The 69010-nt window shown below is 60.1% G+C and overlaps 1 protein-coding gene across 1 annotated transcript; it reads right to left on the bottom strand.

Annotated features, from left to right (window-relative positions):
* Positions 1-21956: 21956 nt before the first annotated feature.
* Ntsr1 (neurotensin receptor 1) lies at positions 21957-55010 on the bottom strand. The gene is made up of 4 exons (XM_027954114.2): positions 54297-55010; positions 24436-24637; positions 23193-23283; positions 21957-22206 (listed from the first exon to the last, which is right to left on the bottom strand). The coding sequence occupies exons 1-4, from the start codon at positions 55008-55010 to the stop codon at positions 21957-21959; spliced, it is 1257 nt and encodes a 418-aa protein (XP_027809915.1).
* Positions 55011-69010: the final 14000 nt, after the last annotated feature.

Genomic DNA, 69010 nt, shown 5'->3' with positions numbered 1-69010 from the left:
AACACAGGAGACGACAGCCCAGGCCTTTGGCGAAGGCCTGTGAGCGCTTGCTGGGGCTGTGTTTTGGACAGGCCCAGTGGCCGCCCGGGGTCTCTGACTTGAGGCGTGAGGCCCAGCCGCTGCCCGCACCCTCCTGAGTTGCCTGGGCAGGGTGGGCAGCGCCGGGCCCGGCTGTTTTTGTTGTCTTGCTCTTTGGGCCTTGGGGGAGACCAAGGCTTGTGTTTCCTGACGGCCATCCCAGGTGTGGCCCAAGTTCTTTGTCACAGCCCTGTGACAAGGAGAGCCAGGCTCTGCGGGGGGGTCTCGTCTGTGTCCTGAGTGCCCAGCTGCAGCCCTGACGGCAGGGCCCGTGCGCGCGCCTGGGAGTGAAGAAGGCCTCTGCTCCCTCTGGGCCCGCGTCCTTTGTGCCTCACAGAAGGCCTCAGTCTCACGCTCCCTGTCCCAGCAGGCGGGGACCTGAGCCCAGGAGTGCTGCATCATAGGTTGCTGAACCCCTGGGGAGCCAGGTGTTCCCTCTGCCCCAGGACCCCAGAGCAGCAGCCCCTCTCCTCTCTGGAAGTGGTGAGTCCAGGAACAGCCCTCACTCTTCCCAGACCAGGAATGACTGACTGCTCCTCTTTCCCACGGCCCCTGGGAAGCCCTGACTGGTTTCCTTGGACCCAGGGGCATCGGGTACTGAGGGCGGTGAAAACAGGGCCGAGGGCTGGGACCCACTCTGGGGGCTGCTGCAGGAGACAGCGGCTGCAGCTTGACAGGGACAGCGTGTGCTCTCAGCCTCCTCAGTGCTGGGCCCTGAGCTCAGAGCCAGCATTACTGACTCCCTGTCCTGACCTAGAGCCCCCATCCAGCAGCACCTCTGGGGGTACAGCGGAAGATGGCTGCAGACGGCCGGTGTCCCTGCTGCGAGTCTAGTGTGAGTCTCGGCTCCTGGGTCCCTTAAGACCCTGGCACAATCACAACTCTGAAAGCAGGACAGGGGCAGGACTGTCACAGAACCCCCTGGCTGTGCCCGGGCAGCTCACCATTTCAGGCTCGACCCAGCTCTGAGGGGACCGAGGAGGGCCAGACGTGTTGGAAAAGATCCCGCCGATGCAGCTTCCAGAGGCCAGCTCTGCTGTGTCCCTGCACAGGCGGTGGAAGGTCAGTGTCCCTCTAAAAAGTCACTCTGAAATAAAAGTTCCTTGTGCCCCAGTCCTGCCTGGAGGGCAGCTCTGCAGCAGCTTGGCTTTGGCTCTGGAGGGGGCAGATCGGGGTGGGGGCTGACTCGGTGGGTGCCAACTGCAGCCCAAGTGGGGGCAGAAAGGAGGAGATGGGAACTGTCCAGCGGCACCCGGCCACCCTGCGGCAGAGGGTGGCATCTCCGAATGCAGAGATGAGAGAAAGGTATCTGAGCTTCCCGAGGGAGCAGGGTGATCACAGTCTCTGAGGGACCTGGGGCAGCGGGACTTGCAGCCTGGACAGCAGCATCCATATATGAAGAGCAGGGACCTGGAGACAACAGGAACCAGGAGTGCCAGTCCTGCCACGACTGGGAGCCTGCTGTGTATGGGGCACAAGAGGCCACGGGGGATGCCGGGGCTGGGGGAGTGCAAAAGCCAAAGGTAACAATAGGGTGCTGACCGTCGGTCGTGGGGCAGAGCTTGCCCAGAGTCCTGGACATGGGTTTATTGAGGGACTCGAATTTCTTGCCTGGTTTCTCAGGCAATGACATCATATTTAAGTGCCATCTTTAGCGTATCTGATCAGATTCACCCCCTGGGACAGAAAGGGAGCTTTGGATGTGTGGCTAAGAGAGTGCTGCTGACCGTCGGTCATGGGGCAGAGCTTGCTGAGAGCTGTGCTCCGCCACAGCTGCCCGCCACAGCTGCCCCATGGCGCTGGCTCTCCACCCACATCTCCAGGGCACCTTTGCCCAGCGTTGGTTTAGGTGGTTCAGGCAGGGCAGGTTTTGACCTGCCTGTGAGTGGGCGGGCTGCTGTCTACTGCCGGCTGGAGGTCCCCCGCCTTCCTATCTTGCCTCCCCAGTTTTGGCCAGGTGGGTTTGCCAGCACGCAGAGCAGACCCTGTGGCTTCAGGGGATGGGGGAGGTCCCGGACGGCTGCAGCTGCTGGGAAGGGGGTTTGGCTGGGGTGGGCCAAGTCCCCGTCATCCTGGACCCTGCTCCTCTGGCCCAGACACACGTCCGTCCCTTGTGAGGGAGGCACACTATCACCAGCTGGACATGTCTCCGTGGGAAAGCAGCTGCTCCTGGAGCGAAGCTAAGGGGCGAGCAGGGGAGGGAAAGGGCCGTGGGCCACCAAACTCCCAAACCCCACGAGTCTCATCAGCTGCCTGCAGGCTGGCTCTCAGGTGGAGAGGCTGCCCGGGAAGGCGGGCTGGGGATGGCACAGGCGGGGGCAAGCTTGGGGTAGGGCCAGCGGCGGGCCTTCCTGTGGCCTGGGCTCCTGGCTGGGCCTGATGGTCCCACCCGCTAGAGCAGGTGTCCCTGACCCTTCCCTGCAGGGTGGGGCCCGCTCTGGCTCATCCAGCCTTGGGACAGAGGCAAGTACCAGTTCAGAGCTGAGCAGCTGCTGTCCTTGAATGTCCGGAGCTGTCGAGCCGCCTCTTTCTTCCTGGACAGAGCAGGCCTGGGCATGGGTCTGCCTTCTCAGAGCCTGAGGCGGCCCTGGTCTGACGGGTCCAAACACCTGTCCACCCATTAACAACAGAGGTCTTCTGTCTGTGGGGGAACTGGAGCAAATGTGTGCTCCACAAAACCCAAACGTGCTGGCGGGCACCCTGCCTGCCCCCTCCAGGCCCTCAGAGGCCCCTTCCTGCTCCCTGTTTCCCAGGATTTCGGAGCCCCTTCCTCCTCTGTGGCGGGCACACCGAGGGAGATGCTGTCTCTCTGCTGTGATTTCTACAGAGAAAGAAAATTACAAGTAGTTATCATATTTTCTCCCAAACCTTGACACGTCCCAGGTGACGCATGCAGTCACCGACAGACAGCGACACTTCCTCTCTCCCCAGAGACTTGCGTAGGCTGCGGGGGAGGCTGGAAGCACCTCTCCTTCCTTCTTCCTCCTGCAGGGGCCTCCTCAGGGAGAGCCGGCAGCATGCTGGAGGGTGCTGGAGATGGGCTGGCGGCTCAGTGCTGCACAGCGCAGAGCCTCACGCTGGTCTCGGGCGCAGCCCAGGCTCCTGTCTGCAGCAGCTGCCTTTGTCCCCCTGCCCCCAGGGACTGGCTGGTGGGAGCCCAGGAGGAGCCATCTAGAAGCAAGCCTTCAGTGCCCGCCCTCGGGGCACCCTGGCGGAAGCACCCTCCATCACAAAGGGGAAAGGGGAGATCCTAGGGGCTGTCTGGGCCTCGGGCTCACCTGCAGGTGCTTTCCTGATCTTCGGCTGAAGCTGCCGACACCCCCAGCCCCGGCCGCTCCCCTGGAAGCTCACTGCGATGCATCCCGAGCAGCAGGTCCTCCCTGTCCCTCTGGGGCACAGCCTTGAAGCTTCCCCCACTGCAGCTGCCAGACCCATCAGTCTTCATCTCAAATGGAAATGTCAAGTTCAACAGGCACTGGCCTTGTTATCAGCTGCGTTTGTGGCTCTATAAACAGAGAATTTTCTCGGGTCGCTGCTCTGCAGAGAGGGACCAAACAATCAATGAGAAAAACCCAGGTGGCTTCCTGCACTATACCACAGATTTCCCTCCCTACCGTCCACCGTCTATCCGTCACCCACATGCCCATCTGTCCACCCACTTCTTCGCCCATCCATCTGCCCACTGATCTACCAACTCATCCACCTGCCCATCTATCAATCATCCATCCATCCGTGCACCCACCCAGTACCTGCCCATCTGTCCATCATCCAACAACCATTTGCGGGCCCAGGCGCCAGCACACCCCTCACACTGGAGAGCAGGGAGACGCTAGCACTCGGGCTGTGGAACACAGCTCGGGGTAACCAGGGTGGGCTCAGGCCTGCTGTGGGAGGCCACCCTGGATGCTGAACGGCTTGCTCCTGTGGGGTTTTTCTTGAGCCTTAGGACATACCGTCCACGTGGACCCAGTTGGCCCTCACTGCAGGGTGCGTCCTTGTTTCCTCAGGCACCCCGACTCAGGCCCTTTAGCACCTCGCTTCCCACAGGATTGGCTGGTCTTCCTTCTCTTCCTCTTCCACCCACTCCCAGGGCCAGAGCAGCCTCCTCCCTCTGAGTGGCAGCATCTGGAGGTCTGGGCCTCCAACAGTGGCCAGGTGACCGGGTTGACATGTGGCCCAGCTGGGAAGCTGGTTGAGGAAGCCAGGGACCTGACCCCCAGCAGAGGGGATGCACAGGCCCTGCCAACGCCCTGGGTGTGGCCATCTCTGGGACATAGACACTTAATTCCAGGATGGGGCATGGTGCCTCTGCTCAGGGGCCATCAAATAGCAGTGTGAACCCTTCTCCTGGGCTCCAGGGAGAACTAGCCTGGGGCCGTCCTGAGGTGTCACCACAGGTGAACCTGAGGCCCCCTGGGAGGGCCAGAGGGTGGTAGGGCAAAGACCACCGTAGTTGTGGGGCAGCGGAAGGATGGGGCGGGCCCAGCTGGGTTGGAGTGTGTGTGGCTGAACTACCTCTTCTGTCCACTAACTGGCCTTGTTGGATCAGGGGCTCCAGGCTGTCCACTACTCCAGGACATGGATCCAGGGCCCCTTGGCCCTCTCAGCTTTGGCCCCTGACTCAGACCTCAAATGCTGCCTGCTCAGAACCAGGTGGACAGCATCTGTGGAGGTCCAGGAGCAGATGCCCTGAGGGCTACACATCTCTGGGCTGAGCTGGCTGTCCGGTCCTAAGGACAGTCTGACCATGTGTAGACGCAGCCTTGGCATGGGCACATTGGGAACATTTTGGGTGCTCTGACATTGTAGCATCTTGAAGCGCTTAACTTGGGACTCAGGGCGGACTTATCCCCTAGGGACACATGTGCACACAGGAACGTGCACGCAGTTATGGCAAGTCCCCTTGTTATGGTTTGGATGTGGTGTCCCAAAAAGCTCCCGTGTGAGACAGTGCAAGAAGGTTCAGAGGAGAGGTGACCAGGTTATGAGAGTCTTAACCCAATCGGTGAATTCCTCCCCTGAGAGGAGTTAACTGGTGACTGAGGTGGTGGGATGCCGCTGGGGGCGTGGCTTTGGGAGAGTGGGGTCTGTCTCTGTTTCCTGATCACCGTGGTGTGAGCTGCTTCCCTCCACCACCCTCTCCTGCCCTGATGTCCAGCCTCACCTCCAGCCCTGAGGAATGGACTAAGACCTCTGAAACCCTGAGCCTTCAAATGAACTCTTCCTCCTCTGTAATGGGTGGGACAGGTCCTTTAGTCACAGCAGCAAAAAAGCTGGTTAAAACTCTAGTAGCAAAAGGGAGGGAGGCGCTGGTCCTTCCACCACCGGGCACTGTGGACGAGGCCATAGCAGAGCCTGCGGTGGGCGGCTGCCCGTCAGTGTCCTGCTGCTGCCGTGAGAGGTAGGACAGTTGGGGCCCTTGCTGAGTCCCGTGGCACAGCTACTGCTCCGGGTCTAGAAGGCTGAGATGAGGCCCAGCCAGCAGGGTTCCCAGGGCTCAGGCCACTGTGGGGGTCAGGCCCCCGCGTGAGGGACTGTCTTCCTGCTCTTGGCTCTGGGAGGCTGCTGTTCTCCGCCTGGGGTCCCACCAGCTTCAAAGCCAGCAGGGGCAGGTGGAGTCCTGCTTACCTAGGGAGCTCTCCAGCCTCCCCACAGGGAGGACCTGGTGAAGCCCTCTCAGGGTCCTGGGGTCACACTTGGTTCACCCGACTTACCTCGCACACTCAGGGTGCAGCTTTTGTCCCATCTGCAAAGTCCCCTCGACCCTGTCACCTAACACGGCCGTGTGTGCTCAGGTTCCAGGGTGGGGCCAAGGACTTCTGCCTCCCACAGAAGTCAAGCAGCCTTTTCCGGGGTGAGGCAGACCCGAGGCTCTGAAGCAGGAGGATCCAGAGTTGCAGGCAGGTGAAGAGGAAGGACGGGCCAGTCTGTGTGCCAGAAAGCCCTGTCCCAGTAACCCGGGGAGGGCGAGAATGCCCCGGGGAGGGAGGGACCCTGATGCTCCTTTTGCCCTTCCTCTGGGTTAGATCATGTGCCACTTGAAAATTGTATATATTTAAATTATACATTAAAAAGATGAAGCAGGTCCCGGTCAGGGCTCCCAGGCAGGCAGGCTCACAGCCATTTTGGGCTTCCTGGCAAGTAATGAATGGAGAATCATTTAAAACCACCCACAGGCGCTCCAGAACCCCAGGCTCAGCCCTGAGTTTGCAGGCGGCCTGCGGGGAGGGTTATGATTGCTCCTTAAATCATGCATGAGCTGGCCTTTCCGTAGGCTGGGAAAGCAATTTCATGTCCACCGCCCCCCTGCAGGTGGGCAGCTCTGCCTGGGGTCGGGGCAGGTGTCCCTAGGTCTGATCATTTTGCTTTTCCAGCGGCTGCCTGTCTGGATGCATGAAAAAGTCAAGGGTAAGCCAGAAAATGCACCAGTGTCAGGTGGCACTCTGGGGCTCCCCTGGCACCTGCCAAAGCTCGCGGAGCTGGGGCGACTTGGGTATCAGGGGAATATAATCGAAAAGGAAAGCTCCTGCAAGAGCAAGAAAACTTCTCTGCTAAGGTAGAGGGAAAGATAACGGCTTTATCACCAAGTGAGCATTAAATTGGAATCCATGTGCATCGCGGGCGATCTGCTGAGCGTTTGCAAAGACAGAGATCTTAGTCTGCATATAGCCAGGCAGATGCGACCCATCACACTGTGTTCTCAAAATAAGCAGCGGCTCCTCCTCAGGCAGGGCAGCACCCCACGCACACTTCACCCCAACCAACCCCCTGGAAATCCTGGTAATTGGCTTGTCGGGAGGGACCCTGCACTTCCTCATCTCTGGGACGGGAGGCAGCGTGGAGCAGCCTGCATGGGAGTTAGGTGCCTGCCCTCCACAGGGACAGCCAGGCCAGGGCACCCTTGCTTGCTGTTTACATTGCAAAGAGATGATGGCTTCCAGGTCCTCAGAAAGACACTAGAGCCTTTGTAGCTTTTAAAAAGATTTATATACATGTCAAACACACCGCAATTACAAGTTCCAAGTAAAAGCTGAAGGTGGGGGCAGGTGCTTTCCTTCCACTTTTGCACCAAGGAAAATGACTTTCTTCTCTTTATTTTCCGTTTTCCCTCCCAGGGCCTGTGACGAGGCTCCTCTGTCTCAGGGTGGGCCACTGGGAAGGACGGCGCACACAGTGGTGCTGGTATTCTCCTGGCTGGGAGATACTTCCGGAGTGCTGCATGCCCGGGGGACAGAGTCAGCTATGCTGCCAGCTCCTTCCTCAAGGCCCTTGTGAGGCCCCATGCAGCAGGCTGTGAGGCAGGGGACATTAGCCATTGTCACTTCTGTGGCTAGGGGCTGGGCCCTGGGGCTAGCACCTTGTTCTTAACTGAACGGGGTGGAGAATGGGGGCTGCAGATGGGGTGCTGCCCAGAGGGAGAGCAGCTCTGGCTGGGTAGGGGTAGGGGTCAGGATCCCTGAGTGGACAGTGGACCTTAAAGTCCATGCCACAAGCCCAGCCCCAGTATGACTCTCTTTCTTGCTGAACCAGTCAGGGTCTGGGGGCTGGTTGCTCAGGGGATGTGGGCCCACCCTTTCCTAGGCCCTTTTCTTCACCCATCAAGGGTCCAATGGGGGTCACCACCTCCTAGGCCCGCCCGTCCATGGTGAAGCGCAGGTCTCCGGGCCTCCTCTCATAGAGAAAGCCCGATGCACCAATGGAGCTGTTCTGCAGGACCCATGGCGTCCACTCTGTCCCCTGGCTTGTTACACACAGTAGAAGCTCATTAAATGTGTGTCCAGTGCTGGTGACAGAATGCAGATTGGAAGAGTGGGCCGTGGGGACAGGTAGGTGCCGCAGCCAGGGGGTCACGCTCAGGACCAGGGCATACGTGGGAGCTCTGGGTCTGGAGGAGGGGCCTGCTGTTCCCTCCAGCCTGGGGTCAGGTCACCTCTGGCAGGCCAAGGTCCATGCCACTGGACAGATTGGGGTCCACACCATCAGACAGGAGGTGAGGTTCACGGTCTCAGATAGCCTGGGGTCCACACCACTGGACAGGAGGTGGGTGTTCTCTGTGCCCAGTCGGGGGCAGGCCTCCAGCGTCAGCAGGTCTGCTGGCACCACCTCCTTGAGCCCTGCTGGCCCTTCGCGAATGCAGAGGAATGGCTGACCAGGTGGGGAAGATTGCCTGCAGAGGTGAATAGGGCAACTTGGGCCCAAGAGACATGGTTGATGTGGACAGATAGAGCCAGCAGTGCAGGGTGCACGCTGACTAGCTCCCTGTGGGGGACCAGGTTCCCATCGCCATGCTGGGGTGACTCTGGGGACAGGGTGGCTCTTGGGGATGCTGAAAGTCATAATGTTCCCTATTGCTTACATGCCTCTAGAGGCTTGAGGTGAGATCCTGTCCCTCCTTCCTGTCCCTTTTGGCCTTACCTGGGTTGCATCCAGTGACTGCTTGGGGGAGGTGTAGGTATAAGGCCCAGTGCCCCCCCCCCCCGCCCCCGGGGCACACCTGACACCTGAAGGGCTGCCCCAGGTGACGACTAAGGCTTGTGGAGGTCACATGGAAGCTCTTCCTGCTGCCCTGCCCTGCCCTGCTCTGCCCTGCCTCGGTGGCCAAGGACACCGCCTGGTCAGTGTCTGACCCCCACCCCAGGCCATGCCCTGGGGCAGACCCCGGCTCCCAGAGCCCCGTTTTGCAGACACTCCCTTGAGCTGAGCTCCTGGCTTGCTTGGCTTGCTCTGAGGCCTCCTAGCGGGAAGCTCAGGCTCCCTGGGTGGGGTCAGGCTGTGCCTCCTGCCGTCATCCCCTCCCCTCGCTGAGACCCTGCACCACACTCTTCTAGGAGGTGGACTGGAGGGAGCTGACCTGGCCTGAGAGCTCTCTGCCTGCTCCAGGGGAAGGAAGCCCCTGGGCCTTTGCCCTCCTCCTCTGGAAGACTCCGGGGGTGGCCCCCATGGGCTCCTGGGGCTTGAGCTGGCTCTGACTCATCTGTGAACCGAGTGGCTTCTCACAGGGCCTCTGGGATCAAGGAGAGCAGGGACCAGGCTCAGCCTTGAGTCTGTCCCCAGGTCTTTCTCCAGGGTTCATCCCCACCCTTGGTTGTGGGTGGGAGCGCTGGGTATCTTGCCCTGGGGTCCTTGGTCCACAGAGGCCCGTCTTGGCTTCCAGGGTCCCTGCTGACCCTCGGCCTCTGCCTGGAAGGCATTTTCAGGGTCCACCCCTCTGGCCCCAGCCTGGAGGAAAGTCACATGGGCCTGGAGGCTCGCTGTTTCCTTGCTGGGCTGGACTTCGGGAGCCATGGCCGGAACTGGAGGAGACCAGGACGCTGTGGCCCTACAGCCCTTTTAAGAGGCAGGCACCCATTCACACCCGTTCCCTCTGCCCCCCGAGATGCTGCCAGGACCCAGAAGAGGGACCCAGGCCCAGGAAGGCAACGACACAGCCTGGGGACCGTGTGGGGCAGCCTAACTGCAAGGCCTCCCTTTCCAGGCCCCCACCCCTAGGGTGGGTCACAGAGCCTGGGCCTCTGACGGATGCCCTGTGGCACTCTGCAGACCCACCGGGCCCTTGGTGGCTCTGTCCCCCAGGCACTTTGGCCACTGTCTGATGGGTGAGAGCAAGAGAGCCCGGCCCCTCAGGGAAACTGGAGCAAGGCGTCTCTCAGTCTCCCTGCAGCAGGGGCTGAGGCTGGGCCTTACCTGGAGTTGCACCTGGGCTGCATCCCCTCTCCTCGTCCAGTGCTCTCTCCCGAAAGCCTGTCCTTAATGAGCCTCTAGACCACAATGCCTGCTTCCGGAGACCCACTGTGCCACCCACAGGTGCCAGGCCACAGGTCCTCCATGTGGGGAAAGCCCCTGCACAGCCTCTGCAGAGGCCCGGCTCAGGGTTGGGAGGCGGCAGAGGCCTCAGCCTGTCAGGGAGGGTCATCCTTTGTGTAGGGGCTCCTGTTGGGGTCAGAGCCCCCTCCCACCCTGGGGCAGCAGTGGTGGTCATTTCTGAGTGAAGAGGGCTGCTCTTGGACCTGGGTCTCCTGCTCTCCTGATGCCCTGACTGCGTTACTCAGTCCTCTGGGCTCAGCTGCAGCTGGCAGCATGTCACATCAGTGTGCCCTCCAAGGCCACTGCCTCCCTGTCCAATGAGCTGTGGGCTTCCAGCAGGAGTCTGCCCTGGGGCCTCAGTCCCCCGGTGCAGCCAGGCCTGGTGGCACCTGGTCCTGAACACTGTGGCACTAGCTGTGCTTGGATTCGCTGGGCAGGCAGGAGTGCCCTGGTCGCACAGAGGCACCTGCAGGGGCACATCGGGATCAGGAAGCCGTGGAGAGGACAGCAGGGGTGGGTGGCCCCTGTGCTTGGGACTGGGCCATCTCCGCGACCTTTCAGATCATGTGTGATTTGCCTCCACCAAGTCCCAGCCACAGTGGCCAATGCTCCACCCCAGTCATTGAAAACCTTCAGGAAACTACTGTTGTTCGGAGCAACATATGTGAATTTATTTTTTGAATTGTGTGATTTACAAAATCCAAACACAGATCAAGTATTTCCAATGCAAATTTAGTGTCTAAATGGAGGGGTGCTGGAGCGTAAAATCCATGCTGGTGTCAAAGACGCAGCGGGGAAGCAGCACTTTCTCATCGTGATTCTAAGCTGAGGAGACAATATTTGGAGGGTAGTAGGATAATTAAGTGTTTATTAAAACGAGTCCCACCTGTTTGTTGGGCCCTTTGGAGGTGTTACTGGAGACGTCTGTCCCATGTGGTTGGACTGCACTCCTAGGACAGCCCCAGGAGGAGCGTCAGAGACACGAGGTGGGTGTGGCTGGGGGCAGTGGGCAACTCCACAGGGCCTGTGGGCCAGGTCGCTGGGCGGGTCCAGGTGAGTCTGGCTGGCTCCACAGGCTCCGTGGTGGGTCCTGGAGCTGCCGCATCCCCCTCCTGCACACGTACGAGGTCTCGCAGGAGGAAGTGCCACACAGAGGAGGACAGGTGGCCGTCCTTGGGTGTTTGTTGAGCTGGGGGGTCCTGCAGCGGGGCAGGCCGTGCTGCGGTTCAGCTCCTGCAGGGCCAGCGCTGGAAGAGAGGTGGAAGTCAGGGGCTCTAAGGTTTGTGTGTCCACTGAATCCTCCGAGTGGGCTGGGCAGGGCTGCAGATGTCTCCCCAGAGGCGCTTCTCAGTCACCGTGGAGGTGGCTGTGGGGGCCGAGGATCTCTGATGACGGTCACTGTCGGGTGGTGTGCGTAAGACCTGCTTCTCAACCTCCTGGCCCTGCGTCGTTGCTTCCCTGGTCCGCGCTGCGACTCCATCTTCCTTCTCCTTCCCCGACACTTCCTGCAGGGCTGGGAGGTGCCTGTTGGTTCCTCTGTGCTCCACAGTCCTGGCAGGTGCTGCCCTCGACGGGCACCCACTAGCGTGGGCGTGGAGATCCCTGAGCACATGCCGGTCAGGTGCCTGCATCATGAAGCCTCTTTGGAGCATGAACATGGGGACGTGAAGGGCTGAGGGTCACGTGCCCATTGCCCCCCCAATATCCCCCAGCTCCAAACTCTCCCAACCTGCTGCATAAACCCATGGCCCAGGCCAAGTTGTCCATGGGGTCAGCCGAGAGCCCGGGTCAGCTCCTGGGTTGTCCTCAAGATGCTGGCTCTCGGGTGTGGCCGATGCAGCCTGTGACTAGGAGCAGATGGGGCTGACTCCAGGCAAGGCCCAGAGCTGTGGAGGACAGTGTGGGCCGCCGTGGTCAGGGACATGGCTCATGGATGATGGCTCAAGCCAGGACAGCCACCAAGGACAGGCTTTCTTGCCTCACTGCGAATGCCACCTGGGGCCTGGCCTGAGTGGTCAGCAGTGTCCCTTCCTGGGCGGGATGAGCTTCAGGTGCCTAATGCAGCAGCCCACTTCCTGCAGGGTGGTCATGCCTGTACCCTGGCAACGCCGTCCATTCACAGGCCTTTGACCCCTGTGCAGGGTCCCCAGGGCTGCCATGTAAAGTGCCACCAACTGGGGGTCTTAAATGACAGAACCATTCCTCACAGCTGGGGAGGCCAGAGGTTCCTAGTAAGGCAGGGTTGTTCCCTGGGGCTCTGGCCAAGCAGCCCCGGACCTCTCTCCCAGCGGGGGTCCTTGGTGCTCTGAGTGCCTCTGTCCTGCCTAGCTTCCCCGTGTCATCTCCTCCTCCTGCTCCTCCTCCTCCTGCCCCTCCTCCTCCTGCTCCTCCTCCTCCTGCTCCTGGGGTCAGTGCCAGCGATTGAACCCAGGTGTGCTCTACCACTGAGACACATTACCAGGCCTTTTTAGATTTATTTTGAATCAGGGTCTCATTAAGTTGTTGAGGCTGGCGTCAAACTTTAGATCCTCCTGCCTCAGCCTCCCAAGTTGCTGGGATTGCAGGTGTGCGCCAGGGTGGCTGGCCCTCTTTTCTTCTAATAAGGAGACTTGTCACTGGATGTAGGGTCCATCCTAATTAACAATGGTCTCATCTTGAGAATAAGTTTACCTCTGCAAAGGCTCTTCGCATATAAGGTCCCATTTCCAGGTTCAGTGGGGAAAGACTTGGTTATGTCTTTAGGGGCTACCATCGGACCCGCCGCACTACGCATCATGAGGGCGGGGACCATGTTGCTTCATTCCTGATCCCCAGGACCTGGCGCCTAGCAGGTGCTCATCAATAGTTATTGAATGAATTACTTTAAAGGAAATAGGTGAGGAGGTGGTGGGGGATGTCTAAGCTCATCGACATGGAAGTGAGTGGAGTATGTTTGAATATTCCCATAAAAAAGTCAAAATAAAACTGGGCGAGACAGGTGCAGTGGCACACGCCTGTCATTCCCGTGACTCGGGAGGCCAGCCCAGGTAACTTGATGAGACCCTGTCTCAAAATAAATCTAAAAGAGCTGGGATGTGGCTCAGTGGTAGAGTAACCCTGGGTTCAATCCCTGGTACTAAAGGACAGGCAGAGCAGGGCAGGGCAGGGATGGACGGTTAGAGTGGGCTCTCCCTGACCCCGAATCCCCCTCGCAGGGGGGTGCAGGGTGGAGGGGCCTGGCTCCGCCTGCTGAGGGGATAGACAGTCATGCTGCTGTTTCTCGAGACGCAGGCTGCAGGGTGTGGGGGACCTCAGGGCCTCTCAGTCCACCTGCTGCCTAATGTTGTCCCTGGCAGGGTCCTAATAACGAGGCTGCTTCCCTGCTTGACACCATTGGGACCGGGATCTCTGTACTGCACAAGACAGGTCATTTTGCTTTTAGAGCATCTAAATATTAGCAAATCATCTTAGCTCTGAATCTCAAGGACAGAGGCCTCTGCCGCTGTGCACCCCGAGGCAGGGGGCACCCTGAGCTCCCTGCGAGGAGCTGCTGGCGAGAAGCGCGGCACGTGCCTGAGATCTGCTCGCAGGCTATATATACATTCGGCAGCTGCTCGGATGCCAGAGCGCTCTCGGCTGTTCTCCCATCTGTTAATGTAATTATCTCTGGGCAGGATGCGCGCAGACTTCGCCTCTACTATGTACTCTTTCATATTCAAATTTTTCACGAGAAAGACTGCTTCTACAATAAAAAAATGGGATTTTTCCATCTCCTGAATGTGTACACAGTGAATTGGACGGCGAGGTGAGGGGCTGGGGGATTGGAACCAGGGGAAGGGGCTGGGCGGCCCCAGCTCCCTGATGGCCCCAGCCCCGGGGCCTGACGTGGCGAGGTGCAGAGGGTAGAACAATGCCACCCGAGTCCCTGTCCTGTGCCCAGTGCTGGCAGCCCGCAGGCCAAGCCGGTGGGGCAGCTGAGGGACCCTCAGACTCAGGCCACCTCCGGCAGTTGCTGCCCCTCTCTGGACGAGTGCCCTTGGTGTCCCCGCATCCTCCAGCTCTGGCGCCAGGATTTCAGGCAGCACAGTGCGGACGAGGGCAGGGATACCTGCATCGCACAAGTGCCCAGGGCTTCTCCAGAGCTGGGCGAGCTCCGGTCAGCACTGCCACCCAGGAAGCCCCGGGACAGGGATCCTTACCGGCTCTGTCCAGTCCTCGGGCTCACTCTGGAGGTGGAGGGCACCTCCCGTCGGAAGAGTGCAGTCCGGAGAGTTATTCAAGGGAGCTGGCCAAGCTGCCTGGAGCCGCTGTCCTCGTGCCCATGGGATGTGACCCTCGCAATCCAGTCCATCTGGTTCCTGAAGCAGCTGGGCAGGCTGAGGCCAATGCAGGCCTGCTGCAGTGTCTGCGGCCACCACTCTAGGAGTGCTGGTGTCCCATGCCAGGGGCACCTCCCAGTGGCAGGAAGGGCTCACCTGAAGATTGGGGCTTCCTCTGAGCTCCTGGTGACCAACATAGCAAGAAGCATGTGGAATCTCCCACCAGCAATTTCAAAGGGGAGCTGTGGAGCCTCCTGCAGATGCTAACGGCTGTGGGCACAATTCTGCAGCGTGTGTGACACACCCACCTGTGGCCCAGAGACGCCAATCCCACGGTGGGCGCTGGTGTCAAGGGCACGCCGGTGCAGGGTGGGGGATGGCTCACTGCGTGCTGGAGAATCGAGGACTAGGAATCAGCCTGCATGTCCACCTTTGTGCACTGGCCTGTCCCCTGAGCTTCATCTGCGTCAGGGAGACGGGAGGCCACGCTGGGGCGCAGGTCCTGAGCCATCTCTAAGATGCGGGGCAGATGCAGAGTACGGAGGTGGAAGGAACCCGGGCCAACTCTGTAGGGGTCACGGGGACTCTGGACAGATTGAGCAGCGTGACCAGCAGGTGGACTGCTGGGGCTGAACAGAGGGACAGCAGACAGGCTTGAGCCCCCGGTTGTTCCTTCTTTACTCCCTGACTTTGACCCCCATTTATGATTGGCAGCTGGGTCCTGGTGTCCAATCCTAAAGGTCCAGCCAAGGGGCTGCTTCCGAGGACCACCCTGAGGCAAGGGCTTGAGTACAGTTGTTCTTTTGGGAGGTGACACTGGGAGGCACAGACAGCTGGGAGACGTGCTACCAAGCGGGGCACCCTGTGGGCACTGGGGCACATCCTGCTGGGCGGGCCTGGGTTGTCCCTGCTGCTGGGACTGGGAGGGAGCTGGGTGTTGATCTTTGGCCCCTGGAGTTGGTTGGAGCTGCACCAGGGAAGCAGGAGTTCAGGGGCGACTTCCCTCCACCAATTTAATTTGGGGAGGTGGGTGCGCAGGTGCCCCTGGCCCTGGCAGCCCTGCTTCTCTGGCACAGGCCCTTTCCTGGGATCTTTGCTGGCGTCACCAGCTCTGGAGTGGCATGTGGGGTAGTGGTGGCCTTCGGGGGCACATGAGGTGGGAGTGGTGGGATGGGCGTCTGGTAAAGGGACCCACGTGGCTTCATTCAGCCGGCACTCGAGGGGGCAGAGCGTCTGTCTGACCTAGAAGCCAGTTGGCCCAGGAGCCCGTCGGGGCTTCACATGGACTTCTTGGCTCCCAGGTGGGACTGGGAGGGCACAGGACTGACCTGGAGGCCACAGATGCACGTGCCCCGGAGGCGTGGCTGGTGCTTCGAGGGCCTGGCCAGGCTGGAGGACTGCGGCTGACTTGCTCCTCTCCTTGTGGGTCCTGCACCAGGAGCACCCAGACCCGCCGCTGCCCTGGGGAGCTGTCCGTCCTCCCCTGCAGGACAGCGCCCAGAGGTTCTCTGCATGTTCCATGGGCTCCAGGCGGGACAGCTGACAGTAGCCCTGCCGTGTGCTCTGCCTGGACCTGGCAGGTGCCACAGCCTTTGAGCCTCAGCTTCCCGTCTGTAGCGTGGGGGAGTAACACAGAGTCCAGGTGAGGCTTAGGTGGGTGATGGACGCAGGACACCCGCATCCAGCGCTGACCCTGCTCTCAGAGCGAGAGGGATTTGAGCAGAATTCATTGTGAGAGCCACTGGCAGAACTTCCCAGTGGGATCTGTGGCCACTGCTCCAGGGACGGGGCTCTCGCCAGGACAGCCTGTCATGTGCACACAGGGACACCATGGGCTCTGTCCCCTTGCACCAGCTCTCTGGGTGCCTCTGTAATGCATGGCTGGAAGCAAATTGGGGGACATAGCCACCCCCAAATCTACTGGGGGAAAGTGTCCTCAACAGCTATCAGGCACAGCAAGCGCCCCCTGCCCAGAGCCGAGCAATTCAGCTTTATCAAGAGGATGCGCTGGTGTCATCTGCATGTCCCGGATGTGTAGGAGGGAGACTGACTTGTCCTTCTCCAAGGCCAGCACAAAGCCTGGAGCCCAGGGGAGAGGGAGGGGAGGGACACACCCCGAAAGAGCCCCTCCATTTCTTTGTAGCCCCAGGGCGTACCCCTCCCCTTTGGCCCCTGAGGGAGAGCAGTAGCCCTTGGTTCCCTTCCTGTGGGCTGATGGACTTCAGCCAGGGCCTCTGTCTCAGGGCAGGTGTGGGAAACAGGCTCCTGTTGACAGGCCAGACCCCAGCACTGTGGCTTGTGCCCCAGGAGTCTCTGCCCCGGTCCTGCTAGCTGCATGCACCAAGAGGCTCAGTTCCTGTCTGGGTGGAGAGAAGGATCCGGATCTCTGCCTCCCCTACCTGCTCCTCCCCCCTCCCCCTCTCTCTCCTCCTCTCCCCACTCTCTCTCTCCTCCCTCCTCCTCCCCTCCCCCTCTCTCCTCCTCTCTTCTCCTCTCCTCCTCTCCTCCTCTCACATCCTCTCCCCACACTCTCTCTACTCCTCCTCCTCCCCCTCCCCCTCTCTCCTCCTCTCCCCACTCTCTCTACTCCTCCTCCTCCCCCTCCCCCTCTCTCCTCCTCTCCCCACTCTCTGTCTCCTCCTCCTCCTCCCCCATCCCCCCTCTCCTCCTCTCCCCACTCTCTCTCTCCTCCTCCCCCCTCCCCCTCTCTCTCCTCCTCCCCCCTCCCCCTCTCTCTCCTCCTCTCTCCTCCTTCCCCCTCCCCCTCTCTCCTCCTCCCCTCCCCCTCTCTCCTCCTCTCCCCACTCTCTCTCTCCTCCTCCCCTCCCCCTCTCTCCTCCTCTCCCCCACTCTCTCTCTCCTCCCTCCTCCCCCCTCCCCCTCTCTCTCCTCCACTCCCCACTCTCTCTCTCCTCCCTTCTCCTCCCTGGTCCCCCTCTCTCCTCCTCTCCCCACTCTCTGCGTGTCCTCCCCTGCTCTCTCCCATCCACCCTCTCTCTCCACCCATGCCTGAGTCTAGGCTGAGATCTGGTGTCTGGGCTCCTGTCCCCATGTGGCCACCACCTGTGGCTCGTTGGGAGGCCCTGGTCTCTTTCTCTCTGGCAGAGAGACTGAAACATGGTTGAATGTCAGCTGCCTGAGATGACCCCAGGAATAGGGTGGTAGGGGCAGGGAAGGGAGGAGGCCGTGAAGGGCAAGGCTGGTGCCCCATGAGTGATCACCCTCAGGGAGAGGTGGCTGGCCGGGGATCTATTCCACTCTTTTCTGCAGAGGGGCATGAGTTCCCCTGGGTTCCTGTGTGTTAGAGCTGCGGGCTTCTTGCCTTCCTCGTCAGGAGCCGGCTCCAACTGCTGACTGGTGCTCAGCAGCTGTGGGGGAGGGCAGGGTGGCTGAGCGAGGTCCTGCCCCAGGCCCGAGTAGCTAAGGGCTTCTGGGCCTGGCCAGGCTGTCCTGGGCTCCCGTGGTTCTGCCAGCCACCTCACTAGCCGGGCCAGGCAGCCCAGGCAGCAAGGCCCTGTGGGTGAGAGGGCCGGCGCGTGCGTGCAGGTCACGTGCTCTTGGTGTGTGTGCCCTGGCGTGTGCATGCGAGCATGTGACGCTCACCTGCATCCCACGTTTCTGTGTGTGTCCACATGAGATTGTGCACTAGTGTCACACGGGTGTGTGTTCGAGAGTGCACAATCATCCTCTGCATGCTGTGCCTGTGTGTGCTGGGAGGCCCTGGGAGGGCAGGTGCTGGACTGCCTCCTGCCCACCTGGTGCTGTCTGCTGTCCACCCCGCTGGCCCCTGCCTCTCCTCCTGCCCCGCCTTGGCGGGCTCTCTCTGATGGGTGGTGTTCCTTTCATCAATCCAGCCTGGACGTGGTTTCCATGGTGTTCTGGTAAGAACTGGGTTCAGATCATAATTGCAGGGAGCCGTGAGGGAGGGGAGGGGCTGTGTTATTTTTCCTTCCAGTGCGTTCAAGACGTATGTATAGGATTCTGTCCCAAGCCCACCCGTTGCCTAGCAATGGTGTGAGCCTGCCCACTCCTCTGTCCAGGTCCTGGAACAGGGCTGAGTTCAGAAGACCTGCAGGGTGGGAGGGCTCGGCCAGGGCTCTCACCCTGGTGGGCTGGCCTGGAGGGTGGTCGGGGTCAGGGCTGCCTGCCCTTTGTCCCTCAACCTCCCTCTCATGACTGGCTGGAATTTTGCCGTGAGTCTCCTTCCTCTGACACTCTGGTCAACGTGCCTCTGAGGTCAGTGTGGAGGCCAGCTCCCCAGGCCTCTGAGGGAGTGGGACTGAGGGCCTTTTCACAGAGCTCTGGAGCCTCACAGCTGCGGCTCTGCCTCTCAGGAAAGGGCCGGGCCCCCTTTGAGGACACCTGCCCCAGGAGCACCTGTCTGGGGAGTGGGTGTTGGATGAATGTGGGGGGTGCTGGGGAGCTGAGGGTGGTACTCCCCATTGGGCCGAGTCCCAGGGCCCTAGGGCTGCTGACTGCATAGGCCGGGCTGGACTGGGAGGCTGACCTTCAGCAGGCTCCTGTGGTTCTGGTGCTGACCGGTCCCCTGACCACCAGGGACACTGGGTGGAGGAGTCCCGGAGGCCTGCAGTCTGGACGACTTCCTTGTTGCCCCACAGAAGGCAGCACTTGGTTGTGGACAAGGCCCTGCCTCTGTCTGTTGGCCTGGGGGCCGTGAGTGTGTGTGAGTATGTGTGAGTGTGTGTGTGAACATGTATGAGCATGTGTATGAGCGTGTGCCTGTGTGTGAGCGTGTACGAGTGTGAATGAGCATGTTTGAGTGTGGCTACCTGTACCACTGGGGACTCATGCAGGTGGACAGGACCCATGCCCCTCTGTCCCTGGTGCACGGCCCACGCTCAGGAGAAGCCACTCCTTCCTTGCTCCCTGGAGACTGGGATGGAGCAGAGACCTGGCAGGTCAAAAGTCGTGGGGGCTCCTGCGCTGGGCAGAGAACCTGGTGAGGGAAAGCAGACAGTGGACCGGCAGGGAGGCCAGGCAGGCGGTCAGCGCCAGGTCCTGGAGGCAGGGGAGCTGGCGGGTTTCTGTGGGCCTCCTGTCAGGGGTCTTCTGCTGTCACTCTGGTCTGAGCACAGCCGTTGGGCTGAGCTGCACGGCTCGTGGGGTCCGGCAGCCCCTCATTGCGGCCAGACCTTGCCCTTGCTCCTGTCTGTGCCAGACGTCTTATTTTAAGGAGAATCCTACTTGCTAAAACCCAGGGGTTTGTTATATTTCACACATTTTTTTTTGTGGTGTTGGGGATCAAGCCCAGAGCCTGCTGGGCAAAGGCTCTATCCCTCACCTACACCCCCAGACCCAGTAATTCTATTTTAAAACACGTAACCAGAGTTCTAGAAGGGACTTTGACTGTGCGCGGGGAATTTCTGCAGAGAACAGTGGGAGGCTGCTCGGCGGCTGGGGAGGGGGCGGGGGGGCTCTGTGCTCACCCTGGCAGGTCCCCAGCCAAGTCCTCAGCCCATGCATCTTGGTAAGAATGCCAAGCAGGGGCTGGGGAGATAGCTCAGTGGTAAAGTGCCTGCCTTGCATGCATGAGGTCCTGAGTTCAATCCCCATCACCAAATAAAAAATAAACAACAACAATAAAAATGATATTTAAAAAAAATTACCACTTGGTTTAAAAAAAAAAAAAAAAAGAATGCCAAGCAGGACTCTGCCAGAGCCATCGCCATGGGAACGAGTGGGTGAGAGAGGGGATGTGGGCGGAGGCCCTCAACAGAAAAGTCCAACTTGGGGTCCACAGGGTCCTTTATTGAGATATGGGGGCTTCTTCAACTGCAGAGTGGTGGGGTGGGGACATTCCGAGGGACACTGGAGTTACACAGTGGGTTTTGCCATCAACACTGGGCTCATGGGACTCTGGTCTCTGTGGGAGACATGCCCACAACACTCAGGGCTGGGATCCCATCAGTGTCACGGGCGCGTGTGGCACTGCATGGACACGTGCCCACCCACGTTCAGCAGTCAGGACTGAGATGATGACCTAGCCAGACACTGGTCGCAGCCCAGACCCTCCACGCAGACCTGCCTCCAGTGCTCTGGTGGACTGGGCCTTATCTCAGGGTGTGTCCCTCCTATCTCCAGGACAGTCCCAGCAGTCTGAGGTGGGATGGTCAGGCCTGCTCCTGGACGGGAGTCTGAGGCTCAGAGGAGTCATGCCAACATCTGCAGTCCGGGAGGGGTCTCTGGGTGGACTGTGTGAGTGTGCTCAGATGTCTGGTGCCAGCGCCCAGCCTCACCCACCACTGCCTAGGGTGGTGCTGCCCTGACCTCAGAACCCCAGAGCGGGCAGGGCAGACCTTGTGGTGGGCACTGGGGTGAAGGAGCAGATGGGCCTGACTTGCCTGGGCCTGCCCTTGGTGACCTGAAAGGTCATGGGGCTTACAGCGGGATTCCGTGGGGTCCAAAGAGCACTCCAGTTGATAGCAGAGTGGCCTGAGCCGGGTGGCCACAGCGGGATCCCTGTGTCCCAAGACAGTGCTGCTTTGCAGCCTGTCTGCCCATCCACCTGTTCCCCTCCTGGGCAAGGGGACCCAAGACGGCAGAAGCTACTTTTAAACGGGCTCCGTCTTGCTTCCTGGCACTTTGCACCTGCTGGTCCAGGCAGCTCATCCTGGGATCTGTCTCAGGGCTCAGGAACCTTCTCAGCAGGGGGCCTGGGCAGGTTCTGTCCTGTTTGGAGACAGCTCCTAGGGACCAGGGAGGCGCCCGCTGGCAGGCTCTTCCAGGCGCCGGAGCCTGGGGCCAGGGCTGCTGCCTGGCGGCTGGTGACAAATGAACCGTGTCTCATCCTCGGGCTGCTGGCCAGCAGGGTGCCTGGAGCGGGCTCCTGACCTGCGGCCAGCCCTGGGCACCTGGCACCTTACACAGGACATGGTCCCAGCAGCCCTGGCCTATGCCCTCCCACTGCTTAGGCCACCCCCTGCCCCCAAAGCCATCCCAGGCTGCTGCCTGCCGGTCCTCAGCCTGCTCGGTCTGCAATTCCCTCTGCACCTGTGGGGTCTCGGCCCCTCCTGAAGGATGTCCCTGCAGGGCCCCGAGGGAAACGTCAGGCCAGCAGGAGGGGAGGCCCTGGGCTGGAGAGTCCAGGCTGGCTCTTTATGGACGTATCAGTTGGAGCCTGAGCTTCTTCTGTGGTCACCAGGGTGAGGGCAAGTAGGAGGGGTCCCCTCACACCCAGCATGGTCCCCAGGCCTGAAGAAGAGTATCAGGGGCTGGTCTGACCCCACGGAAGGGTCTGGGTGTGAGGCCCAGGATGTGGCACTTACTGGACCTTGAACTGGACTCACCCTGAACCAGAGGCAGAGGGAGGCCAGGATGGAGCCCATGCCGGACTGGATGACCTCTCCTGGCAGTTCACCCCTGGGGTGGGTGGTGGCTGGGGTCCTGTGGTGAGACCTAGTGCGTGCACTGAAGCGCCCTGGGGAGACACAGCCCAGCTGCCCAGGCCGGGCCCGGGGGCTCCTTTCATGTCCTTTCTGGCCATCCATTAACCTGGAGACAAAGAAGCTGCCCCCCCACTGAGCACTGGCTGTCCTGTGAAAGGCTGATTTTGGATCTGGGAGGTGAACAAACTCTCCATCTGGCTTATAAAGGCAGGGGATGAAGAAGCGGGGATGGGGTCGGGGAAAGAAGCCTCTGTGGTGAGGGTGCTGGGCCCGGGCCCAGGCGAGCTGGCCGCTGGCCGGGCCCTGGAGGCCCTGGGTGGGGCTGCCGCCTGCTCCCAGCCTCCTTAGGCCTCGAAGCTCCCGCTGGACCCTAGTACAGCGTCTCCCGGGTGGCGCTGCTGGAGTAGGCGTGGTTGCTGGACACACTGTTGGGCTTCCTGGAGAAGGTTGGCCTCTTCCTCCCGCGTCGCCATGTGGGACAGAGGCAGGCCAGGGTGGACAGGAAGATCTCACGGAAGTTGGCGGAGACCAGGTTGTAGAGGATGGGGTTGACGGTGGAGCTGACATAGAAGAGTGCGTTGGTCAGCATGAAGAAGTAGTGGTAGAAGTCGTAGAGGAACCTGGGGGCGAGAAGTGCTCAGATCCTGCCGCCCGCAGGCAAGGCGTGGCCAGCGCAGGTGCACTGTTCTGCCTGGACGCCTGGTAATAGACCTGGGTCTGGCTCCTGCACTCCTGCCTGGACCTGGCCTCTTCAGGAGGGGCTCCGTTTATCCTGGTCCTCACCTCTCCTGCAGCCCACCTGGACTGTCCTGTAGCCCAGCACCCAAGGCCTGGCTGACCCCCAGCCTAACTTGCAGCCTGGCCAGGACGGCTCACCTCAGCTCGCCTGCCCCCCAGGGCGTCTCGCTCCCCGCCGGGTGGGAGTTTCAGCAGCCTTTCCCGGGCCTGCCCTCTCCTCCCTGCTCTGTCCCACCCCAGGCATGCTGACCCAGGGCTGCCCATTAGGCTGAAGGACCTGTCACCAGCGGACCTGGCAGCCCTGACGTGCATGGGACAGTGTACACTGCAGCCATGGCGGTGGCCTGAGAAAGGCCTGCTGGTGGGTGTGTGGCTCAGGACCTCACCACCGCCAGGTGGGAGGCTCTGCACCTTAACTCTCTGTACACGTAGGGAGTATGCCACGCACCTTCTCTTCCATCTGGAGCCCAGAACGCTGCTGCCTGCCAGATAGCGGGCACCTCGTGTGCCTCCGTGACCAGTCCCCTGGAGAACCCAGGTGTCGGGATGCCTGCAGGTTTCCCAGGTGACTGGCTTCTGGGGAGCTAAGTGTGTCTGCCTCCCCCTGATTCCTGCTCCTGTGTCCACAGTTATTAGCTGTGACAAGTCACAGCCCCGAGTGTGACTCCATTGAGTCCCTGGGTCCAGCCCAGGTTGTGGTGGCCCAACAGCTGCCCCTTCAAACCTAATGTAAATGTGGCAGGATTCTTAGGGTCTGCTGCCCCTCTGCCTGACCGCCCTCCACAGCCTCTCCTGCCCAGCCCAGCCCTGCCCTGTGCTGCCCACTCCACCTGCCCTGGGGGTGCCCACTCGGGGCCCAAGCACTCACGGGGTCCACTGCTCATCAGAGATGTAGCAGAACATGAGGCGCCGCACGTGGTAAGGCAGCCAGCAGACCACAAAGGCGATGACCACAGCGCCTGAGGGACAGAGCGGGGCCTCAAAGAGATGCAGGAAGATGTCCCAAGCGCCCAGAGGGGGACATGTTCCTAAGCTGCCCGGGCTACCAGAGCGAGCTGTCGGCTCACCGCGATCCCATCAAGTCCAGTCCTGACATTCATGAGGAATCTCAAAGGACCTTGAGGAGCAAGAACAGCCTTGCAAAAGAAGGACGAGATGGAGACCCTCGTGTTGACCGCAGAGCCCACCGCGGGCTACCTGCAGGGCACTGACGGGATCGCCACCAGTGACATCCCCAGGGTGGCTCTGCCTGGGCCGGAGTGCCCCTGGCTGGCCAGGGCTCCTCTGATGGCAGCCCTCAGACCCCTTCTCAGGACCAGGTCCCCGTCACTCTGCTTCAGTGACCGGGAGACTGAGGTGGGGGCAGTGCCTTCCAGGGGACGTAGCGTTTGGAAAAGTCCTCTCCACAGGTGCTGCTTCTGGGCATAGCCTGGGCCCCCACGTGAGCCCTGCCCCAGCTCCTGGGCGGGAGGCTCTGGGCTGCGGGGCTGCAGGGCTGGCCTTCAGGTTCCCTGCCAGCAAGGCAGTGGCTGCACTTGGGACTCAACAGGGCAAGTCCCCGGAGACCTGGCCACACCCCGGAACAAATCTGAGGGGCCGGGACCAGGAAGGAGCTGAGGTTTGGTTTTGGCAAACGGAAATGCGGTCCAGGCACCTGGAATGAGGGTCCTCCCTGACTCCTTCGCTTCACACCCGCAGTCACCCCGAGGTGCAGGAGCAGGATGCAGCCCGCCCTCCGCCCAGAACCCCCGACCCAGGGCCTCGGCACAGCTGTCCTCAGCTGAGCTGGGGGGACTCCCCGAGCTCCCGCCCCGGGGCCTCGTCACTGGCTTTGATTCCTTCTTCCGTCTCATCGCTGTCTGAAAGTGCCGGGGCCCAGCTTGCATCCCCAGAGCCCCTGTCCCCAGCGTGCAGGGCTGGCCTCCACCTCTGCTGCCCTCTTGACTGTGAGCAAGAGGCCCCGCCCCACGGGCTGGGGGCGGCGAGAAGGAGAGAAGGCAGGGAGAGCACCCGGCCGGGCGTCCGCCCTGGCTTCTGTCCCATGTCCCCAAGCCCTGCTCCACTCTGGGTCCCACGACACTGGCCCCACCCCAGGGCCCACGGTCACCTACGTAGGACCCGGACGCCGTGCCGCAGGGCCTGGATCCTGCCGGGCTCGACGGACAGGCTGAAGGTGCTGTGCTGGGCGCCCACCGTGCTCACCCGGCCCTGCTCGGCGGCCTGGCGCACCATGATGGTCAGCTTGTTGGCGATGACGGTGTTCAGGACCGAGATGACCACCATGGGGAACACGAAGGACATGAAGGTGTTGATCTGCAGGGAGCAAGGGTGGGCGTCAGCCTGGGCAGGAGGCCAGCCGGGCCTGCAGCGGGAGGCGCTCCACCCACACAGGGCCAGGCGGCCTGGCCCTCCAGTGCCCCGACCCCCAGCCCCGAGCCGACTCCCCGTCAGTGTCCCCAGCCCGCCCCACCTGGCTCCCAGGTCTGGGCAGGTCACGTCCACAGCTGCAGCCCCACCTATGTGGCTGCTCCACGGAGACAGGTCCCACCCTGTGTGCTGACTGCTCACATCACCCTAGGTGGACCGTCACCCCACCCGCGGCCTCTCAGGCTGGAAGCATCAGCCCTTCTTCCCAGCACCTGGCCCCATCCACACCTCCAACCTCCAACCTCCCCTGGGGACACGGAGTCCCAGAGACCAAGGACCAGCCTAGGCCACCGGCTCAGAGGTGGCAGGACCTGGATTTGATGCAGGCTGAGACTGCCTTCCTGGGCATCTGTTTAACTAATGGCCAGGCCTGTCCAGAGAGGAGAGTGGCCATGCCACCTCCTGAATTGGAGGCACCACTCCTCACGGGAATAGAGCACACCAGTGGGCGTGCCCCAGTGGGAGTGAGAGGTAGGTGCTGGCCAGCAGTGGCCTCAGTGCCGGGCCTGGTGCCCTTTGTGGAGGACAGTAATGGCCACGACCTGTGAAGGAGGGGAGGGAACATGGAGACCCAGAACAGCTGCCCAGAAATGCTGGAAGTTTCTAGAACATGGACAGGTTCACTCTCTGAGCCTCTTGTGCATTGGCCAAAGCAACCCTGAAGGCCCTGTCCCCGCACGGCAGCTCCAGACCCCACTCAGGAGGGCTTGGCGCCTTCAGGGAGAGGAGGCCTGAGCCCACCCTGGGCCCATTGGCTCAAACTCTGCCTAACAGGGGACAAGCTGCCGGGGTGTGGGGGAGTGACCTTCTGACCTGGTGTGTGGACAGCCCTGCTCTCCGCCAGGGAGCTGCCCCTCCAGCCTCCCTTCTGGGGCTGGTTGAAGAGGAGCAGGAGGGCGTGGCTGGGAGGAAGGCTCCCTCCTGCACGCGTCCGGTCCCTACTCCTGGTCCCCAGGCAACAGGACACTAACATGGCGGTGGGCACTGGGCCACAGGGCTCTTGCTCTTTCTGTCTCCTTTCCTGGGGAGCTGCCCACTCCCCATAGGGAAATGGCCACCAGCACGTTTCTGAAGCCCTGGACTGGCCCTCATCAGACAAGTGACCACTGTGCTGTCATCTCAGCACCGATCACATTAGTCTGATGCAGGACACAGGCTTTGCCCTGGGCTCATTGAACTGGAAACAGCACTTGTGGCTGCAGACTCCATCTTGCAGCCGCTGGGGAGAAGTGCCTAGGAATGAAGCCGGCACTGGGGAGAGAAAACCACTCGTGACACCTGGGAGCCCCTGGATCCCACTGTGCTTGCAGCTGTTACTCCTAGACTTGTATTGTTTCTTGAACAGAATGAGTATTCCTTTCCCTGCTGAAGATAGGTTGACTTATTTCCTGGAACTTGTGCCCCAGCTCAGTGGTCCAGCACCAAGAAAGTCCAGGTGGAAAGAAGACTGCGACGATCATAGCGGAGATCACGGAGGTCTCACATGCACCCGGATGTCTCCCCTAGCATTTCCCGCCCCTGTGCCAGGCTCCACTGACTGTTAGCGGGGACCAACAACCGCTGCCTGTATTCAGGGTACATTTTGACATTTGTGTCTGTGAATTGGTCACCACCGTCAAGCCAATCACCCGCCACGGCAGGCAGTCATCCCCTTTCTGTGATCAGGCCATCGGGACCAGCTCTCTTAGCCAAGGTGCACAATCCCAGATGCATGCACCTCGCAACCCCGAGAGCTCAACTCCTCACCAACAGACCCGTTATGCAGCCCCAGCCCCCGGTAGCTGCCATCCTGCATGTTTCTGAGACAACTTTTCAAGTGCCGTCACGCAGTCTCCTGGCCATGTCGGCTTCTGTCACTTAGTGTCATCTCCTTCAGATTTACCCACATTACCCCAAGTGGCAGCATCTCCTTCTTTTTTAGGGCTGAGTAGTGTTCCACCTTTTCTCACCATCACCCCACGTCTTGGCTGTGGTGAGCACAGGGGCAAACGTCCCTGCCACAAGTGGATAGCTACTCGACAGTGAGACCACCTGGTCCTAGACTGTTCTAAGCTCCTAAGGAATCCCCGTGTGGCTTTCCCTGAAGGCGGTACAATATACCTTTGTACCAGCACCGTGGTGGCACTCCCCTCTGCACACTCCCAGGGGCGGCCACCTGTTCCACGCCCTCACTGTGAGTCACGTCTTGCTGTGCTTTTGGTTTGCATTTGCCCGATGTATGATGCCGGCTGCCTTTCCTCCTACCTGCTGGCCATCTGGTGTCCTCACGGAGCGTGGCCTCGGGAGTCCTCGCCACGCTGGCTCTTGGCTGAGGAGTGGTACGAGGTCCTTGCCTGTTTGGAGGTCACCTCGGCAGATCCACAGCCTGCCTGCGTCTCCTCCCAGGCTGCACACGCCTTCCTCTGCAGTCCTTCCCGTGCTGTGCAGAAACTTTTGAATTTTAGGTGTTCTTACTTATTTTTGCTTTTGTCTCTTATGTTTTTGGTGACACAGCCCAGAAACCAGGACCCGTGCTGGGGACATGCGCCTGAGTGTCCTCTGGCACCCGCCTGGCTCCGGGCCTCGCGCTCAGCTCTGTGACCCGCTGCAAGTTCTTTCCCATGTGGCGAGACAGACGGTGGGACCCTGTTCTTCCGCACATGGACTGTCTTCCCAGCACCACTGACCGCAGGGACCTGGCCGTCGTGCCTTGCTGCCCGCCTCTCTGTCCGCCGACCACACGCGTGGGGCTGGGTCCCCGAGCTCTCCGTCTCTCCCGTGTGGGCCTGGTTCTGTGCCAGCGCCACGCTGTGCCACCCACTCGGCCGCTCTGTGGTGTGGTCTGCGCTGAGGGCCGTGGGGCCTCAGCTCTGCTCCTCCTCCAGGCTACGTGGGCGGTTCGGGGGGCCCCCCAGGGTCGTTTCCTCATTTCTGTGAAAAACGTCAGTGGGAGTTTGGGAGGATTCGCCCTGACCTGAAGGTTGCCTGGGCGTTTAGCAGCAGGGACTCCTGCCATCCCGACCGCGGACCCCTTCCCACTGTTCTCGGTCCCTCTGTGTTTGCAGGTGTGCAGACCTTTCTCTCCCTGGCCACACTGACCCCCGGGGACTTCGTTTTACCTGGTTTGGTAGCTACTACAAATGAACTGCTCTCCTGATGACTTTCTAGCTGGCTCACTGTTAGCGAATGGAAACAACTGATTTTTGTAGTGCGACATCACAATCGTGCATTCTGCGTTTCTGCATCCTTTAACTCTGGCCTGATGTTTCTGGAGGGGTCTGGGTTCTCGGCAGTGCGGCCGTCTTGGTGGAGAGCAGACAATGCCGTCCTTCCTCCCCAGGCGGCTGGATTTCATGTCTCTTGCCTAATTGTGAAGCCTGCAGCGCAGAGTGGGGTGGGCGGTCAGTGGGGGAGTGGGCCTCCCTGCTGAGGGAGGAACTGTGGCTTTCACCCCTGTGGCTTGTCACACACGGCCTTTACCGTGTGGACGGCACCCAGCCCGCAGGAAGCCCCAGCCTGTCCTCTGGCTAGCTGGGCCCTGGACAGGTCCTGGGTAGACTCCAGCCTCACGGTCTCCTTTCTAAAAGGGAGACTAACAACTACTCACTCAAGTGCCAAGAGCATCTCTGACCTCCGACACACCAGGGTTGTCCCAGGGTGCTGGCACGGGGCAGGCGCGGCCTCAGGGTGGGGAGCTGGCATGGGCCGCTCTGAGCGATGCCTCTGTCCTCTCCTTCGTGTGGACTTTTGGGGGCGGGAGAGAGGTGGAGTGAAAGGGTTAAATGGTAAAGAGGAGTTCAGGGTCAGCTGGAGCGGGGTGTGGGTCTGAGCTTGTGGGGGCCTCCTTCACGGGTGGGTTCGTGAGGTTCCTCAGCATGTCTGCCCACAGGAGAGGCGCACAGGCAGGTGGGAGACCTGACACAGCCACAGACACGGGGTGGGCGGTCCACTGCCATCGGCCATCCTCTGCAGACGAGGAACTTGTTTTGCAGCGGGGCCTTTTGCTCTTGCGTATAGATGGAGAGACAGTCCCACCCACTGTCTGCCTCGAGGCTCAGCAACCTCCTACGTGAGGGTGAAGCTCCAAACAGGGCTCAGGAGGTTTTCAGGTCCCTGCAGAGGCAGCGGGGGACAAGAGGCCTCCCACATGGGGACAGTCAGACTGGGACACACCATGGCCCCAAGAGTAGATGGCCAGCCCCTGCCAGGCTAGCTCGGTGCCCCTCTAAATGCTGACCCAGGGCAAGTCCAGGGTCTTGCGACTGCCCGTTCTCCTCCTCCACCACACTGAGGCCAGGGGTGTCAAGGTGCAGGCTTGGTTGAAGTGGAGAGCTGTGCGGAACTCACAGGCCACCGTTGAGGCTGGCCAGCCAGTTGTGTCTGTCACACCGTGGGACAGGTGGCTGCGACTGTGGCTTAGGAAAGAGTGAGCCTGGGCAGCGTGCAGTGTGGAGGCTCACGTGTGGCCCTCGGGCACACAGCCTGGCTCTGCAGAGAGCCCACCAGGTCGAGCGGGTGGGTGGGTGACAGCGGGAGGCTCTCGGTTCCTGTGCAGTTGGAGCCGGAGGGAGCTCGGTCAGTCCAAGTGGCCTCCACAACATCAGACAGAGGCACAGAGGCGGCTGGGTTGCCTCTCTCAGGCAGTTCCTGTGACAGGTGCCCCAGGGTGAGCAATAGCCCCGTGGTCACACCAGAGCCTCCCAGGCCACCACTCCTTCCTGGACAGGGAGGACATTGGGCAGAAGGAGTCCACGTGCTGCTGGTCTATTCTCACTTGAGAGGTGGGATGCTAGTGTCTGGAGCGCAAGAAGGGGTCGCTCAAGGTGTCACTGGCCAGGATCTCCCAGGAGTGAGATGGTCCAGGTGACTGCCCAGTGCTGGTCCTCCGAGAAGGACTGGGGGTGGGGAGGGAAAGAAAACCAGCCCAGAGAGCCACAGATGCCTGAGGGCAGGATCCTGTGTGAGTGGGTGTCCAGGGGGAGGACTGAAGGTATAAGAATGACCTTGTTCTAGGTGGCTCAGGAGGGGTCAGCCTGGGACACTGTGCTGCCCCAGTTTCTGTGCGGACATTTGAGGGGCCGCGGCTCACACTCCATGCTGCCAGACCAGGAAGCCAAAGTCGTGGGATTCTCAGCCCAGCAGGGGTGCACGACCTCAGTGGACACTAGCCTCGCAATCAGGACAGGTCAAATCAAGCCTGCCTTGCTGTTCAGTCAGCAGTGACCACAGACCTGGGTCCAGGAGGAGCCTGGTGGATGCCTCCAGGAAGGGGTCCTGGGTCTGACCCTCCACTCACAGAAGCCACTGGCATCTCCGAGCCAGCGTCAGGCGGAGTAGGAGAGGATGCGGCCTCTTACCCCAGGGGCCCTGCGGTCCACGGGCAGCTTCCAGCTCTGCGGCCTGTTTCAACCTGTCCACCCCACCGCCGGAGCTCTGGTGCACAGATCCGGGCTCAATATGGAAATAACGTTTGGATTCCCTAGCTTCCACCTCCGTCCATGCTGATACCACACACTGTGGTCACCACTGGGGTGGCTTGCTGGACCCCCTTAGTGGACATGTGTCAACCCTGTGAGGTAGAAGCTGCCGCCACCTCAGCCGCCTTCCTGGGGACCCAGGAGATGCTCTGCCCGCGGGAGCTGTTACTGCCCTGCTGTGGCCTGCAGGGGCACACCCAGCCCTCTTCCCGGGGTGTCCTTCCTGGGCACCTGCCCCGCAGCCTCTACCTACTTCTCTCCTGTCCTCCCCCCCCTCCGCCCCACCTGCTGTCCTCCTCCTCCAGTTTGGAATCTCTGGACCAGGGTGGCACAGTGCCTGGGCTCCCAGTCTAGAGACGCCACAGCCCCAGGAGCCTTGGGAGGTCAGCACCATGGACAGTCCCTTCGCAAAGGGCAGACTGGCTGGAGGGGGCAGGGAGCTGGCAGGCCTTTCTCCAGGCTGGAGCGGTGAGCAGCCTGGGCCCTCTGCAGGACGGCCCTCCCCACCTCCGCACAGCTGGCGGCCCTGGACGTGGGCTCCTGAGAGCTGGAGCCACAGCGGCCACCATCTGAGCGAGAATTGGCAGAAGAGAAAACCCTCAGAAGCCACATCCTGTCTGCTCCTGTCTGTGCTGCTGGCCTGGCACCAGCCTGGCTGCTGGGAGACCACTAGCTCGGCACAGAGGCCCCAATCGGATTAGGGAAATGGCCTTTCCCACAGCCCTGGCCTCCTCCACCTGTGCCGAACCCTAAGCCCTCGGGAAGGGCCTCCCCGGCGGGGAGGGGTGGGTGTGGGGCCTGGACAAGGCTATCCAGAGACCTTGACACTGTGCGGAGCAGCAGCCAGGGCGGAAAGTGGCTGTGGGTCTTCCCAGCACCTTCAAGGTGGACAGACGCTGCCCGCACATGGGCGCTTGGCGTCAGCAGGGCAGGATGCTCCCAGCCCAGGACAGTGCTCTAGCTGGGGGGGGGGGGGGCGCCTCCGCCCAGGCCCTGGCCCCACCTCTGACCCGCGGCCTGGAGCCGCAGCGGGAAGGAAGCTGCCACCGGCTGTGTCTCTCCGACCAGGGCTCCACGTCCCTCTAGGGTGCTCCACTCTCAGCTGGTCAGGGCTGGGGTGGGCTGACCACCCTCAGGCTGGCCCCGCCCTTTTCCCCCGTGGAGGAGTGCGCCTGGCCTCCCAGCCCCTGGGAACTGGCTGCTGCGCCCAGCCAGGAGGAGGAGCTGGAGGAGCCTTGTCTGCAATCCCTCCCTCCCTCTTCCTTTAAACCTCGTTGCACTTGTAGATGGAGAGCACGTCTTTATTTTTGTGTGGTGCCAAGGGTGGAGCCCAGGCCTCACACGTGCTAGGCGAGCGCTCGGCCGCTGGGCTGCAGCCCCAGCCCTGTCCATATTTTTTAACTGTAGGGCATCAATTTGAGTCTGAAGGATTAAAAGTGGGGTGACTCACTCAGCGTGGGGGTGCGGAGCCACGCCCCGAGCCCAGGCGGAAGCTGAACTACCCAAGCCCTGCTGAGGCTCCCTGCTCCAGGCCAGGAGGGCCGGGACCCGGCGTGGGGCCGAGGGCTTCCCGGAGTTGCGCCAAGTCCTCAGCTGGGATGGGGAGGCAGGACTTCACTGTGCATGTCACATACACATTTGGAAAAGGACAGGGATATGGCTGCCCACTCCTGCCACCCACGGCTGGTTGCTGGGGTTCTCTGGCTCCCGTGGCCACTGGCAGCTGAACCACCAGCCCCACAGTTTTGAGTGTTTTCTTGCCACGTAGTTGTGTGGGCAGCAAATATCCTGTTCCTCCCAATGTCTAATTGCCTTCCACCGGCAAAGCTGGTCCCTGTGCTCCCCGTGGACATCTGGCTCCCCAGCCTCTCTGTGCCTTTCAATAGAATTAGCCCTCCGTCCTGCTTAGGTGAATCTGATTAAGGTGGACACAGAGCCAAGTGTCCTCTCTTGCCGGAAGAGGCTTTGGGGTGGCTGGTGTGAGTAGGGAGGGCTGGGAGTGGGCACCCACGTCCCGCAGAGCCCTCAGTGCAGGGGTACTGGATCCAGCTCAGACAAAACTGGGCCCCGTCTCTTCCCAAGATGACCAGGCATGGGGTCTCCCCTGGGATACGTGACATGGTGCCTCTGTCCCCCGTCCCCTGGGCTGTAGGAAGGTGCCCTGAGAGCAACCAGGAGCCAGGGCACTGCCCCCACACAGGCCCCGCTGGCTGCGGGAAGCCCCCGGGGCACGTGGCCCAGAGGGGCTGCAGGGTGCTCTTCCAGTTCACGGCAGCCTCCCTCTCCACGCAGACCACTGGAGGCCATGCCCACTTGTCTGTCACGGCCACACGGGCTCTTCTTTACCTTCGCAGACAGGGAGGGTTCTATCTCGTATTTAACGATTTTCCATGCTCATGGTTCTCCTCGGTGCGTTTGGGTGTGAGGTGGGGACCCTGGGTGGGACATGCCCAGGCTTTGTTTCTAGACGCTGGGAAGAGGGCAGGCCGGGAGTCCCCCCTCAGGGCAGGCTGTGCCCAGCACTCAGCCTCGCTTCCCTGAGGGGGCTCAGAAGGCCCAGGCCATGTTCCTGCCACTACTGCAAGGCTGAGAAGCTGGGGAGTCGTGGTGAGGGGTCACCCCAATGTTGTCCATCATTTGCCCATCCCAACCCTGTCCTTCCACTGGACATGTGTCCTGGGGCAGGGGTCCACAGATGTTTCCTGTAAAGGCCAGAAGTCACTGATTTTGGCTTTGTGGGCCAGGTGGTCTCTGCCCAAACTATTCAACTGGTCACTGTAGCCCAAACATGGCCTGAGATCACGTGTGAAGGGGCAGGTGGGCCGCAGCAGTAGGCCAGGTGGACTTCACTCCTGGGCCCAGGCCGCCGTCCCCTGTCCTGCAGGCTTGACTTCTGGACCATGGGACAGACACTGGGTACTCACCCCAGCACTGTCTGTCCTGGAAAACTCAGGGCCAAAATAGCCAGGGACCGAGAAGGGCCCACAGCCTGTGCCTCGTGTGGGTGAGACAGGGAGGAGCAGAAATGGAGGAGCCTCACTGTGGCGCGTGTGCAGAGGGAGGCCAGCTGCAGATGGCAAGGAACACGGTCCCCACCCGCCTCTCTCCTCACCACCAGGGGCCTTTGGCAGTGACCAACCATCCCCGGGTGGCCATGGGCCCTGCAGGCAGCGTGTGGCCAACAGGGCCCCAGGCCATCGTGGGGACCCTGGGGGGAGAGCTGTCAGGCTAAGAAAGCCCCCCCCCACCATCCTGTGGCTTAAGACGGCCCCAGGATGGGTCTGCCCAAAGGAGCCGCCCCCTGGCTTCGTCCATCTCCTCCTGCCTAGGGGGCCTGGTCACACCGGAGGTCAGGGCCCTGCTGGCCTGGCCGCTCTGCATCAGATGAGACTTGCCCGAGCACCTCATGCTGACCGTCCCACCTGGTAGCTGGCATCTCCTCCCCTGGAAATGCCCCATAGAGACCCTTCCCCTGGTGGGCAAATCCCTTCCCGCAGGCACGTGGCTCCTGATTTCCACTGGGTGTCACCGGCTGCCAGGCACCCCTGCCAGACGACCTCGTCAGCCATGTCCAAGGAGTGCGCACAATGAGACCTGTTCCCCTCAGTGGGACTCAGAGTCAGCCGCCGCGCTGTGGCCTCCCAGCCCCGCTCACAGGGATCTACCTGCAGAGCCGCAGGAGAGAGGACCACGGCACCTCCCCCTGCAGCCAAGGTGGGTGCTGCCCCCGCTGATGGGTGAGAGCCTCAGGCGCAAAGGGTTCCGCAGCCCTCGGCTGTGTTGACCCTCAGTCTGGACCCGCCTGCCTCCTAGGGAGCTTTGCTCCAGGTGAGAGGTGGCCTGGCTCACCTACCAGGGTCCTTCAGGGACCAGGCCCTGGCCTGCCACTACGGCCGCACACACAGGGAGATGATTCTGCTTTGGTGCCTTTGAAATGGCCACTCATAGGCTCTTGAGGGCCTTGGTCTACAATTTCTCCCAGGCCACAGCGGCCATAGAGCACAATCCACAGCAGCACGCTGAGCACTTGGGCTGCGTCTTCAGGACGTCCATGGGGCAGGGGGGTGGTCAGTGCAGCCATTCTCCTGGAGAACTTATGTTGGCACACGTGTGTCCCTGTGTGTGACTGTGTACATGTGGGTCTCCGTGGTCCCCGGGTGCCCAGGTCTAGGTGTGCCCAGGTGTGTCTGTCTCTGCACACGTGTGTGCCTGCGTGTGACTGTGTACATGTGGGTCTCCGTGGTCCCCGGGTGCCCAGGACTATGTGTGCCCAGGTGTGTCTGTCTCTGCACACGTGTGTGCCTGCGTGTGACTGTGTACATGTGGGTCTCTGTGGTCCCCGGGTACCCAGGGCTATGTGTTCCCAGGTGTGCCTGTCTCTGCACACATGTGTGCCTGCGTGTGACTGTGTACATGTGGGTCTCCGTGGTCCCCAGGTGCCCAGGTCTAGGTGTGCCCAGGTGTGTCTGTCTCTGCACACGTGTGTCCCTGCATGTGACTATGTACATGCAGGTCTCTGTGGTCCCCGGGTGCCCAGGTGTGTCTGTCTGTGCACACGTATGTGCCTGCGTGTGACTGTGTACATGCAGGTGTCTGTGGTCCCCTGGTGCCCAGGTGTGTCTGTCTGTGCACACATGTGTGCCTGCGTGTGACTGTGTACATGCAGGTCTCTGAGGTCCCCGGGTGCCCAGGGCTATGTGTGCCCAGGTGTGTCTGTCTGTGTACACGTGTGTGCCTGTGTGTGTGCCTGTGTGTGTGAGCCCCCATTTTCACCCCTGTTTTGCTGTTGACGCACCCAGGCCGTGCAGGCCACTCTGATATGTAAACACCCGGTGGCTGCCTGATCCCAGTGGCCCTGAGAGCAGGGTCCCGCCAGGTAGCTCTGGAGGACGTTTGGTTCAGCACCTGCTGCCTAGTGTGGTTCTGGCCCGAGCCCACACACCCTCTGATGGGGTCTTGGGTGGTCCCCTGGGATCTGCCTGCCAGGCCCCTGCAGATGTTGCCATGGGAAGGGGCCTTGGGCTGAGTCTGACCTCCAATAGCCAGGGCCCCTTATTCCTGCTCCCCCAACCTTGGCCACCTGGCAGGGCGAGCTGTCCCGGAGATTCTGAGTGCCAACTGGGGTCTGAGCCAGGAGAGGGCTTTACCCTCAGCTTTCCGAAGACAGGTAGTCAGACGCCTTCCAGCCAATTGTGTCCCAGGGTTCAGCAAAGCTCTGACTCCTCGCTCCCAGGGCCTCCCCGCGCCAAGTGCAGTGTCCCAGACTTGGGCTCTCATCTGGCTCCACCTGGGCTGGGCACGGGCAGAGCAGCCCCGTGGCCCCCAGCCACCCGCCCAGCACCTGCAACCCCAGGTTCTAGCCCCGGCTCCACACTGATGGAAAAGTCCCAGAATGACCTTCCCACTGAGCTGGCAGCCCAGTGGGTAACCAACTCACACTGGCTCCTCTATGAGGGAAGAAATGAACAGATTTAGCTGGTGGTCACCTCCTGCGGACAAGACTGCAGTGTCAGGAACGCCTGAGGACTGAATTCAGGCCTGGGGTTCCGACCAGACCCTCTGCAGCAGACTTGAAGCCGTGACTTATCTCTTCCACGGTCACCATGGGCCTTCAGGCTGGGGCCTCCCCCCGCAGCGTCCTTCCGCCCTGAAGGCTGATTAATCCGTCCTCTACCCTCCATTCCTGTAGCCACTGGCGGTGGCTTACCTCCAGTACACATGGGCTTGGTCCCCATGTCAGCCACCGGCAGCGGCCACACAGTGGGTGGGGGCTGCCCCTGCCCTCTGCCCTCCAGGGGTCTTGGCGCACCCTGCACAGCAGCTGGAGGAGACCACTTCCCTCTGCATCCTCCCCACCCACAAGAGGAACCTCTCCCCCTCCTAATAATGTGTTTGTCACAAAGACATAATTGGCTCATTTGTAAGACCGAGAGCCCGGAGGCTGTACATTGGGGGTTTTTTGTGGCAGAGACGCAATCTCAACAATCTCAGTTGAATGCCACCAGGCTTTGAGGGAAGCAAACGAGGCATTCATCTTCTTCCCCGCCAGCCTTCCACGTGCTCGCGGCCCGTCTGCCTCCTCTGCGGCCAGGCCACCGGGCTGTTTGTCACAATCAGACAGGGACAGACTGACCTGTGGTACCACCTCCTCTGGAGGTCTGCTTCAGAGGAACCAGCAGGCCAGGTGGTGACCCATGCACCCGGATAAAGGGCTGCCCCAGTCTGGCCGGAGCCGGTGGAGCAGGAGGGCCGGCTCCTTCCCCTGTGCATCTGCACGGTCCTTCTCAGTTGCTGCCCCAGTGCCGTCTGGGGACAGGCTGTGTTCATGTCACTCAACACAGGTGCTTGGACCTAGTGAGGAGTGCCCATTAGGAGGGCGTCCTGCCTTGAGATGGGCCTGGGCTGGAGGAATGGAGGGTAGAGGGTGTATTTCCAGCCTTCAGGGCAGAAGGACACTGCTGGGGGAGGCCCCAGCCTGAAGGCCAAGGTGACCAGTGGAAACTTCGCAGGCACAAGAGCAGGAGGCAGGCTGCACGGAGGGCAAGCAAGCAGCTGTCCACAAGAGCAGGAAGAACTGGTGGAAATGGTCTTGATAATGTATCTTATTTTACTCAGTAGACAGGTCGTCTTGTTCCAACCTGCAGAAGTGTTACGAGGTATCTACATCATTGCTTTCCTGTTGACTCTTGGAAATCATGTGTGCTTTATTTTTAAGTTCATCTCCACTCAGACTAGTGGCCATTGTGGACAGGGCAGCTCTGGGGGCCCTTGGAAGCCTTGCAGAATGATTTCAAGGTGGTGTCCACCCTGCAGCTCTGTGGCAGCACTTGGCCTTGGTGTGTGGTGATTTGGCCTCTACCCTAGAGACCGGTCAGCGAAGACTCGGGGCCTCAGGGTCACCCTTGATTTTTTTTTTTAATTTTTCAGTTTTATGTGAACACTATATATATATATATATTAGTGTGGTGCTGAGGATGGAACCCAGTGCCTCATGCATGCCAGGCGAGCGTGCTACCACTTGAGCCACATCCCAAGCCCCCACCCTTGATTCTTAGATACCTGTACAGAGTGTGTAAGAATCTGCACAAGGTCAAGGTGAGCTTCTCATTCTAAACACTGACTGAAGAACTGCCCCTTAGCAGCAGGGCTCAGCTTCCTTCCACCTGCCTGAAGGTGAGGTGGGCTGGCCGCACCCAGGACTTCATGGGTCTTCTTTGCAGAGAAAGGGACACCAGAGTCTTCTGTCCTCGATCTTGCCACCTCCGCCAGCCCTCTCACACCCTCCTCTTTTCTGCCTTCCTCCACCAGCCTCAAAAATGGACCCCAGGGCTGGGGATGTGGCTCAAACGGTAGCGCGCTCGCCTGGCATGCGTGCGGCCCGGGTTCAGTCCTCAGCACCACATACAGACAAAGATGTTGTGTCTGCCGAAAACTAAAAAATAAATATTAAAAATTCTCTCTTTCTCTCTTTAAAAAAAAACAAAACAAAAACTCTTGATTCCCATATCCTCCCTCTAACCACTGTCCTATCATTCCTTTCTTTCAAAAAAAAAATTAAAAAAAAAATGGACCCCAGTTAGGCCGAGATCTGATGCAGGGCAGGTGGCCAGGTGCCTGCGATTGGTGGCATAGACGTAGGTCTGTTGTGGGCCTGGAAAGGGCTTCCCTGACCACTGCAGCCTCCTCAACATAGGGCAGGGACTGTGAAGAGCCCCAGCCTCTGGCTAGACCGACAACTCCAAACCTTCCCACCAGGTGATGAGGTGACAAAATGGCATACGCCTTCCCAACAGACCTTTTAGCAAGCTAGGAAGAGAACAACTTTCTGAACCTGGTGAAGGACATCCGCAGAACCCCACAGCTGTGGTCTCACCAACAGTGAGCAACTCAAAACTTCCCACTAGAGTCAGAAACAAGGTACGGATATCCCCTAGCACTGCCCTGCTCAACCTTGTACCGGAAGTCCTGCCCAGCAAGATAGGAAGAGAGAGGGAAGTGAAAGGTATGTGCATGTCTTAGGAAGGAAGAAAAACTGTTTGCAGATGACCAGAGGATGTATGCAGAAAGTACTAGAGAATGAACAAACTCTTGGAGCCAATAAACAACATTACCCAACTTGCAGGATATAAGGTCAACATACAAGTCGATTGCTTTCCTATATACCATCAATAAACAATTAGAATTTGAAACTTAAAACAGAATGCCATTTATAACAGCACCAAAAAGATGAAATACTTTAGGTGGAAATCTAACAAAATATGTACAGAATCGAGAAGGAAAACTGCAAAATTCTGATGCTTAGATCAAGAATCTAAATAAATGGACAGATAATCCATGTTCATGGATAGGATGACTCAACATTATGTGCGAATTCTTCCAAAGTCACTGCACAGATTCAACTCAATCCTGATAAAAATCCAGGAAGTCATTTTGTGGATGGTTGGGATGTGAGGTGTCCCCCAAAAGCTCATAATGAGAAAATGCAAGAAGGTTTAGAGGTGAAATGATCGGGTTACAAGAGCCTTAACCTAATCAGCAAATTAGTCCCGATAGGAATTAACTGAGTGCTAACTAAGTGTGGGCAGAGGGTGGCTGGAGGAGGTGGCGTGGGGGTGTGCCTTTGGGGTATGTATTTTGTATCTGGCAAGTGAAGTCCCTCGTTTCCTGATCACCATGTGAGCTGCTTCCCTCCACCACACTCTTCCACCACCATGTTCAGCCTCACCTCGAACCCCGAGGAATGGAGCCGGCTGTCTATGGACTGAGACCTCTGAAACCTGAGTCCCCAAATAAACTCTTCCTCTGGTAAAATCAACCTTGTCAGGTCTTTTGCTCACAGCAGTGAAAAGTCTGACTAAAACAGATACCAACAACAGATTATGAAGCTTATGTTGAAGGAGGAAAAACCCTGAATAGTCAACACGCCACTGGAGAGGAACAGAGTTGAAGACGGAGGCCACCCGATTCCAAGAGCCGCTCTGGCTGGGTGTGGTGGTGCACACCTGGAAGCCTAGCAGCTCCGGCAGGAGGACTGCAAGTTCGAGGTGAGCCTCACCAACCTCGTGAGACGCTGCTCAGAATAAAAACCTAAGAAGGCTGAGGACAGGCCATGGTTAAGGGACCTGGGTTGAATCCCTCGTACTGAATAAATAAATAAACCGACGAGCCCCTCTCAGCCCCAGCGGTCTCGACGGCGTGGTGCTGGCTGATGGAGGTAGGTGTCAGGGGGACAGGACTGAGAGCCTGCCACGGACCCAAGTGTGGCCGAGGGTCACTGACAGAGGGAAGAAGGCAGCAGGTGGAGAAAAGGCCTCTATTCCACACGTGGCGCTGAGACAATCGGCCACCAGACGTGAAAAACGGGTCAACCATCAGAAAGCCAGCTTCCAGATGGTCCCAGACCTGCATATGAAAGGCAAGTGACGAGACTTCTCGGTAACAACCGGGAGGAAAGGTGAGGTGGGCTGCCAGTGGGCTTCCGACAATCGAGAGCCTGGTCCACGAATGAAAAATGTCCCGATAAACTGGACTTTTGTAAAATAAAAAACGCTGGCTCTGCAAACGTCATGTTCAAGAGAACAGGAAGAGGGCACAGGAGGGAGGGGCGCACAGGAGAGAGCCTATCCTACCTGCCCCACCCCCCTGGGCAGCTACCTTCTAGGCCACAAGTCTAATTCAGCAAGCCCTGATAAGACAGGGAGTAGCCTGAAGTGGCAGTGCTCATCAAGAGGCCCACCCAAAAGGCCTCCAACTGGACCACACTCTGCAAAAAGAAAAGCTACAGGCAATGACAAGGTCAGAGGTGGCCAGGAGTTGGAGGGGGGTTGACAGGTGGAGCACAGGGCACTGGGGCAGTGGAACTATGGTGTGTGACTCTGTGGAGGCAGACAGGTCATCATGCATGCGCCCAAGCCCACCCAACACACAATGCCAGGCCCTGAAGGTGGGATCTGCCGTCCCAGCCTGAGGCTTTGCCATGCTGGCTCTGTAAACAGTGAGGCCCTTTGCAGGACCCAGCCTCTCCTCCGGGAAGCCCATGCCCAGCTGCAGCCCTGTGCTGGGACTGGGGTTCAGAACCACTGCCCAGTAGCCAGCCTGTGGTGGACACTTGACAAGGCCACTTCACTGAACTCCAGCAGCCTTAATCAGGTAGAAGCTGGTGCCAGACCTGCCTGCTGGGTGGGTCCTGTTTCCAGGGAAGGACACCAACTCCAGGTGGTGACAGCCCTGCTGAGTCTCAGTGTCCGCTCCTGGTAAGCTCTGGTGCTTGGATCACCGGTTCCCCACGGAGCCCATTTCTGAACAGGGCTCAGAGGAACAGCATTCCAGTGCTGAGGGGTGACACTCCAATGCTGCGCAAGGGCTGCTGGGTCTGCAAGCCTCTCAGAGCACCGAGGCCCAGCAACGGGCAGCAGGCAGCCAGGCTTTGCCTTGGGCACCAGCTGCTTGGGCAGAAGGCATGGTGTGATCCCAGTGGGAGAGCAACCAAGGTCCTAGGGGTCTCCAGGGGTCTCCATGTAAGTGCCTGCAGGTGCCAGGTGTGTGCAGGAGGGACAGCCGGTCAGGCTAGGGCAGCACTCAGGGGCTGCAACTGGGGGGACCCCTTGCCACAGCAGGCCCTAGGGGGCAGGAGGCTCAGGCAGAGACAAACCCAGCGGCAGCTGTGGGCAGAGGGTGCCAACATGTCCTAGGGAGGAGGCTTGTGGCCAGCTCCAGGCTCCTTCTGCCTCCTCCTGAGTCACCCAAGGGCCTTGCCGGCACTCAGGACTGGGAGTGAGACTGAGAAGGTGGGCAGGACTGATGTGAGGGCACTGCCCAGCATGGTGTCCAGGCCAGGAGGCAGCAGCCACATCCTGCAGCTCAGCGGTATGATGGGCAGCTCCATAGCCACCATGGGGCTGAATGAGACCCTGGGCCAGGAGATCACCTCCTGCCCCACCTCCCCCCTACTTCCCCACCTCCCCCGCTACTTCACCTGGGTGGGGAGGCCAGAAGGACGCCCAGATCCAGGTCCCATCTCGGCTGGTCCTGGGGACAGCTCTGGGCATGGTGTCAGGCCTGGATGGGAGCTTTGTGATCTACATCCGGGCCCTCGCAATCGTTGAGCGGGTCAGCGCCAGCTCTGCACGGGAGCCGTAAGCCTTGGCATGTGCCCTGGGGAACAGCGGGTTTCCTGTGCCTGGCAAGGCCAGACAGACAAGCACGGCAGTGAGTTCTTCTGGCCCGGCAGGGGCTGCCTGGCCCCACTCTGTGTGTCCCTTTGAAGGGTGATTAGGGACCCCCACCATATATCTGCCATGGAACCCCTGAGTGTGACCTTATGTGGGAAAAGGGTCTTTGCAGATGTAAGACATCTTTGCAGGGTCTGAGGTGACCCTCCCAAGTCCATGACCGTGTCCTCAGAAGACAGACACTCAGAGGAGGAGATGATGTGTAGCCGGGGCAGAGGCTGGAGAGATGTGGCCAGGGGCCCATGATGCCCGGAGCCACCAGAGCTGGAGGGAACATGGCCTGTGACGCCCTGCACCTGGGCTGTCAGTGTCAGAGGGACACACAGAGCTGAGGGAGGATGAGTGTCCTTGGCTAGAGCTGGTCTCGCTGTTACTGCAGCCTAGGAGGCTGGGCTGAGTGCTCTGAGAGCCCCGGTTTCCACGGCCTGTGACTGGCACAAAAGGTGGGGGCTGAGCTTTCCCATCTTGAATGTCTGCCCCTGGCGGGTTTGTCTGGGAGCTTTCTGAACATCTCCAGCTGATCTGACAAATGCAGGTATTTTTAATACATTAGGCTCCTTTTAAACAAGCTGTCAGGAAAATTAATCACAGGAAGTTTAACCGGCGTTAACCTGCCTGAGAGCCCGGCAATTACCGGCTTCCCGTCTGCAGGCAGGTCTGACAGCATGGGGCCCTGGAGGCGCCTTGCTCACGGTTCCAGAAACGCCGTCCTCAGCTTGAGGCACCTGTGCTGACCCCACATCACCACGTCAGTGTCTGAGCAGCTGTCTGGGCCTGACAGTGCAGGGGGCTGGAGCGTCCTCTGAGCCCAGGCCCTGGTACCAGGTCCCTGGTCTGCCCATCTCCTCAGAAGCAGTCCAGCCCTGTGCAGTGGCTCTAGTCCCCTGAGGTGCAGTTCATCTCTGCATGATGGGCCTGTGGGGACTGAGGGACCATGGGGACAGCCATCCCGCCCTGCCTCTTATGAGCATGGCTGCCAGCACAGGGACACAGCATTGCTCAGCCCTTACTCCAGGGTGCTCTTGTTCATCCTACAGGGACGTGGGGCCTCCCTCCTGACCTGCTCTCAGGGGAAGATGCCCTGGAGACCACTTGGTGAGTGGTGAGGCCCCCAGAGCTGGCTTCAGAGAAATCTGCGTGCTTTTCCCTGGGGAAGCCCGCTCCCCAGGCCCGTCAGTGGTGGTGGGGGGGCACCAGGTGAGGTCCTGGGGTCCCTTTACTGATGACAGTCTGGGTGAGGCAGACTCCATTTGGAACTAAGAGCAGCTTCCTGATAACTGCCTTTCTGAACGCGGCTCCCCTCCAGGCTGGGGACAGGCCCTAGGAAGTGCCTGACATTCTGGCTTTCCCTGGCTGAGCACATGGCCGACCTGCCTAGGGGCCACCTGACTTTCATTTCTGTGAACTGGAAGGGCTTCTGAGGGGCCCACAGAGAGGCATCCAGCTGCTTCTCCCCCATTCGATCAAATAGCACGAAGCGAACTTTTCCTTCTTCCACTGTCTGCCTGTCTCTTACGCAGGAAGGTGGCTGATCCTGGCCAAGCGGGATCCAGGCAGGGTCCCCGCTGCGCTTCCGATCAGAGAAGAGGTCCAGGCTGCCCCGTGCAGGAAGGGCTCTGGGCTGGACAGGATCTGCCCATGCTGGCTACTCTGTCCTTGGAGGGTGCCAGGAGAGGCCAGTGGCCAGTGCCTGGGGCGCAGGGATCCTGTCAGATCCAGGTCTATGAGACAGATGCGAAGGCTCCCTCTTCCCCTCCAGGCAATAAATAGTGACCTCGACAGCCGCTTCCTACTGTGCACATCCTGCTGGGCGCAGGGCCCGAGGAGACAGGCGTACAAATGAGCCAGCCCCTGCCTGGCTCCAGACCAGCACAGCCCCAGACGCTGGATGGGCTCCCAATGACAGGACCCAGACGTGCTTTGTGTCGCTCCTGGACCCTTGGAGCAGGGAAATCATGCTCCCGACACAGCATCGGTAGGCCTGCCGTGAGCAGTCGGTCATCCCAAACAGGTCATTTCTGAAAAGTGCCAGTGCTCTTCCAACCTCGAGGGGCAGAACCGAGTGGTGTCTTTTTAAATAGAGGAGCTGTTTTAAGTTCCAAGAACACAAAGCTCGCCGAAGGACGCTCTTAACCTTTAAATACGTCAAAGGAGAGTTATTGAAATTTACAATAAATTCACCTTTTCACAGACAACGGGCTAAAAATGTTTTAAAGTCCAAACAATGCTGCTCTTTTTTATAAGCCTGGGTGTAAGATTTACTCAACGCGGCGCTGTCCCTGACTTTGTTTCTAAGGTAATTATGTTTCTTTGCTATGTATTCTCTTGCAACACTGTTTTAATAATTCCTTTGACCTGAAGTCTTTCATCTTAAGCTGCCTCAGATATTTTTGAGTGCTTAAAGCACTGTTGAAAGTGTACAGAGGCCTGCGTTTGGGGTCCTGGACTAGCTCTTCTGCCATAAACAACCATAAAACCCACATGGTGCGCCAGGTGTCCTATGCAGACTCTGGACAGGCCTTAGACTGTGCTCCCCACAGTAGGGGCACCAAGGAGACCTCCATGGCCCTCGCATCCTGGGTTTTCCTGATGGAGTCTGGGCCAGATGCGGCTCCACAAGCTGAGGAGGCATAGCTCGGGACGGGACCCTCAGAGAGGGGACCTTGCAGAGTAAGGTGGGAGAGGGACCTGCAGGGGCCAGCTCAGAGGCCTAGGCAGGGCTTTCCTGTGGGTGCCGGGCCGCTGGGCTGTGTGCAGACCAACCCCATGAGAGGCTGGCCAGAAAGCAGTGGGCATCCGTAGAGGCTGGAGCTGGAGAAGAGACCTGTGGGCACACCACGCCTGCAGCAGAGGGGCCAGGAAGTGAGCTCAGAGGGAGGCCCACGCCCAGAGTGAGGCCCAGCAGGCCTGAAGCAAATCCCTGATCCAGAGAGACCTCAGAGGAGCCCTCCTGGGCCTTCACTTGTGATCTGCACTAACATCTGCACTTGGGAAGCAGAAATCAAGCCAGCACAGCACAGGACGGGTGGTCTGCACTGGACCGCCGGCCCAGGGGAGAACCAGCACTCTTCAGAGGAAGATAACAGAACCCAGAGGCTTCGTGATGTGGCCTCTACAACGTCCCTGTGAGTAAAAAACTGCCAGATACGGAAAGAAATAGGAAGATGTGACCCGCTGGGAAGGAAAGAGCAGCTTCCGGAAACAGCCTTCAGAGCAGGCCAGGTGGAAGGAGCGCCAGGCTCAGCCGGGCACCAGCAGCCCTCCTCAGGCTGAGCACCCGGGGGGGGGGGGATGGACGGTCCCGCAGCGACACTACAGGAAAAGCACCCACAGCTGGGCCTGAGAAGTCAACGGGAAACAGCCCGTGCGCCTTGGCTTCCTAGCCAGCCGACCGAGAAAAGGAGCCAGACATGGAGAGTGTGGAGGAGTCTGAGAGGAGAGGGTCAGAACGAGGGTCCCCTGACCTGAACCCACACACAGCCTGGGATTGCCCTGAGGGACCCGCGTGGAAGACACCTAAAGGACCCAGAACTGCCACCAGGACCAGGACTCACCCTGGACAGCGCTCTCCTGGGGAAGAGCCGAGCAGCCTGGCAGAGGACGCAAAGCCAGGACTCACTTTGCAACTGCCACCGACAGATGGTGAGCCCGCCCGGGGCGGATGCCTGCTGCAGGAAAACCCCGCAGCCGCCACGGGCCTCAGCGCCAGGCGCCACAGCGGCACTCAGAATGCTCGGGAAGCAGCACAAGTGCACCCCAGGCCAGCCAGGAAATGCACCTCTCCTGGAGGGCCAGAGGAAGGAGCCACGGTGACCGTGCTCCTGAGGAGGGGACCCTCGTGGGATGGGCGGAAAGACAAACAAGGGAAAAAGAAGATGTGCTAAAGAACCAACCACAACTAGGACTCCAGAGTGCCACCCCTCCAGCCAGGGGGCCTAGCACAACTGCCCAGCAACAGCAGAGCCCATGAGCTGCCCACAGGCACGACCTCCGCCCCACAGGCTGAGCCAGACCTGACACGAACCCAAGAGTTCTCTGAGCGTCGCAGGATGAAGTTAGAGATGGATAACCAAACGGTATCTGGAAAATACCCAGACGTTTGGAAACTTATAAACACATTTCTAAATACCACAAAGGTCAAAGAGGGAGTTGCAACTGAAATCAGAAATCTCTTTAACTAAATAAGCATAAGAATTTCAAAAGATCTGAGACGCCACGCCACCGATGTAATGCTTAGGAGGAATTTTATAGCATTAATTGTTTACATTAGAAAAGAACAAAGGTCTTAAATCAACAATATAAGCTTCCACCTTAAGAAATGTAGGAAAAAAGGGGAAAATTAATCTCCTAGCGAGCAGGGAAGGAAGAAGGAAGGTTAGAAATAAAACAGGCCACAACGTCAACAGAAGCGCCGTGAAACCGAAGCTGACGTTCCAGGAACAGCAACGTCACACACTCCCAGCTGTGCCGACCCAGGAAGGGGAAGGCCTGTTGTCAGCCTCAGGAATGGAAAAGGGTCATGAGGAGCCCTGTCAGCAGTCTAGGCCCCAAGCTTGACCACACAAGGCAGACTGCCAAACTTACTCAAGAAGAACTGCGGCACCTCGCCAGAGCCTCACGAACCCCGCGCCCGAGGGCTTCACAGGAGGGTCCCATCAGGCCTTCAAAGGAGGACTGCTGTCCCCACGGCCCCTTCTAAGAACTCAGGTAGGCAGTCCTCCCCACGCGCTTCACGGGGACAGTATTAACCGATAGCAAGACCAGACGGAAAACTCCCGATGACATATTAGCGGGTCATACACAGTAAATGCACAGCCCGCGAGGTTTATCCCAGGGACGCGTGGCCGGCTCCGCATCAGACAGGAACCAACGCTCTTCACCACGGGCGCGAGAGGAGTCACATTCATGGGGACAGAGGGCAGAACGTTTCCAGGGGGCACGGGACAGGTAAGTGGGAAGTCATGCTTAAGGCACAGAGTTCTGTTTGGGAAGGTGGAAGGTTCCGGAGTTGGATGATAGAGGTGGTCACGCAGCAGTGTGAATGTGCTTAATGGAGCTTACCCTTAAAATGGTTAAAGTCACGTACAGTTTGGCACCGTGAACAACGAGTGGTCAAGACGATTCCCTGTGATGACTGACCAAGAGGAGCCACATGAGAAGCAAAAAATCAGTGCCCAAACCCCGACACCCGTTCACGATCAAAACCTCCCAGCCAACCAGGAAAGGAAGGGACTCACTTGGTGAAGAGCATCTCATCAAAACTTAAATAAACCAAAATCTTCATATTTAGAAAGACTCAAGAGCAAAGCAAGGAGGTTGCTCCTACCACTCCTAGTGACCACTCCTCGGAAGCCCGCAGTCCCACCAATGGGGCATGTGAAGCAGAAAACTCCCCCTCCAGATAGCCCTCTCCATGGGGCACTCCAAGGAACCCGAAACCCGTCTAGATCAGGAAGTGTGCTTATCGCGGCTGTGAGACACAAGGTCCGTATACAAAGGCCATTATGTATACAGGCCATGAAAAATAAAAAATATGAACACTTTTTAAAAGTCATGTATGGTAACACCCAAAACAAGAATACTTAGAAATCTAACAAAATATGTTTAGGACTTATATGCTGAAGATTCCTGCTGTGTGAAAGAAATCAAAGAAGACCCAAATAAATAGAGAGATCACCATCTTCACAGATTGGGAGGTCGATGTTAAGATGCCAAGGCTGGCTCCCCTATGTATTAACATAATCCCAACCAAAGTCCCTGCAGGATTTTCACACATACTAACAAACTAATTCTAAAAGCAGGTAGAAGGTAAAGAAATTAAAATAGAAAAAAAAATTGGAAAAAAAAAGAACAAAATTGAAGGCCCCAGGCTAACCAAAAGACAACTGTCAAACTACAGGAATCAGCGACCGACTAGGGGCAGGTGGGGGTCTGGGCACAGAGCACTCGGCTGTGCTCATCTGATGCAGACTGACCAAGCTGCAGAGAGACTTCAGGGGGGCAAATGTCACTTCTTCACAAGGGGCGCTGGGGCATTTGGAAACCGATAGGCAGGGTCTTGAAGTGTCTATACCTCGCACGCCATAGAAAACTCACAGACGTGGAACTGTAGCACTTCCTTGGCTCAGGCACTGAGGTCTGAGACACGGATGCCAAAAGTTCAATCCATGAGGTTCCTATGAGTGGGAATTTGTCAATTGACAAGCTTTCACTGTGTAGATACCGTGTTAGGAGAGGGCAAGGACAAGCCCCTCTTTGGATGGAATCATGAGCCTGATAAGGGACATATATGCAGAGGACGTAGGAACCCTGGAGATGTAACCCTGAGAAACCACCACCCAGCCTGGGGCAGAGCCCGACCCAGACCCGTGGCTGCTGACCACCTGGGAGATGGGCAGTGACCCTGTCGGCAAGTGCCAAGTGGACCCATGGCAGGACTCCCATGGGAACCAACCAGAGCCCTGTGGGCAGGACACTGAGCCTTCTCAGCCCAGGTGCCATCACAAGCCCTTCATCGTCAGCCACAGAGTAACTGCGACCTCCAGGTAGGCCTGCTCCATCTGCAGCCCCCAGCCGGGTGACAGCAGCTGAGAGTGGCACGAAAGGGCCACCTGGGGGCTTCTTGTCCCCTGGTTTCCTCTGGTTCTTTTGGGCACTGGGCTCTTGGTGGCCGTCCAGGGTAGAAGACCCTGCAGAAAGCTGTTAGGGGTGGGGCCTCAGACTTGCCCCCATTGCAGCTCCATGGCCTCCCCTGTCCTCCGCTCAGGGAGCTTCCATGAACACCCAGGCAGGGCGCAGCCCCCACAGCCAGGACACAGGATGCCCCTCGCGGCTCACGGCCCTCGGCCATCCCTCTGTGCCTGTCCCTCTAGCTGTGCCTTTTCAGGTGTCACATGGTTGGAATCCACAGTGGCCTCTGGGCCTGGCCTCCCACACTCAGCCTGAGGTGTCCCTAAAACCTGAGTCTGAAAGAAACCTGAGAAGAGGCCTGCGGTTACCTGACAGCGGGTGGCCAAGTCCAGACAGGACAAAGGACATGGCAGGGGCAGGGCAGGGGGTGGGATGGAGCAGGGGGTGAGCAGGGGTGGAGCAGGGTGGGGCAGGGGCAGGGGCAGAGGGTGGAGCAGGGGTGGAGCAGAGGCAGGGGGTGGGGCAGGGGCAGGAGCAGAGGCAGGGGCAGGAGCAGGGGGTGGGGCAGGGGCAGGAGCAGAGGCAGGGGCAGGAGCAGGGGGTGGAGCAGGGGGTGGAGCAGGGGCAGGAGCAGGGGGTGGGGCAGAGGCAGGGGCTGGGGCAGGGGGTGGAGCAGGGGCAGGGGCAGGAGCAGGGGGTGGGGCAGGGGGTGGAGCAGGGGCAGGGGGTGGGGCAGGGGGTGGAGCAGGGACTGGGGCAGGGGGTGGGGCAGGGGCAGGGGCAGGAGCAGGGGGTGGGGCAGGGGTGGGGCAGGGGGTGGAGCAGGGGGTGGGGCAGGGGCAGGAGCAGGGGGTGGGGCAGAGGCAGGGGCTGGGGCAGGGGGTGGAGCAGGGGCAGGGGCAGGAGCAGGGGGTGGGGCAGGGGGTGGATCAGGGACTGGGGCAGGGGGTGGAGCAGGGGCAGGAGCAGAGGCAGGGGCAGGAGCAGGGGGTGGAGCAGGGGGTGGAGCAGGGGCAGGAGCAGGGGGTGGGGCAGAGGCAGGGGCTGGGGCAGGGGGTGGAGCAGGGGCAGGGGCAGGAGCAGGGGGTGGGGCAGAGGGTGGAGCAGGGACTGGGGCAGGGGGTGGAGCAGGGGCAGGGGCAGGAGCAGGGGGTGGGGCAGGGGCAGGGGCAGGGGGTGGGGCAGGGGTGGAGCAGGAGCAGGGGCTGAAGCAGGGGGTGGGGCAGGGGGTGGAGCAGGGGGTGGGGCAGGGGGTGGAGCAGGGACTGGGGCAGGGGGTGGGGCAGGGGCAGGAGCAGAGGCAGGAGCAGGGGGTGGAGCAGGGGGTGGGGCAGGGGTGGAGCAGGGGCAGGGGCAGGAGCAGGGTGTGGGGCAGGGGGTGGAGCAGGGACTGGGGCAGGGGGTGGGGCAGGGGCAGGAGCAGAGGCAGGAGCAGGGGGTGGAGCAGGGCAGGGGGTGTTTTTGATGGGGAGGGGACAATTTCTGGGACTGAGGCAGCAACAGCACCAGTGTCCAAGTCAATGTGGACGTCTGCAGGTGGCTACAGGACGCCTGACACTGTGGGGATTCTGTCCCAACAAATAAGAAGCTCAGGACCTTCCTTCTCTTAAACACAAGCACAGGTGACCACATGGGACTGTTTTTGTGGTCTGAAGTGCCCCTCTGCCCTTGCCCTGCTTGGCTGAGGGGCCTGCCTGTCCTGCTTGTGACCCCGGGAGCTCTGCCATCACATCGAGGGCTCTCAGCCAGCCTCTCAGTGTCCCAGGCCTCGCTGACACGGTGCATGCTCGTGCTCTGACGGTCCTGGCTGCCGTCCTGGGCACTTGGGGGGCTTGTGCCGCAGAGCCGAGGGTGAGCTTCCAGACCCTTTGTTCCTGGAGATGAATGTCCTTGGAATGCCACCACCTTGTCTGACTGCGACTGCAGGAGTGCCCCATGCTTGGGTCCTGAAGCCCTGGGCTGCTCTGAGGCACTCACGCCTGAGATCCCCTGGGCCAGAGCCAGCCCCACCAACTCTGGGCCTGCGTGCCCCCACTCCACCCGGCACACCTGAGAGGATCAGACTGGACCTGCCTGCCTGAGCACTCTGGGCTGTGTCCCCCTCCAGCCTCGCGGTGGGCACAGGTGGCTCTGGCCTCTGCTCCACCTTCTGGACACCAGATGCAAGTGTGGACCCTGCCTGGCTGCCTTGCACACCCTGTGTCTACCACCTGGCCCCAACAGGCAGGCCAGGGCCAGCGCCATGACACAAGCCCACCTCTTCCCCACGTGGCCCCTCCTCCCCAGGGCCTTGCAGTGACACTTGCTGTCCGAACACCAGATTCTCCACCTAGAGCATCTTAGGCTTTTTAAAACCCTTTTTAGATCAAGACTGGTCTTGAATTCTGGCCCACTTGGTCCTCCTGCCTCAGCCTCCCAATTGCTAGGACTAGATGTGGCCATTGTGCCCAGCTCTAAAAACTTTAAGCTTGAAACATTTCAAACATATACAAAAAATCAATCCCCACTTTCCACCACGGCAGACTCGCGGCCAGTCTGCTTCATCACAGCCCCCCCCCCCCCCCCCCCGTGTCCCTGTGCCCAGACAGTAAACGGCATTCTGTCTGTAAATCTCTCTGTATGTGCCTCTAAGAGATAAGGGCTGTTTTTAAAACTCTACCCAGGTAGTTGCAGGACAAACAGCCAGGGGCACCCAGGAGGTGCCGTCACCCGCCCAGAGCCTTCACTGCAGGCTGCCAGTTCGGTTTCTCCGCAGGGGAAGCTGGCAGGTTGCCCCAGCCACTGCTCGCCCCTGGGTTTTGCTGAGGGCATCCTAATGCTGGGTCTCCCCTGTTCCTTGTCCCCTGCCTGTCCTCTGACTCTGAGCCGGCAGCTGCATCCAAGGGCTCTGCCAGGCTTGAATTCCATGTTTCCCTCGAAAGCTTTGAGAGGGCTGTGAACAAGCACCTGGACTCAGCCCACCCGCTCTGTCCTCTGCGACGTCAGCTGCAGAGAACCAGCACCTGCGCTGGTGGCTCCAGGATTGCATGTGGTGGTTTCTGCGCTCTGCTTCCTTCTTCCTTTATTAACCCGGATGTGCGGTACTCAGGTGCTACCCCTCACTGGAGGGCTATTCCAGAGCACCCTTTATACAACAAAGGCAGCAACGTGCTTGTGCCCTGCCTGCAGAGGGACACTGAATCCAGACTGGACGCAGTGCATGGTGCCCAGTGCATGTGTGTGCTCTGTGTGTGTGTACACACGACGTGCGCGCATATGCCCCAGGCCTCAGGACACTGGGCTGGAGGTGATCAGGGCCTCCTAGGCCCTCACACTGTCCTTAGGTAAATGAGAGCCCATGTAGGGGCAGCATGTGTCAAGTTTTGTGGCCTGGAACTTAGAGCTGGTGGCTGCGCTGGGACTGCCCTGTGGCTGGGGGTTGGATGGGGTACAGTGAGGCCTTGGGCAGATTGAACTAGACACCCAATTCCCTCAGACCGCTGCTATCTGTCCCCAGCTGGCCCGTCTTCCCCATGCAGGTGTGCACACTTAGTACACACTCCCTGGTTGTGTGAGCCCAAGACCTGCCTGAGCTGCCGCCTGTCCACCAGCCCCAAGGCCAGCAACACAGAGCTGTGACATCTAAGGTCAGAGCAGGAGGCTGGCCTGGACTATGTCAGGACCACCTTGGACTCAAGGTGGAGCCATGTGGTCAGGACCACATGACCGTCCTAGAGGAATCCTTGGGCACCCTGTAGGTCCCCCATTCCCCAGCTCCTCTTCCCAGCCACCTTGCTGGCCCCAGCACGGGTCTCTGGCCTTTGGGAGAAGCCTGGCATCATGTCCTGGCCACCCTGCCCTGTGTCTGCCCCCCCCAGCCCCCCACACTCAGGCTGCACTCAGAAAGCACCTGGCCGGCTCTCTTCAGCAATGACGCTTCCAAGTTGCTCAGAAACTCCACCACCAACACCCAGCTTGCTTCCAAACATACCTTCTGCTTGCAAATGCCCAGGACAGAGCCTCATGGATGTGGAGGATGGCAGACCTTGTGGGGGACACTCAAGCTGGGAGAGGCCTCCTGTTTTGGAAGGTGGGGCCATTTTATTGGCCAACACATTAACTCTTCCAAACGTGATCAGTGAGAGGGAGATGCATGGGTAAGGATGCCCCAACTTGGGCCAGGTGCTGTAGAGAGTGGTATTCACATGGGCACTGGGCACAGTGATCCCCCCGCAACCACTCCTAAGGCGGCGGACGGTGGTGCGGTTGGGAGGGGTGGTCAGAGCCTCTTCTCAGGAGCTTGCTTTTCAAGCACACTGTGCTGTGCTCTGGACTCTGGGAGCCTGGTCAGAGCCTCAGATGAAAGAGCGTCCTTGTAATCAGCCGCTACAAGAACACAGCCAGGCCTTCAGAGAGAAAGGGAGGTGCCGGGGAGGCCAGTGAGCGCTAAGTGGACCTTACAGAGCTGCCTCTGCTGAAGTCGGAGCCCCTCCCAGGGTGGACGCTCAACAGGCATCCTTAAGGGGACCAGTGACCAGGACCAGGCTGAATAGGCCTCCCAACCTGCCCAGCAACAAAACCAGATGAATGGCACTTGGAGAGGCCAAGGGATAGTGTGGAAGGTCCCCAGGCATCAGGAGAGAGAGGATGCTTCTGAGGGCTGATAGCTGATGGGGGCTGAGGCAGTCCCCCCATCCCTCCTCTGCTGTTGGTGATTGGATTAGTCCAGGCTGCTCCAGACGGAGCCCAGGAGCTGGGAGGCCTGGGCTATGCCCAGGTAGCTCCTGGGGCAGGTGCCACTGACATGTCAAGTCAAACCTGCAGGGGATGGTACTGAGTATGCGGAGGGCACCCCCGGGCAGAGCCCACAATGGACAGGGCCTGGGGAAGGAAAACAGAGGGGGAAGGTAATTCTCACCGTCCACCGCATGGGGCATCCTGTTTGCTTCTGCCTCTGGTGTGGGGAGGGCCCTGCTGGAGAAGACGCGTCCCCTGCATCGCAGTGAGGGCCCCTTGAGTGGGGACACTGGGAGCCACAAGTTCTATGTGCAGCCATTGGGGACCAAGAGTTTATTCTGCCCCTATGACGCATGTCGGAAGTGGCCGGCAGAGGGTCAAACCCAGGGATTGACAGCCAGATGACAGCTGTCCCTGCCCTGACACTTCTGTCCCCTAAGCTGCACCTCACCATACTGGGGCTTCCAAGGCAACTGTGGAATTCTGTTGGAGGCTGCCTCCGCTGGTAAGGGCCAGCCAGATGGGGACAGTCAGCCGGCCCCTTGTCAGTGTGGCACAGCACACAGACCCTGCCCAGGCCCCCCACCCCTGCCTTCTTTACCCACCCAGGGGTAGAGGAAAGCCTGTACCTTGTGGCCACCTACATCCTAGACTCAAGACACCATACAAAATGTCATTTCTGCCCAACTTCCTCTGTGGACGCCCACCTCACACCTCGGGCCTTCACACCTGGGGCCCAGCAGAACTCCCCAGCCTGCCGCCGCCTCATCCACACCCACTCCAAGGAGGGCTCCAGCCAGAGATCCGGGGTGCTCTGCTCAGACCTTCAGGCCCCCCTGTAGCCATCTGGCCCTGCCCGCTCCCCACAGTGCTCTCCAGCTCCCAGCACCAACCGTCACAGCAGCATCGGGGCAGTGGGGAGTGCTTCTGCCCCTGGCCCTGCAGACCTCCAGCTTCCCTCAGACAGCCAGCTTTGTGATCACCCCACTTCACAGAATGCAGGACTGTGGCTAAACGGGGAGCAGCCCACTGTGGCATCAACCTCAGCCCCACCTCCTGGGTTTGGCCAGGGCAGGGTAGAAGCCCAGGGGGAGCCCAGCTGGGGCTCCTGCTGCAGAGTCCTGGGGTGGAGCCCTTGAGGGCACACAGCCTTTAGAAAAGCTGATGAAGGGACCGCTCCCTGAGAGCACACTCAGGTTTCCGTCAGATCTCAGAACCCCCTGGAGGTCACCGACTGGGGCTCCAGGCCCTTTCAGTGGAAGGAGGGATTGAGGGGGCGTGGGGCTGGCCACGCTGGCCTGAGAAGTGGGAAGGAGTTGGGCTGCTCTGAGGCACCCTTGCTCCCTCCCAGCCTCCCAGGAGTGGCCTTTCTCAGTGACCGCTCTCTGGGCCTTGGCACCCAGAGGGCACACCATGGGAAACTACTTTGGCGAAAGAAAGGGAAGTGCTCAGGCTCCCGGAGAGGGGCTAATGAGGCCCATTTCCTCTGCCCTTCTCTCCTGAGGCACTCACCTGGATGACGACCTTGACGGTGGCAGTGTCCACAATGGGTGTGCACACCAGGCCTCCGGGGTGCTGGCCGTCAGCACTGCGGTTCTGCTGGCCCATGGTGAAGAGCATGGGCACGGCCAGGAGCCCTGAGGCCAGCCAGATAGCGCTGATGAACTTCTTGGTGCGGCTGCGGGACATGAGGGTCTTGGCCTTGAAGGGGTGGCAGATGGCCAGGTATCGCTCCACGCTCAGGCTGGCCACGTTGAGAGCGGTGGCATAGGTGCAGGCATCCCGCAGGAAGTAGTAGCCCCGGCAGACAGCGTCGCCAAAGGCCCAGGGGTGGTGCACCCAGATGAAGTTGTACAGCTCCACCGGCATGGCCAGCAGCAGGATGAGCAGGTCCGACAGCGCCAGGCTGCCCAGGTGGTAGTGCACCGTGCTCTGCAGGTTCTGCAGGGACTTCTTGCGGGCAAGTGTGAACGCTGTCACTGAGTTGCCCACGGTGCCCACCACGAAGAGTGCCAGGTACACTGCGGTCACCAGCACCTTGGAGTAGATGTCGGTGTTTACGTCCAGGTCGCTGCTGGGCGCAGGGAGGCTGCGCTGGGACACGTTGCCGGAGCCGTTGACCAAGCTCGGGGTCAGGAGCGCTGCCTCCACCTCTGACTGCGGCTGCTGGAAGAAGTCGGCCACCGGCGCACCAGCGCTGCCTGGCACGGAGCTGTTGAGGCGCATGGTGGGCGCGGGGTCCGCGGCTTTGTCCTGCTCCTCTGGGGCTGGAAGTCCAGGCAAGGGTGGGCGCGCCTCAGGCAGGGCAGATGAAGAGGAGCCGGGGGAGGGTGCAGAGGCGAGGAGGCGCGCCGTCCAGTCAGGAAGCGCTGGACGCCGACCGTGCTGCCCTGGGAGAGCTCGGCTCGCGCTCGCCCGGGGCTCCCCGGGCTCGGGGCTCAGCTCTCCGGATTCCCAGCTCTGTGTTCCTGGGTCCGCACTCTGCGGTTCCTCAGGCTCCTTCCAGGCTCTGCGTTTGCCGGGCTGGGGGCTGCCTGCGATCTCCAGTCTCTGCGGTCACCGGGGCTCCGGGGAGGCAGCGCGGTCCCCGAGCACAGCACCAGGCCCGGTTCGGGCTTCGCGGGAGAGCCCGTGGCGCCAGCGGAACGCACGCACCGCTGCCGGCGCGCTCGCTTCCCTCGTTCGCGCTCTCCTGCCTCGCTCTCCGCGCACCCAGGCTCCGCACACCTCCTGCCGCGCCCGCGCCCTCCCGGCTCCTCGCGTCTCCACTGAGTTGGCGGCTGCGCGGCGCGCCCTGCGGTGAGGGGCGGTGGAGGAGGAGGGAGGCAGCCCCAGCCGCTGTCCCCTCCCCGCAGCCTGACGGCCGCCCCTGCGTGCCGTCAGGGGCGGTCTGGACTCGGTGAGCCCAAGGAACCGGGATTCCGGTGCGAAGGGGTATTGAGGAATGGGTCTTTCCAGTCACACCGCCCCAGGCAGCACAGCCTCTTTCCAGTCTCTCCAAACTTTTCAGCCCCCCAGCAAGCCTCCCAGAAAGCCCCCCGTGGCTTCCAGCTGGCTGAGCAGGAAGAGGTCTTAGTGGGGAGAGCTGGGTGAGGAGGCTTCCCGCTGGCGGGGCTGGGCCTCTGCACTGGCTGGCTGAGCCCTCCTCCCTCCCCAGTGCCCATGGGTGCCAGAGGCTGAGCACCAGACAGGCTCCACTACTCTTCAGTCTGGAAGGGGTTGAACAGGGTCCCAGGGTGGGGGGACGGAAAGCAGGCTGACAGAGCAACACTCCTCGCCATGCGGGCTCAGTCCTGTTCCCCGGGCAGAGGGGTCCTCTGGGCCGTCTGGCGCTGGAGGGGTGTGAATGGGCACCCTCTGGGCCACTGCCACCACCTGGATCTGATCAGAGCCCTGCCCTGCAGGGTTTAGGGGGCGGTGTGTGATGGGGAGGGGCATTTGCCCTGGGGAGTGGTGCAATCCTGGGCACCCTCCACCCCCGCCCCCAGCCTTCCACAGGTTGCCTCTCCCCCTAGCTTGGCCACTGGAGGGCAAGCTCTTTGAGCTTCCCCAAGTCCTCCCCTGCAGGGGTTCTGGCAAGAGCAACCAGGCATGAGCTTGCCCAGGGCCACACCCATGTCTTCCCCTGGGCCCTCCCTGACCCTTCCCCTGCTCCCCTCCTCCTAAGAACCTATCCTGGATCCTGGGGTGTCCAAGGTCAGGAGGACAGCCCAGGGGCCTGTCCCTGTCCCTCATGGGCCAGCTGGTTGCATCTGCTGTGTTGGAAATTGGAAATCAGCAGGCTGGGGGAGTCACAGGGTACTGAGAGAAGGGGAGGTGGACAGCAAACCCTGCCCAGACTATGGGCCCAGATTCGGCCATCAGGGAGACACTCTGGCTGCTGGCAATGGCTCTGCTGGCCCATGTGCACACTTCTGTGTTCTGCCTGCACTGGGCCTGCCTGCTCTACCAAAGTGTGATGTCCTCGTCAAGGTGTCTTAGCACATAAAAACAAACACGTAAACAATTGATCTTCAGTTCAAAGGAAACACAAATGGTCCCTTTGTTCACAGTTCATATCACAGGCTTGGAGATGGACAGTAAGGATCAAGTTGTGGCCCTTAATGTTTAACTTCTCTGCTGAGCACTGTGGTACATGCCTGTAATCCCAGCAGCCCAGGAGGCTGAGGCAGGAGGATGGTAAGTTCAAAGCCAACCTTAGCAACTTAGCAAGGCCCTAAGCAATACAGTGAGACCCTGTCTCTAAATAAAGTGTGTGTGTGTGTGTGTGTGTGTGTGTATATATATATATATATATATATATATATATATATATATATATATATAGAGAGAGAGAGAGAGAGAGAGAGAGAGGTGCCTAGGGATGTGGCTCAGTGGTTAAATGTCCCTGGGATCAATCCCTCATCTAAAAAAATAAATAAATTCTCTGGGCCTCAACTCACCTGCAGAACTGGGGAGTGACAAATTAGCACTCCCTGGGACAAGGCTGATGCTCACGGGTCTCATCTGGAGTGAAGGGTGTTGAGTGGATTGTGCATCAATTTTGCAGGATATGAGGCACATGCCCAGTTTAGCAAAATCGGCCTGAAAGCTCCACTGGATCAAACTGGGCTTGTCTTTGTAAAGCACTTCCCACTGGCCACAGAAGCAAGCATGGGCTGGGACCTGAGTGTCCACCAACACTAGAGGTGGTGGTGCTGGCCACTCACTGCCTCTCAGGGCTGCAGTCACAGCTGGGTCTGCCCGAGGACCGTGCCATCTGGCCACATCTGTCAGGAGCCCCTAGAGGAACCCCCAGCCCTTTCTAGCCCGGGGCTGCAGCTGCACAGGCAAACGGTTTGTTTCCAGCTTGACCTTTGGCTGAGCTTCTCTTGAAGCTTTTGTTCGGTGCTAACACAGGAGTTTAAAAATCATGAAGGCAACTTAGCACAAATATTATGACGAGGCATTTGCTTAAAGCCACCTAGAAAAATGTCCCTGGAGAAGGATGTTTGCTCTACACAAAGTAGGCAGCAGGCTGTCCTGGGACCTGGTGACCATACTCTGGGCTGTTCTTCCCTGGTAGAGCCAGAAAGGCTCAGCACCACAATCAGCTGATTCTCCCAGTGCTCTGGATGGAACACAGGGCCTTGCATGTGGTAGGCAGGTGCTCTAGCCCTGAGCTACATGCCAGCCCCCAAGCAACTGATTCTTTAAGGAAAGTGGTGGCGAGGAGCTTGCAGGACCCCAACCCAGCACACTGTAGCCTGGCTCAGCCTTGGAGAGCATGGCTCTGGGGTGTAAGCACTGAGCTGTGAGCTGCTCCAGACCTCTGGAGAGTCATAGGTCTCCGCCTCCTGCCCTGGCTCAGGCCCTTCAGGTGCTGGAGCTGGCCTGTCCCCTGTGCAGCAAGGGCCAAGATCCCCTCAGAGTTCTGGGTTTGTTGGATGCAGCCGTGCAGCGGTGATTTCCACTCTATGTGCTTGTGTGACATAGCAAGGTCACATCCCAGTCCCAAGGGCCACCAACGCTGCCCTGGGGAGCTCCTCCCATGGTGCTGCAGACGCCCTAGAATGGCAGACGGGGAAGGTCAGGGTAGGTCCTCACCTCCTCACCGTGGGTTTCCAGGACTCTCCTTGTTTTAAAGCAGGAAGTCCAAGGTCTGGGAACTGGGCCCACTCAGCTCCCAGCAGAGCTGGCTACTCCATCAGGACGGAGGCTGAGGGACACCTGTTTGTTTTCTTTTCTATCTTTTCCCATGTCCCCAACACTGCCCAGGACACACTTGGTGCCTTGTGGATTTCTGCTGAACCGATAGGACGAGTAGTCACCAGCTGAGTTCCTCCTGGGCACAGGTCCAGAGGGCTCCCGCACGCAGGCATGCCGCTTTCTGTAGGCACCGCCCCTCCCTCAACTGACTGCCAGCCTATTACTGGACAAGAAACTTTCTTATGGAAATTAAAACATTAACCAAGTTCATAATAATAGCTGCTTCAGTTACCTGTGCTGCGTAACAAAGCACCCAGAACTCAGTGGCTTCAACCTGCGTCCTTTATCTTCACTGTTATTATACATGGGGAGGTGGGTGGGGTTGACTGTGATTGAGATGCAGGGATGCAATGTGCATATTTCACAGAGTTGAGCTCCCACAACATGGAAATCGCACATGTTCCAGGACTGCTGCCTTCCAAGAAGGAATCTTAAAAATAGAGCAACACATGTGCCTGTGTGAGAGGAGGAGGCGCCCTCTGCCTGGCACCTGCCTGTGCTCACAGCGTCTCCCGGCTGTCGGATCCCGAGGTCGAGCTCCAGGTCTGCTGAGCCTTGATATCAGCATCCCTGCCCCGCGTACTCCCAGTCTCCGCTCTGCCATTGGCCAGCTCTCTGGAAACGTGAGCTGTGTTCTGGTGGGAGAGTCAGGAGGGGAGCGGGGTGGCCATGTGAGTTCATGGTGCCTGCAAGGGACAGGTGGCCCCAAGGCCAGGGGTTTAAAAATCATCAAGGCAACTTAGCACAAATATTATGACAGGGGTGTGAGGGTCCTGGAGCCGTGACTGGGGTAGGAGGGTCTTTGAGTCCTGGCTCTACCACGCCCTGACCCTGGGTTCTGGGCAAGGGAAACAAGTCAGCTGAGCCTCAGTTTCCCTGTCTGTGTGGGGCAGATGGTGCGGCTCCTACGTGGCTGGCAGCTGGGTGCCTCTCCTTCCCACCCAGTCTCCAGGGCCCCCTTCCCTCTCGTGCCCAAATGCCCAGAACCTTCTAGTCCCTGCCCTGAGGCGGCTCAGCGTCACTGACTGTTCTGAAGCAGGCCGTCTAAATCTCTATTTCTGCCAAGCCCCCTCTGCCTGATGGTCTGCCTCACAGTTGTCCAACACTTATCACAAGTGTCTGCCATCTGCAGGAAGCCAAGCCCTCCCCACCCCACGGAGCACTTTTCCTGGGGCACCCCGGCCATCGAGTTCCCCAGTTTCCTGGTCCCCGGGCCCTGCCTGGAGGCTCATCAGGACTGGCGCCTGGCGGGCAGGTGGGCGTGTGTGGAGTGGACAGAGCACTTTTGGGGCAGCTGGTGCTTCTCCTGCCCAGTGCCTGATGCCGTCCGTGTGGTCTGCATGTGCACTCGTGCGTGTGCGGGTAAGTGCGTGCTACAGCAGTGACGTGCTGGGCCCCCACCGGGGCTGCAGAGGTGACAGTTGGTGGGCGCAGGCCCTCCAAGCCCTCTGCCCCTGCTTGGGGACCCCCTGAGGATGCCCTGCTCTCTCTCTCTCTCAGGACTGGGCACCCACCTTGCCGTGAAAGCTGTGCCCAGAGTGGGGAGGGAGGAGTGTCCCTGCAGCCCTGCCCGCTGACCCTTCTGTTCTTTCCACTTGGGAGCCCCGGCCCTGGCTGGAGCTCTGGGAATTTGCCTCCAGCCTCTACGTGGTCCATCGTGAGGAGTCTGTTCCACACGCCTGCCCACGGTGTTCAGCTCCAGAGGTCAAGCAATCTGCCTCGTGCCTCACAGACACGGCAGGGCCTCGGAGGGGCAGGCCCCTGTGGCGTCCATTTTCTTCCTCACCACTCATGGGTCAGCAGAGAAAGTGCTCAGGGAGGGGACCAGGGGGGACGGTGGGCAGTGACGGTGGGCAGTGAAGGTCCAGGCTGCCCTCCAGGGGCCTTGCCCCATAAACTAGGCTCTTCCCAGAAGTCCCTCCGTCTCTGTGAGTGTGCGGCAGGTGGAAGCCACAGGGGAGCCCCGAGGAGTGCAGAGCACCCCCAATTCTGCTCTTGGCTGTGTTTAGAGAGCCTGGTTCAGTGACAGGATGAACAAGGGCTTGGGAAGGGCTGGCCAGGTGGGAGGAGTGTGCGGTGGGCAGCTGGCCTCAGACCTCTTGCTCCCAGCTGCCAGGCTCAGGGCCCCAGCCCTGGTCACTGCCCCTCCTGGCCAGCAGGTCTCCTGCTCCTCTCGCCAGGACAGGTGCCCAGGCTCTGGTGCAGGGAGGACAGAGGGAGGGACTCCCAGGGGCAGGCCCGCCAAGGACAGGGACTGAGGAGCCAGAGGTCCAGGTGGCCGCAGCTGCTGTACACCTGGAGGCTGGCTTGGCGGTCACTTGGCTGGGAGCAGCCCCTCCTCACAAGGCAGGAGGGCGGCTGGGCTCCAGGTCCTTCCTGCTGCTGCAGACTCCACTGAGAACTCGCTTCTGGGCACTTCAGCGCCCTGATGAGGCCTGGCTCCCCACTGCCCACCCCCCGTCTGTCCAGCACTACCAAGTGTAGTCAGTGTGGTGACCCAAGGGGCCTGGAGGCAGCAGAGAAGCCCCTACATTGGAGCTTCAAGTGGACCTGCATCCTGGGGGGCAGAGATTGGGGCTGGGGAGTTGGGTGGACCTGACTAGGAGTGTTCGTGGGGAAGCCTGGAGGGGGCACAGCCCCAGGTGGGAGGGCTGGGCCAGTGTAGAGGACAGAGCCTCCTGACCCCCAGCTCCACACAGGGAGTGCAGGGTCTTATTCCCAGGGGGTGTGCTTGAAGAAGGCTGACTCCAGCCTGCCCTGCACTACCCACCAGGCGGTCAGGATGGACCCCCCACCTTAGCAGCAGATGGGGAGGTGTCAGGATTGGGGCCAGACAGTGAGGTCCCCATTGCTTCAGCCACCACTCGGCCCTCCCAGCGACATGGTCCCCCATGCACTTTCCCAGATGCCTTCAACAGAGCAGCTTGCCAGAGCCAGCAAGGCTGAGCACTCTCCAAACAGGGGCAGCCCGGCCCCTGTCACGCTGCAAGAGGTCCCTGGTCCCTGAGCCCCAGGGAAAAAGCACTTTCTTTCTTTCTCTTTTAGGGGATCAAGCACAGGGCCTGGTGTTAACCAGTCTCATGCTCCAACTCCTGAGCTCCACCCCTGCCCAGCATTTGATTTGCTCTTAGAAGTCAACCTAATGGTGTGTCCTGCACAGAGGGACACCTTCCTTGGGTTCAGTCTGCAAAGAAGCAGTGCTCCTGAGCTCAGTCCCAGGAGGAGGCGTGGGCTGATGCTTCTCACAATGGAGCCTGGCTTCCGTGAGCGTCCCAGGTGTGCTGGTGGCCACGCTGGGCAGTTGGTCAGTCTGCTGATGCTGTCTTCTGCTTGGTCTCAGTGGCAATGGGCAGCTCCTGGATTCTGGAGACTACACACTCTTGCAGATCGCTGGTCTGAGTCCAGATTCCCCACATGCTGGCTGGGAGGGACTGAGGGACCCCCATCGCTCCCCCACTGCCACCCCACCTGAGCTGTCTTGCAGCCCTGGGCCTTCCCGCCCGTGGTGTCCTACGGGCAGGAGAGGTGGCTTCGGCACCTTCTCTCTCCCTGACCTTTCACTTTTCTCGGGGGAAGGTTGGAGTTGACAAACATGTCTCCAGGAGTTGCCACCACTCCTAAGTCTGCACCCAGGAATTCAGCTGCTTACATATGTAAGTAGGAAGGTCTCCCGCTTTTTAGTGGCTTTGTGAGAATTCCCAGAGTGAAACCTGGAAACGTTCCTCCTTTGTCCTTACCTGAGCTCTGGTGCCCACGTCTTGGGGCCAGTTTACCCATGGCAGACAGACCCTAGGGGCAAGAGGGACGAGGGCCGATGACTCTGTGCCTGCTGTCCATCCCACCACCCATGGGAGCCTCGGAGAGACCAGAGGGTCTGCAGCAGCCAGGCAGGCGAGTGGACTCCAGGCAGGCCACACCCGTCTGGGCTCTGGAGAGCTGGACTGCAGCAGGGCCCAGGTGCTCCCCATGTCCCCCAACCCTTCACCCCGAGTCCCTGTTGAAGACTCCATCTCTCAGCCTCCCCTCAGCTCCCACTGCAATGTCTGGAGACTCCTGGTGTCCCACCCCCCAGACATCCTCTCTGGCTTCCTACTGGTGGCACCTGTTAGTGGTGGCAGGAGCCTGAGGTCTGCAGGGTGAAGGGGGGTCCTCTCAGTCCACTCAGGCTGCTGCCACATGAAGCCAAAGCCGTGGTGCTGTGACAGTCACCCCTCACTGTCCTGGATGTCTGAAGGCCAAGGCCGTGGCAGCGGTGGCCCTGGGTTTGGTGTCTGGAGAGGGCCACTCTGACTCAGGGGTGGTGCCACCCGTGTCCTCACCCTGTGGGAGGGACAAGGGAATTCCCTGGAGCCTCTTTTGAAAGGTCACTAGCCCCTTTCACAAGGGCCGTCCGTCAGGTACTACCTCCTCAGGACCTGAACACCTCCCCAAGGGCCACCTCCTGACCCCTGACCCTGGGGGCCGCAGCCTGTGGATCTGAAGGGACACACAGTAGGTTCACTGCAGAGACCCTGTGATTCTGGACCACAGGTCTTCCTGGACGCTGTGCTCTCCTGAGACCCCTCTTTCTTCCTGTGACTCTACCCCCAGGATAATTCCTAGAGTGACATAGGGCTGAGGCTTCCTGAGGACTGGCTGGGGCCTGTCTAGTCCCAGCTGTGCCCTGGACCCTGGTGGCAGGACCTTCTCTTCTCTCAAGCAGGTTTGGCCCCACAGAGTCCCCAGGTGAAGGGGGTGAGTAGACCTGGAGCCTCCCTGGGGTGCACCTCCTACAGGTGAGCGAGTGTAACTGCGGCTGAGCTGCTGACCGCCCTTCTCCCTGTTTCAGGTGCAGCTGGGGCTGGGGTGTGGCTGGGGGCGCGCAGCCCTAGCCCAGCAGGCCCCAGGCCCTGGTTCGATTCCCAGAACTACAAGATTCATTCATTAGCTAAGGTAGCAGGATGGCGAGCCCCTCTGGGGGGCTGTGGTTTGTCCTTGCAGCCTTGCTCAGGGCACACACTCCCTCTCCCACCTGGCCACCGTCAGCATCCAGGAAAACATTCCATTTGATATTTGGTCTTTGAACCCAGTTCCCCACACAGGGCCCCAAGAACTCTGTGATTTCCTGGGTGGCAGGAGCTCCTGGGTTCTGTGAGGTGACTCCGGGTGGGCCCTGGCCACCAGGGACAATTATATGACCAGAGGGCTGAAGTTCAAGCTGACCACCAGTGCCTGGTGGCCTGATCCATCTCGAGAGCCCAGGAGCACTGGGCTTGCACGGCAGCTGGTGGTGGCATCCTGTGCCAGGGGCGGCGCGCCCTGCTCTCTGCCCCTCAGGGAGACGCTGAGCTCTGCCCACCCACCCTCACGCCGCACATGGCTCCACCTGGCTGGTCACCTGTGTCTTTCCCAGCTTCTTTATGACAGACCAGTAAGTGTAGGTGTCTCTGAGTTCTGTGAGCCGCTCCAGCAGATTAATTGATCCCGGTTTGTGGCCAGTCGTCAGAGTGGAGGGGCCGGTTTACTGCTGTCCATGAGCCCCGAGGGGACAGACACAGGGACGCCCCATCCCGAGGCCTGCGCCCACTCCAGGCAGGTTGTGCCAGGATTGGACTGGACTGGAGGCCACCAGCTGGCCCACTTTGGGTTGGGTGGCAGTGGGGTCTGTCCTCTCCATGGCAGAGGACAGACTTGAGGTGGTGCCCTGATCATACTGGATGTCACAGGATGGGGAGTGGGCACATCTGAGGTCCTGCCCAGCACAGGCTCGGGGCACAGCCCAGACCAGCACAGGGCTGCCCTGGAGCTCCCTGCCCAGGGTGCCCACTGGACCTGCCTGGGATCTGCAGCCCTGGGCTAACCGTGTGGACAGCTCAGAGGCCCACGCTGTCCCCTCGAGACAGACAGGCTCCAAGCATTTGCTCCCCAGGCCTCTCTAGAGTGAGGCTGAGGCAGGCTTCATGGTTGTCCGTGTCCTTGCTGCCCTCCTCCTGTCCCCTCTGAGGACCTTGGTGGCCCACTGGCACACAGCCTGTCCAGAGCTAGAGCTAAGGGCCCAGGAAGGCCACCAGGGTCTGTGTGAGGAGCACCCAGCTGCTGCACTGGAGGGAATCTGAACCCTCAAGAACCTCAAGGTTTCAGGGAGGCTCGGCCAAGGTGGCCGCCAAGTAGAGACCCCAGGTGTTCAGACCAGTGGAGGGGTTGGTGGCAGAGCAGGCCAGCGTCCACCAGGGGTTAGGGGCTACCGGTGGTCGACTGCCAAGTTCTCCATGTGAACCACGACAAATGACCCTGAACTGGGTGGCTCAGGACAACAGGCATCTGCCCTCCACCTGGGAACCCAGTGTGTGCACAAAGCCCCCTGCAAGGCTGGGGGGGCGACGTGGCCCCTCCTGGCCCTGCCCTGGGAGGCGTGCTCGTCCCACAAGCTGGGGCTGCAGGACCTGCCCCTGGCGGTGTCACTCTGGGAGGTGCCAGCTGGCTGCCTCCTGGGGGGTTTGGGCACACCAGACAGCTCTTCAGCCTGGCCCTTAGAATATCACCCTGAGGGAGAAAGGGGACGGTGCTTCCACCTAAGTGACCACTTGGCTGGCCAGGCTGCACCCAGAGATCACACCCTCACACCCTCACGCACACCCGCTCTGCTGTGGGTGCAGAGCCCAGCCCACTGCCCCGCCACCCTGCCCAGGGGTGCACACATGCCACATCATCTCCCCCATGCATTGAATAGACACCATCTGCATGGCACCTTGGCTAGGAGAGACACGTGTCTTTTGTTTTCCTTCTGAGGAGGCCGAGCTCCCGTCTTGAGTGAATAATCCTGTTGTTGACGTTCCTAACGGCCTCCGATCCAGCCTGGCTCTGTAATCTTTTTCCAAATGCCACTTTTGTTTAACAACCTGCCACGGAGGGGAAGTGGCTGTTCCTCCGTTGACCTTCACGACAGGCCAACAGCGCTGCCTGGACAGTGGCGCTCAGACCAGGAGCCACGTCTGGGGGTTTCGCCTGCCAGATCCCGGCTGCCCGCCCCGCCTGCCCCTCCTGTTGCGTCAAGAGGATTTCAGCTCCCGAGGGAGGGCCTGTCTGCAGGACTTGGGGTGCACTGGCTCCGTCCTCCGGGCCTCTGGCAGCCAGAGGCCCCGTTCCCATGGCCCTGGACAGCGCCCAGGTGGCCAGGCAGAGCCCCTCTGCTGCACTTGCTGGGAGGAGAAGGCCCCTGCTGCTGTCGGTCAGTTCCCGTGGTCTGGGGTGGAGCTGGGGTGGAGAGAGGCTCCTGAGCCCTGCTTCTCCTCCAACTGGCTCCTGTCCCTGGGGCCAAACACGGTGACCATGCACCTGAGCAAGAGCGGGTGTCTGACAGCACTCGGCCCTTGTCCTGAGATGTACGGGCCCCGGGATGGCAGTCAGGTAGCGGGTCAGGGCTCCATTCTCTGTGACCAGCTGGACACTCTCGCAGCCTCCCGGCCCGTTCTCGTCTTCTCTGGAAATCCCGAGGCCTGATAATAGAGGCATTCATTCTGTTCCTGAGCTGCTACGGGCTGGGGGAGCCGAGGGGAGATAATTTGCTCCTTCCTGCGACAGCTAATGATTAGCTTCCTGATAGCAAGTTGCTGGCTCGCATCGATCTGCCTACACAGCCAGGCACTGGAGAAATGGCTTCAAGAAACATAATCCCAAGGCCTGAGCGCTGTGCCTTCCAGAGCAGTCCAGATCTGTGGGGCATTCCAGCTCTGAGTGGCTCTGAACAGCCTTCCCTGCCTGCGGCCGCAGGCTGTGGCTGCCCCTGAGGCCTCACTGTCCATGCTGGAGGCCAGGAGCTAGGGGCATGGGGCTCCTCCAGCTCAACACCCGAGGAAATTGACCTGAGGCTGACTTTGAACTGCCTCTGAAACTGCCACGGGGTTGACGGGTTCCTGACTGTCAGGCTGTGATTTGGAATCACTACCACTGAGCAGAGAAGGCAGGAGGTGCGGAGTGTCCAAGTGGACTCAGCCCTGGGCTCACCCCTCGCACTCTGCCTGCCCCTTCCTCCAGTGAAGGGGGCAGAGCAAAATCTTCTCCTGCCTCAGCTGGTGTGACCCTTCCCCTGAGCTGGAGGTCCTGTCATTCCTGAAGGATCCTCCAGAATCCTGGCTGGGGTGGCTCCTGCAGGGTGCAGGACTCATCTCCCCTCACAGCTTCTCTCCCTGCGACTCTGCAGCAGGACAGTGAGGACTGTGAAGTGTTCAGGGACAGCAGGCTCCTTTTGTTCCTTGGTGGCGGGATTTCAGCTCCCTGCAGGGAGTGGGCAAGGTCCCCAGGCCCTGCCTCCTCCCCTGGTTCCTCCCCGAGGGTGGGGTGCCGACCCACGCCCTAGCCCCCAGAATCAGAGAGAGATGGATGTGAGGGGGGGGCCATGTGTGGGAGGAGCCCAGCACCCGGGACTACCCAGACAGCTAAAGGCCTGACGGGGCCTTCAGGGTCCTGCTCCTTGCTGTTAGACCAGGACGCAAGAAAAGACAACTGACTCCAATTAAAATCAAATTAAAGCAAGCTTATTATTTCGACCGGCCGGGTTGCCTCTCCCTCCCAAAACGCGAGAACAAGACAGCACCCCAGCTTTCCTGCAGCCCAGCTTTATAGCCCAGAAAGTTACACAAAGGGGGGTTACAGACAACAGAACTCTGACGAGCATCACACTAATGGTAGTTTACATTTTTTGCTGGCCCCAACATCAGAATTTATGAGGACCATTAGAACCTCAGAGAGGGTCGTTGTCTGGCCAGGGAAGGCCAATATTTATGAGGTGTCACTAAGTTTCAGAGAGGGCTGCTACCTGGTCAGAGAGCCAGGCATGGGTGAGTTCAAGGCACGGGCAGGCATTCCAAGCAGGTTCAGAATTTGCAGTAATCTATAGTAAAGCCGAAATTATCTTTTCATGGTTTTGTGGGGGAGATGCCCCATTTTAAGAAAAGATCAGGTTGGGTCTATCACTTGCATGCAGGGAAAGTCGGGTAAAGGCCAGGGACTTGGGGTGAAATGAGTCTTTTGGAGACGCTGGTTTTCAAACTGCTGTACGTGTGTTCAAGCACCCGCTGACTTGCACCTTAGGGCGTCATTAGAGTCTCTCAGGACAGGGCAGCTCCCTACTCCCCGCCCGCCAGCACCCCAGTCGTCTTCCCTGTCCTTCTGCTGAGAGCAGGAGGCTGCTGGCGTGCCCTCCACAGGGTAGCCCCTCCCTCAGGCCCAGCCCTGCTGGTTCCAAGGCAGCCTCAGCAGGGCAGGGTTGACTGGGTCCTCCCTGATCCTCTGGGCACTGCCAGGACCCCAGGCCACAGACCTGCGCGTCTGATCTGGAACCTGCTGACACCAAACCCACGGGGCTGGCGCTTTCCACTTCCAGAGCCTGAAGCTGACAGACAGGCCGGCCGGGGAGCCCCCTGTGACCCCAGAGCAGAAGCAGAGCTGGGCCTGCTGTGTGTACAGGCTGGGCTCCCGGGGACCCAGGGCCTGAGGTGCGGGTCAGGAGTGCAGAATGGGGTGTGCCGGGCACACAGATACACCCCACGCCAAGTGTGTGGGAAGCACACTGGTGGTGGCTGCTGGGAGTCACTGCTGCCCTGCCCCATGTCATCCCCTGCCTCTGGGACGCAGGGTCCCTGCTGCCCCGGAGCCTCCAGCATCCGGCTGGTGTGAGGTGAGGAGTCAGCCCCTTCTAGGAGGGCCTGGGCTGTAGCCGCCTAGGTGAGGGGGACAGAGGGGAGTGGGCAGCTGAGAGCTGTCACAGCCCTGGTGAGTTACCCAGTGCCTCAGCCCTGCCACCTGTTCAGGGTTCCCAAGGACCAGGAGGACCCTGGGTGCCAGTGCCAGGCTGGCCTCCTGGCCTGGTAGCACTGCGGAGGCCAGGGGAAGCAGGTGTGCTCCTTCTGTGTCCAGGAGTGTCCTCCCTGGCGAGGGCCTGTGATGCGACTTAGACCCTGCCTGCCCTTGAGGACAGGGTCAGTGGAGAGATGACACCAGAGCAGGGGTGGCAGTGTCACCCCAAGACACTGCCCCGTAGCTCTCCTCTGCCATCTCATGGCCCTGACTGGCTCATGGCCAGGGTCAGTGCTCAGCTCCTCCAGCGGTCAGTGTCCTGCTGGGTGGCCCCGGTGATGCCCACACTCCCTCCCCAATCAGTTGTGTCTCTGCAGGCCTCCCTCCCCTGCCTCCCCAGAGCCCCTAGACCCCGTGCAGTCAGTCGAGGAGCCCATGGGTGCTTGGCTGTCCAGGCTTGGCCATCCTGGGCCTTTGGGGCCCTGTGAGGGTGAGCTGGCATGAGCCCTCAGAGTCCAGCTTCTGTGTGGGGACCCTGTCCAGCTGCCTGTGCTCCGTGGTGCCCTGAGTCTGAAGCCCTCTCTCCTCTCCCTGCACACCCCATGGGCTCTGGTGAAATAGCTGCACAGTAACTCAGACTAAAGGGTGAGGGACGGCCAAGAAAGGCAGCTTCTTTGTTCTTTTTACCTTATAAGAAAATATTT

The sequence above is a fragment of the Marmota flaviventris genome, chromosome 2 (genome assembly GCF_047511675.1).
Source record: "Marmota flaviventris isolate mMarFla1 chromosome 2, mMarFla1.hap1, whole genome shotgun sequence".
Classification (NCBI taxonomy): domain Eukaryota; kingdom Metazoa; phylum Chordata; class Mammalia; order Rodentia; family Sciuridae; genus Marmota; species Marmota flaviventris.
The sequence above is the reverse complement of the archived record's forward strand: the minus strand, read 5'-3'. Positions and strand labels throughout refer to the sequence as shown.

What these genes read in the sequence shown, in the direction of transcription:
- Ntsr1 (XM_027954114.2), bottom strand. Translation starts at nt 55,010, where the DNA reads ATGCGCCTCAACAGCTCCGTGCCAGGCAGCGCTGGTGCGCCGGTGGCC. An exon ending in CCGTCAAGGTCGTCATCCAG is followed by an intron (nt 24,638 to 54,296) that starts GTGAGTGCCTCA and finishes TGCTCCCTGCAG; the next exon opens with ATCAACACCTTCATGTCCTT. An exon ending in GCACGGCGTCCGGGTCCTAC is followed by an intron (nt 23,284 to 24,435) that starts GTAGGTGACCGT and finishes TCTGTCCCTCAG; the next exon opens with GCGCTGTGGTCATCGCCTTT.